Source organism: Macaca nemestrina, chromosome 4 (genome assembly GCF_043159975.1).
Source record: "Macaca nemestrina isolate mMacNem1 chromosome 4, mMacNem.hap1, whole genome shotgun sequence".
NCBI classification, from domain to species: domain Eukaryota; kingdom Metazoa; phylum Chordata; class Mammalia; order Primates; family Cercopithecidae; genus Macaca; species Macaca nemestrina.
In genome coordinates, this window is record NC_092128.1 from 164,859,869 (window position 1) to 164,931,957 (window position 72,089).

Here is a 72,089-nt window from a genome sequence, read left to right on the forward strand (position 1 = left end):
TTAACTGAGCCAAACCAATTTTCTTATCAGGGTAGCAAAATGACTAGAGCATTTGTTATGCCGTGTGGTTTAAAAAATGGTATGTTGGTTTCTTACTTAGAATATGGTATTATAAATAAAAATATTTTATCTTGTTTTCCAAAAAAATAAATAAATCTCATTTGAGATTACAAAAATCAACGTATTTTTTTAAAGCACTTAATAGATGGAAAGTTGATTTACTCATATTCATGTGCTCACTCAAGAGGCAAAATAATTATATAAGCATTCAGTATGTGGCATTACTCCAAGAAAAGTGAAGAAATGCAGGCAAAAATAATTTAAGAAAATGAATTAAGATTTGTAATGGCCTGCATATTTTCTCTATCTATCATTTCTGAATTTAGGATTTTAATGAATAAAATAAATTTAAATGAAAAGGGGATCCATGCCTCAATGTAGCCACTACATGATTCTTTAGGTGTAAATCCTATCTCCACAATCATCTTTGAACATTTGCCTTCACCATGCTTCACATTAATTAAAGGACTCACAAGCATTTAACAGGTTGCTATTTTAATTCTTTCAACATGATCACTTCTCAAGGCTGGATATTTTTACATTCAAAGATTCTTAATTTTCATTAATAGGAGTGGGGGTAATAGATTACACTTAATAGGGCAGCTGCTTAGAATTTTCTTTATGTAGAGCAGCATAAGAAGATCACCAGTATAAGAAGATCACATGTATTTTGCAGTGGGCTGCCACTAGTTCATTCCTGACCTGTTTGATTAGAAATCGGAAAGGGCACCTGTGTGAGCAGAAGTAACCTGCTGGGAGCCATAGCTTGATAAGCAGAGTGTGGGCTGAATTTCAGTCTCAAATTACCTCCTTATTTGGGTCCTTTCTCTATAAATAACTTTTGTAACCTACAAAATATTCCTTAGAATAACAATAGCTCAGCAATTTTCACAGAATAAGTTCAGAGACTAGCTCTGCTATTTACTCACTTGGTAACTTAGCCTCTGCACCTCTGAAATTCTGTAAAATATTACAAAGTTTCAGAATTGCAATATAACTCAGTGGTAATTTATAAGACAGATTCTAACTGGATGATTGAATATAAAGGTGTGCACATACATTGGGATACATTAAATGGTATTGATTATTATTGTAACTGTTGTACCACTGTAATACCAAATTGAGAAAAATTACAATTTATTCAGTAAACTAAATAAAATTAAAATGAATTAAATACATAAGACTTTCCATCTTAAAGATATTAGAAGTTAGATTGCTCTAATAACAATTAGAAAGAGCTAGGAATTGAGAGCTAAGGTACATGTGACATTGTTTATCTTCATTAAGAAAAAACTGTTTATTACCAATCAACTACATGTATGATTATGTTTACTTATATTCTAGGAAAACAAAAGCAAAAATATACCTAAAACTTGTAAGGACAAACTTTTTAAAACCAATATTTTTAAAAGAGTACTGAAATATTTATTGTTATGTTTCTCCTTCATATTACTAAAATAGTAGAGCTGGTAACCTACCCTTACCACTTTACTCATACTCCACCATGAAGTAAGCTTCAGTTTTTAATAATTCAGTAATTAAGACATGGAAACTTATATTTAAAATGCCAAAAAGACAAGGAGGCTATATTCCTTATATGTGATTTCACATCACCAAAGGTGATTAAGAATGCTTTCAAAGTGTTTTACTCATGGCAAACAGATGAAGATGCTGGGCTGAAATCTCCAAGCACTGGTTTCCTTGGTCATCATATGAGTGTTATACCTGAAAATGCAGTTCTTCATTCATGCAAGATGCATCATTTTACCAGGACAACACTAGTTAAATAGAGTATACCTTATTTCCTCTTTTCTAAGGTGTACATTTTTTCTCAATTTCACATTTCTGATATGGTGGTTTACCACATAATCACTGCCTACATTTTGCTGAGGTTTTCTCCAAAAGCCATTGTGGACCTACAGGTACAGTTTACATTCCAGGAATTAATGTGTTGTCTCCTCCTCCTCCTCCTCCTTCTCCCAGAATTCTACTTTCCGTGTGAATCCTCGTGAAAAGGGGCCAGCATGGATACATTACTCAGTGCACTCATGTAACAAACCTGTACATGTATCCCCTGTATATAAAATAAAAGTTGAAATTATTTTTAAAAAATTAGTCAAAGGTGTTCTGGAAAACCGAGAGTAGAGGATACATAAGTAGTGATTGATGGAAGTTGGGCTGCAAAGTTATGCTTGGAGTAAAATGTGAGCCACCTTGGATATTGTAGATTTTTAACTTGATTTGGAGGATGATAGGAGGGATGTACAAATGAGATTTCACAGACTGAGAGATCTATAGACTGTTAAGCAGCAAACAGATGCAAGGGGTGGGAAGAGGGACAGTCAGCAGTCCACAGGATTGTGGAGTGACTGTTAACACGTGCCTGCAAAGAGGACAGACCCACTGTCAATCCTGACTCCTCCCCTATTGGTTCTGCAGTTATGAACAAGTTACTTCCTTTCTCTGAGCCTCAGTTAACCATCTGTAAAATGGGAAAAATAACATCTACTTTGTAATTTTGTTAGAAAGACTTGGGTATCAAGCTCTTAGCAGATAATAAGCATATGACGCATGGTAGCAAAACCAAAATTAAGGAGAGTTCACTGAATAATTGGGTCTCACCTGCTCACCAGCTTCTCTGGAAAGCCTGTTACCTACTTTGTGCTTGAGGGTGTACGGCTTCCCCCATGTTTGGTATACTCTGAAAAAAAAATAATTAAATTAGAAGAGTTTGTTTCCTGTTTGCTGTGGTGGGTTCAAGGGTATTGGTAAATTCCCCCTGTGAAAGGCTTTCACTATGAGCTATCTTTGAACATCTACCCATGCAGTCATTCCACGTGGCAAGGACGACTACACAGCACTTACTTCAGGGCCTTGCCTGGGGACCGAAACAAACTGTAGGGAAGGAGGAAAACCAATTAACTGCCCATTTAAGGTAAAAATAATGGAAAGAAAGCCACCTCAAGTAACTGTACGTGAGTTGGCCTTTAACACACTGACCAGGGTGTCATGTCTTCAAGAGACATTGACATCTCTGTAGGTTCATGCCTTTTCCAGATTTGATGTGGCAAATAAATGCATAGTAGAGCTTACTATGTGTGATTTCCTTTATATGCTGTGATTATGTGTTCAACAAATTGCATCAAGACTGTAAAGGTTTTGTTGTGAAATCCAGCAACATTAATGCATTAAGTCAAGTTTCATAATGTGCTTCCTACAACAACCTCTGAAAACTCTCCACAGAGGTACATTCCAAATCTCCATAGATAAATCAAAATGGATTCATCTCAATGGAATTATGCTAAGTAAAAAATCTCAATATCAGAAACAAATTATACATGATTCTGTTATATAACATTGTCAAAATGATAAAACTGTGTGGAGATGGAGAATAGAATAGTGGTTGATATGGCTTAGGGGAGAGTGCACAGGGATATGGGTTTGGCTATAAAGAGGTAGCACAAAGAATTTTTGTGATGATGAAACACTTTTTTATCTTGACTAAGTGGTCATTATAGTAATCTGCACATATGAGAAAACCACAAATACATATAAACTCACACAAATGAGTGTATGTCAACCTTAAAATATCAAAGTGCATTCTCTGGATTGTACAAGGACTAATTTTATAAATTTCATATGGTACTATAATTACATGTTACCATTGGAGGACATGAAGTTAAGACTACACCAGATCTCACTACCTTATTTGTGCATCTGCCTGTGAACCTACACATATTTCACAATAAAAACTGTAAAAAAGTAGTGACATAGCTATAGATTCTGTTTATTTATAAGTTTAGATAGAAAGATAGACATAGGTACACAAATTTAACTTAGTGACAAATTAAACTTTAAAAAGATATTCAGTACTATCTGAAAAAAATTCAAAGAGAAATAATTAAATTACATTGTATGTACAGAGGAAAAAATACAAAAAGGCCATCAAATTTCAGAAAATTGTTTTATTATTTAGTGCAGTTTCAACAAAATACCCATAGGATTCCTTGTGACATTTTCATATTGATTATGAAATGTATACAAGAATTAAGGGCCAAGAATACCGCAAATCCTATGAAATAAGAATATATTGGGTAATTTGCTATTCTGTAAAGCCAAACAAATAAGTTAATGTGCTATTAAACAGAAATAAACAAACTGATCAATGGAATAAAAGAGCTATAAAACCACAAAGAAATAAAAATTATGTATGACATTTGGCATTTTAGGTCACTGGGGAAATTATAGACTTTATAGACTTATTTTAGTAGAGATTCTAAAACAATCATAGAAAATAAATTATCCTTACAGAAAATAAACTGCATTGACCATCCTTAGAGAAAATAAGTTAAATTGGTTTTCCAGCCTCATAGTGTGCACAATTGATTTTCAAAGCATGGTGCCTAGTCCAGAGCATCGATATAAACTGAGAACATGTTAGAATCTATAATCTTGGGCCCAACCTCAGAATGGCTGAATCACAAACTCTTCGAGTTGGGACAGCAATTCATGTTATAATGAACCATCTAAGTGATACAGATGCACAATGGGATGTGAGAACAACCTTTGTAACCAGAAATCCATCACTTGAGAATCAAACAATTAGAAGTAAGAAACAGATCTCTAAATATTTTCAAAGAGTATATTAGGTATTTTTCTGATGTTGGGATCTGAGTAAATTTATTAAGCAAGAATTTCTTAAATAAATACAAATTCTGTTAACCATAAAATAAAAGACTAACAAAGTTTACTACATAGAAACTAAGAATTCATTTTATGAAAAGAAAGTAAAACAAGACTAAACTTTAAAAAGATTTTCCATAATTGCCAAAATGTTAATGTTTAGAGTATATAAGGAACTTCTATAAATCAATATGAAAAACACAAGCAAGGTAAGAGAAAAATGGGGAAAAGATATAGCAGCAAAAAAAAGAAAACACATGTTGAGTAAACATAAGAACAGATGCTCAACCTCATTAGTAATCGGGAAAATGTAAATTAAGCCACAGTGTGATACTATTTCACACCTACTTGATTGGAACCATCTAAGAAATATAATAATACTAATTGATTACTTTGAATTTAAAGAGACTCATATATACTTTTTGTAGAAGTGCTAAGTTAAATCTCTCTTGAAAACAATTTTAACATTGATATCCCCTTGTTCTATCAACAATAAATTAATTCCATATGAAATTTAAAGTATGTTTTTCTAATTCTGTGAAGAATGTCAATGGTAGTTTGACGGGAATAGCATTGAATCTGTAAATGACTTTGGGCAGTATGGTCATTTTCACGATACTGATTATTACTATCCATAAGGACAGAAAGTTTTTCCATTTGTTTGTGTCCTCTCTTATTTCGCTGAGCAGTGGTTTGCAGTTCTCCTTGAAGAGGTCCTTCACATCCCTTGTAAGCTGTACTCCTAGGTATTTTATTCTCTTCGTAGTGATTGTGAATGAGAGTTCACTCATGATTTGGCTCTCTGCTTGTCTGTTGTTGGTGTAAAAGAATGTTTGTGATTTTTGCACATTGATTTTGTATCCTGAGACTTTCTGAAGTTGCTTATCAGTTTAAGGAGGTTTTAGGCTGAGATGATAATGTATTCTAAAGAAAAAATCATGTTGTCTGCAGGATGATTTGCCTTATTCCCTTCCCATCTGAATACTCTTTATTTCTTTCTCTTGCCTTATTGCTCTGGCCAGAACTTAAAACACTATGTTGAATATGAGTAGTGAAAGAGGGCATCCTTGTCTTGTACCAGTTTTCAAAGGGTATGCTACCAGCTTTTGTCCATTCAATAAGATATTGCCTGTGAGTTTGTCATAAATAGCTCTTATTATTTTGATATATGTTTCATCAATACCTAGTTTATTGAGAGTTTTTGACATGAAGGGATGTTGAATTTTATCAAAGGCCGTTTCTGCATCTGTTGAGATAATCATATGGTTTCTGTCTTTGGTTCTGTTTACGGGATAGATTATGTTTATTGATTTGCATATGTTGAACCAGACTTGCATCCCAAGGATGAAGCCTACTTGATTGTCATGGGTAAGTTTTTTGATGTGCTGCTGGGTTCAGTTTGCCAGTATTTGATTGAAAATTTTTGCATCAATGTTCATCAGGAATATTAGTCTGAAGTTATATTTTTGTGTGTGCGTATCTGCCAGGTTTTGGTAACAGGATGATGCTGGCTTTATAAAATGAGTTAGGGAGGAGTTTCACCTTTTCAATTGTTTGGAATAGTTTCAGAAGGAATGGTACCAGTTCCTCCTTGTACCTCTGGTAGAATTTGGTTATGAATTCACCTGGCCCCGGGTTTTTTTTTGTTGGTAAGCTATTAATTACTGTCTCAGTTTCAGAACCTGTTATTGGTCTATTCAGGGATTCGACTTCTTCCTGGTTTAGTCTTGGAGGAATGTACGTGTCCAGGAATTTATCTACTTCTTTAAGATTTTCTGGTTTACTTGCATAGAGGTGTTTATAATATTCTCTGATGGTAGTTCATATTTCTGTGAGGTCAGTGGTGATATCCCCTCCACCATTTTTTACTGTGTCTACTTGAATCTTCTCTCTTATCTTCTTTATTAGCCTGGCTAGTGGTCTATCTATTTTGTTAAATTTTTCAAAAACCAAATCCTGGATTCATTGAATTTTTGGAGGGTTTTTCATATATGTCTCCTTCAGCTTTGCTCTGATCTTAGTTATTTCTTGCCTTCTGCTAGCTTTTGTATGAGTTTTCTCTTGCTTCTCTACCTCTTTTAATTATGATGTTAGGGTGTCGATCTGAGATCTTTCTGGCTTTCTGATGTGGACATTTAGTGCTGTAAATGACCAGTTAACACTGTTTTAGCTGTGTCCCAGATATTCTGGCATGCTGTCTCTTTGTTTTCATTGATTTCAAAGAATTTCTTGATTTCTGCCTTAATTTCATTATTTACCCAGTAGTCATTCAGGAGCAGGTTGCTCAATTTCCATCTAATTGTGTGGTTTTGGGTGAGCATCTTAATCCCAAGTTCTAATTAGATTGCACTGTGGTCTGAGAGACTGTTATGATTTCTGTTCTTTTGCATTTGCTGAGGAGTGTTTTACTTCCAATTATGTGGCTGATTTTAGATTAATTGCCATGTGGCAACGAGAAGAATGTATATTCTGTTGATTTGGAGTGGACAGTTCTGTAGATTTTGGAGTGGAGAGAGTTCTGTAGATGTCTATAGAGCTGAGTTCAAGTCCTGAATATCCTAGTTAATTTTCTGACTCGTTGATCTGTCTAACACTGACAGTGGGATGCTACAGTCTCCCACTATTATTGTGTGGGAGTCTAAGTCTCTTTGTATGTACCTAAGAACTTGTTTTATGAATCTGGGTGCTCCTGTATTGGGTGCACATATATTTAGAATAGTTAGCTCTTGTTGTTGAATTGTTCTCTTTATCATAATGCCCTTCTTTGTCTTTTTTGATCTTTGTTGGTTTAAAGTCTGTTTTGACAGTGACTAGGATTGCAACCCCTGCTGTTTTCTTGTTTGTTTTTTGCTTAATAAATTTTCCTCTATCCCTTTGTTCTGACCCTATGTGTGTCTTTGCACATGAAATGAGTCTCCTGAATACAACACACCAATGGCCTTGACTCTTTATCCAATTTGACAGTCTGTGTCTTTTAATTGAGGCATTTAGCCCATTTACATTTAAGGTTAGTATTGTTGTGTGAATTCGATCCTGTCATCATGATGCTCTCTGGTTATTTTACACACTAGTTGATGCAGTTTCTTCATAGTGTCATTGGTCTTTATATTTTGGTGTGTTTTTGCAGTGGCTGGTACTGGTTTTTCCTTTCCATAATTAGTGCTTCTTTCAGGGGCTGTTCCAAGTCAAGCCTGGTGGTAATGAAATCCCTCAGCTTGTTCTTGTCTGAAAAGGATTTTCTTTCTCCTTTGCTCATGAAGATTAGTTTGGATGGATATGAAATTCTGGGTTGAAAATTCTTTTCTTTAAGAATATTGAATATTGGCCCCCAATCTCTTCTGGCTTGCAGAGTTCCTGCTGAGAAGTCCACTGTTAGTCTGATGGGCTTTTCTTTGTAAATGACCTGGCTTTTCTCTCTGGCTGCCCTTAACATTTTTTCCTTCATTTCGACCTTGGAGAATCTGATGATAACGTGTCTTGGGGTTGATCTTCTCATGGGGTATCTTAGTGGTGTTCTCTGTATTTCCTGAATTTGCATATTGGCCTGTCTTGCTAGGCTGGGGAAGTTCTCCTGGATAATATCCTGAAGTGTGTTTTCCAGCTTGTTTCCATTCTCCCTGTCTTCTTCAGGTACTCCAATCAATTGTAGGTTCAGTCTTTTTATGAAGTCCCATATTTCTTGGAGGCTTTGTTCATTCATTTTTATTCTTTTTCTCTAATCTTTTTTGCATGTCTTATATTAGCAATGTGCTCTTCAAACTCTTACATCCTTTCTTCTGCTTCATCCATTCAGCTATTGATACTTGCATATGCTTCATGAAGTTCTCGTGCTATGTGTTTCATCATCTTCAGGTCATTTATGTTCCTCTCTAAACTGGTTATTCTAGATAGCAGCTCCTCTAGCCTTTTATCAAGGTTCTTAGCTTCCTTGCATTGGGTTAGCTCATGCTCCTTTAGCTCAGGGTAGTTTTTTTATTACCCATCTTGTGAAACCTACTTCTGTCTATTCGTCTATCTCACCCTCCGTCCAATTCTGTGACCTTGCTGGAGAGACATTGTGATCATTTGGAGGAGAAAAGACACTCTCGCCTTTTGGGTTTTCAGCTTTTTTTGTTGTTGATTCTCATCTTTGTGAGTTTGTCTAGTTTCGATCTTTGTGGCTGCCAACGCTTTGATGGTTTTTTTTTTTGGGGGGGGGCTTTTATCTTGTCGTTGATGCTGTTATTGTTGCTTTCTGTTTGTTTGTTTTTCTTTCAATGGTCATGTCTCTCTTCTGTAGGGCTGCTGGGTTTGCTGGGGGTTCGCTTCAGGCTCCATTCACCTGGTTCACTCTCACTCCTGGAGATGTCACTCAAGGTGGCTGGAGAACAGCAAAGATGAGTGCCTGCTCCTTCTTCTGGGATCTCTGACCTCGAGGGCCACCAACCTGATGCCAGTAGGATCGCTTCTTTATAGGATGTCTGACAACCCCTGTCAGAGGGTCTTACCCAGTTGGGTGAAATGGGAAACAGGACATGTTTAACGAAGCCCCTTGACTGTCCCTTGGTGGAGGGGGTGTGCTTTGCTGGGGGGAAACCCACTCGTCTAAGCTGCCCCTATTCCTCAGAACTACTGGGAGGAAAGGCTAAGTCTGCTGGCCCACAGAGTCTGTGGCCACCCATCCCCTAGTGGATCAGGCCCAGGGAAATCCGGGTTCTGTCCCTGAGCCTCTGGCTGGAGTTACAGGAGTCCTTGCATGGAAGCCCCGCCCAGTGAGGAAGAACGAGACAGGGTCAGGCCTGAAGAGGCAATCTGGCTGCAGTCTTCCACAGCTGGTGTGTTGGGCTGTGGGGGACACGTCTTAGAACCAAGCCGTCCAGCTTCCCTGGCTCCAGCAGCGGAAAATCACAACCTGGAGCTATAGAGATGAATGCCACCCTTCCCGTGCCCAGGGAGCTTAGCGTTTTAGGAAATTGTGAGTCCCAATGCTGACTGCTGCCCCTTCCCCAAGAAGCTGAAATGGCTTAGACAGCAAGTAGCTGTAGCTGTGGTGCTGGTCGCCTCTCTCCCTGGGAGCTCAGTAGGCTTAAGAATATTCCAGCTGAGAGGCTGTTGATAATCTGCATGGCTCCCTGGCGTGGGTTTGTGAGTGGGATCTTCTGCTCCATGGTTTACATAGTTCTGTGGTAAAGCATGGTTTCCCAGGCTGGGTAGCACACTCACTCACCACCTCCCTTGGCTGGGTGATGGGGGCTTCCCTGACCACGTGACTCTCAGGTGGGCTGCTACACCAATCTACAGTGTGTAGATTAATTAATAGATTGACTCTATTAATCAATCTATTAATTAATAGATTCATATCTATTAATCCTATAATACTCTTCCTTCCTCTCTGTGGATGGTGCCAGCTTCCTAGTCAGTTCTGATGAGAACCTGGATACCTTGGTTGCTGGTGAAGGATTCACATGCTTATTATGGTTCTTTTTGATGGGAGCCTCTGATTGCCGCTATTTCTAGTTGGCCATCGTTATCCCCTGCCCCTGCAATATGACACATTTAACTGTAATGATATTAGCAGATGGAGACTTAGATAATCTTGGTTACCAAGAACCCAGACATTTCAGGGATAAGGTTCAGTTTTAATCTACTAGGGAAGCCACTATTTAGTTGCTCAGAAGTGAGTTCAGCAGAAGTATTTGGTGCTTGAAAATGGAATCTAGATTCAAAGAGAATAAGAGGGATGACACATATATTTGTTATAGCCTTGGTACCAACCAAAGCAGCATTGACTCTAGATCCTCACATTCATGTTCCTTTTATTACATTTCACAGCAATTGTGAAGAGTAATGTTACTAATAAAGAAGTTAATCTAAGCATTGTAGGGGAGGAAATGTAAGGATGTCTTGGACCCCAGTCAGAGCCACTTCACTGAGCCGTTGTGCCCCTTCTCTGTTTGCTTTGATTGGTGGCTCACAGTTGTCTCTATTAGTTATGGCTCCGAGGGCAGCCAGTCATCCAGTGTCCCTCTGACTGGCACAGAGGTACAAAGGCTGGTGATGTGCCCTCAAAGATGTTCCAATATTATGGTGCCATTCATGCTCCAGTAACCCTATGAAACTGGGCCACTTCTTGTCTCTAATTAAGATCTCATTCTTTCTTAGTTGTCTAGCCAGTCAGTTTCTCTATTCCGCTTCTAAGAATGCTACCTGAAGAATTACCTTTACAAGAATTCCTCCCTTAGACTTTCCTTGCAAGGGGCCTCAATTGAGTCAATGTTCATATTCCTAAATCATCTCAGATCCCCTGTGATGCTGCATATCTGAAATTGTACATGATCTACAAAGATATGAAAGAAAACTTATCTCAATACTGCAGTATTGGGGCAAGATGTTTTGCCCTCAAAGTTTAGAAAGATTGCCCAACTGTGTTATGAGGTTTATTTTTGTCACAAAGTAGTCTTACATTAATCTGACTTTTCTTACTCTGGCTTTTATTTCTCTATGCTTTTCTTTGATTCAAGTTTGCCAGTGCCATCAAGGTATAGAAATTGCTGTTGTTTTTGTCTTGCACTGCTTTGTTTTTATTTCTTTTCTTTGAATATGCATCTACCTTTCTATGTGCATTCATGAGACTTTTTACCATTTTCCTAGTCCATAAGTACTTTTATTTTAATTAGTGGAGAATTGGTGTTTATTTTCTAAAATCAACAAAGATTATCTATTAATCCTATAATAGGTTATCATTAACTTTCCATTATATCATTGCTTAATTATTTCATTTTTGTTTATATATTCCCTATCTTCTATAGCAAAACTACTTTAAAGATTGTTAAGTTATTACTCATCCAATTTTATATAGCCTCTACCTTAATCTAAACTAGTGTTTAAAACCCTTTAGTTTTCATGACAGTAATTCTGTGTTCTACGTATCTTACATTAATCATAGCTATCATATTTTAAAAAAGGTAGTTGTGGATGGATGCAGTGCCTTACGCCTGTAATCCCAGCACTTTGGGAGGCCGAGGCGGGTGAATCCTGAGCTCAGGAGATCGAGATCATTCTGGCTAACACGGTGAAACCCCATCTCTACTAAAAATACAACAAATTAGGCAGGCATGGTGGCACCCGCCTGTAATCCCAGCTACTTGGGAGGCTGAGGCAGGAGAATCACTTGAACCCAGGAGGTGGAGGTTGCGGTGAGCTGAGATCGCACCACTGCACCCCAGCCTGGGTGACAGAGTGAGACTGTCTCAACAACAACAACAACAAAATAAGTTATTTATAATTTTCTGATCTTATTTTATAAGGAGAGGTAAAAATAGTGTGCTTTTCTTTACCTCCTGAGTCTAGGCCAATCTAAGAAAAAGGTAGATACGCTCACATGGAACTACAATATAAGCATTGGCACTGAAAGTGGCATTAGTAAAGAACATTTAAACCTGTGGTCAAAGTGCTTGCAAACTCTCCATCTCTAGCAATGCCCGCAATACCAGTCTCAAGACCAGGATATCACACCTAGGAAAATGCACATTTTCAGGCTTGATGTATTTAGCTGGACTTGTTGTTAAACAGGGTAGAACAATAAAATGAGAACATGAATGATTCAGTAACACTTGCAACTTACAATACATTACTTCTACCCAATCAAGAAGAGTTAAGAAATGCATGCCATTCACCAACATGATGAATAGGCACAGCAAACAGGTGGAAATGTTTCTCGAGATGTAGTCCCTCCACATGCAAAGTGGAGTTTATGTAAATGTAAATCTCTTGCAGCAATCTTCCTTTATTCATTAATATTGACAAGACATTTCTAAAACTGTCTCTGAAATATTGTGTATATCATGTCTAGACATAATAATTTTAACTGTTTCTTTTTTTATAGTTTTTTTTTTCACTGAGACGGCCCATGTTTGAATATTTTCATATATTTATCTCTGAAAGAAGTTAATTTTACAAGATTCATCATCTTGAAATATGTATTCTCTTGTTACAATTTCTGCTTACTTCTCTGGTTTATTATGAAACTTGAAAACATAAGTGGATAAACAATCTCCAATGTGCACCACCTGTGGAATTATTTCCTTCCCTAAAATACTTCTTCCCCGAAGTCAGTTTCATTGGTCAAGACTATGCATTTCCACTCTCGTTCTTCACAATATACTTCTCTGCACTGTATTTTCAGGAAATTGCAGTGTTTGGATTAATCTAGAAAGAAAAGATACTAATAATATTAGGAGGGCTTCAAAAAGTATAACTATACTCTCCCCATTTTTCTGAAAACATTTGTTTCCTACTCTTTGTAGTGGGTGTTATTTTAAGTTATAAAATATATTGAAATTAGTCAGGCATGGTGATGTGCACCCGTAGTCCCATTCACTTGGGAGGCTGAGGCAGGAGAATCGCTTGAACCCAGGAGGTGGAGGCAGCAGTGAGTCAAGTTGGTGCCACTGCAGTCCAGACTTAGAGATCGGAGTGAAACCTTGCCTCAAAAAAGAAAAGAAAAAAGATATTAGTCATTGCAAGAATTTCATTTAAAAGTAAGCCCTTTTTATACGACCTTTTTATAGGTATTCATACGCATTTTAGTTTTTTGGTTTGTTTGTTGAGAAAGTGTCTTGCTCTGTCACTCAGGCTGGAGTACAATGGCATGATCTTGGCTCGCTGCAACCTCCGCTTCCTGGGGTTCAAGCAATTCTCCTGCCTCAGCCTCCTGACTAGCTGAGATTACAGGTGCCCGCCACCATGCCTGGCTAATTTTTTGTATTTTTAGTAGAGATGGGGTTTCACCATTTTGGTCAGGCTGGTCTCGAACTCCTGACCTCCTGTGATCCACCTGCTTCAGCCTCTCAAAGTGCTGGGATTACAGGCGTGAGTTACTGTGCCTGGCCATTTTAAGTTGATTTTTATATTTCTGTTTAAATTATTATGTTTTTTAAATTGGAAAAGAAAATGAAACTTAAAAAAAATATATGTATATATTTAAAGACTCTTCTATGACCACAGAGTCAAGTATAAATCCAGCACTCTGATTGAGGCAATCGAATCCAGAGATCTGATTTTAGAAAGCTATGCTTTAAAATGCTATGTTGTCGTCTTTCTTTTCTCTTGGGCTCTCTCTCATTCTTTCTCTCTCTCTTTCTAATTCTATCCTTTGCCTTCCCACTTACCAATCTATCTACATATCTTGTATCTATTCTTCTATCCATCCAATCAACTGATATATCTATCTTTTATATATGTGTACTTTTTTTTCTTGTTTCATACTCAACTGATGAAAGGGATGCAATAGTTGAGCAATATAAGTGAAATAACATTGTCGCAGACTTTTATTGAATGGATATTGTGTTGTGAGAATTACAAGAGTATGGAAAAGGCCATACACAAAATCTAGAACAGTTGCCTGTGTTTAGAAAAGAATACATTTCCTTGTAATTGTGATCATTCTAAAGCAACATTTCACACACACATACTCAAGAGCAAACTTTCACCCATGCAATGTTTGATGTACAAGCATATAAAAGTTACCTGTATAACAAATGTTTTCATCCAAGGAGAAAGTCTACCAGCACACTTGAAATATGGTCTACACAAGTGAAATGTACAATACATACATGTTAGTTGAATTAGCACTCATACAAAGCATATATACTACAAATTAGAGTAAATGAAATAAATGTCATACAGCAAGTAACGTCAAATACATTGGTCTGAATGATTTCGATATGTCTGGTTCAACTTTGTTTACTTGTGTTGGTTTTAACTATAAATCCCAAAATAAATTTGCCTATTACTCACTGATTTTATGGAAATTGTAAATTGCTTATTTAAGGACATTAAAAATTCTCTTTAGCAGTACTCCCTCTTTATTTTTTACTGTAAAGTTGTGTTAATTTCAGAGAAGTTAACATTACCAACGAAACAACTATTTTAATTAATATAAGGTAAACATTACTATAGATAAGCTGTATATCTATATATGTGGTTGTATAATGTGTGTTGTTATGCACATACAGATGTGTATATATTTATATATTATATATATATGATGCTAACTCTAGCCTTATAAACCTTTTTACATTTCAAACAAAAATCATAAGGTATACTTGATGTAACTTGACATTTTATTTCAGAAAAAAATTATAAAAAGAAAAGAAATCCCTAAAAGAGAAGGAATACCAAGAAAGACTCAACTGCTGAAGTAGGTCAAGGGCAATTAAATTGCCTGCTTAATATGTCTGCTCACAATTCGATGATTTCTGTAAATTATATTTTTACAAAGTTCCTTTGAAAATATTGTTCTTTTGCTTTGATAAGCTTTTAAGACACATTCACACACGTCTTATTACCTGTCAGCCATTTTCCTTCATTATAAATGTCATTTTGTTAGGGTCTTGATTTAATTATAGACTCTTATTTGCTAGGACAACTGACCAACTGAAGAATCCCTGCTGCTTTATTCAATAGAAGTAGCTCCTGGAGTTTTGGCTTTAATTCACTCCATTTTCCCTAGTTCATAAAGTGTGAAAATTTATATTTTATTCAGTATTTTTCTTGGCTCTCTGATTGAATCAGTTTCCAAGGAATGAGACATATGTGTGAGTTATATCTCCTTTACAAATATTCTTTCTTGCAAGGAATTACTTTTTAATTGCCAATATGGAGATTGTCAAGGCTAAGTACTCATGTATGCCTATTGTGAAAATCTGTTTTATTGAATGGCCTTAAATCTTTTTTTTTTTTTGAGACGGAGTCTCGCTCTGTCACCCAGGCTGGAGTGCAGTGGCCGGATTTCAGCTCACTGCAAGCTCCGCCTCCCGGGTTCACGCCATTCTCCTGCCTCAGCCTCTGGAGTAGCTGGGACTACAGGCGCCCGCCACCTCGCCCGGCTAGTTTTTTGTATTTTTTAGTAGAGACGGGGTTTCACCGGGTTAGCCAGGATGGTCTCGATCTCCTGACCTTGTGATCCGCCCGTCTCGGCCTCCCAAAGTGCTGGGATTACAGGCTTGAGCCACCGCGCCCGGCCGAATGGCCTTAAATCTTAATGTTTCTTGTTATAAAAATCCATAAGGAAAGAACATTGCAAAAGATTTTTAAAATTTTTTAAATGTGTATATTTGTAAGGTTAATTTAATTAATTGTTGTCAGTAAAATAATCTTGACACCTAAAGGACTTTTTAATAAACATGTTGGCCGGGCGCGGTGGCTCAAGCCTGTAATCCCAGCACTTTGGGAGGCCGAGACGGGCGGATCATGAGGTCAGGAGATCGAGACCATCCTGGCTAATATGGTGAAACCCCGTCTCTACTAAAAAATACAAAAAACTAGCCGGGCGAAGTGGCGGGTGCCTGTAGTCCCAGCTACTCGGGAGGCTGAGGCAGGAGAATGGCGTGAACCCGAGAGGAGGAGCTTGCAGTGAGCTGAGATCCGGCCACTGCACTCCAGCCTGGGTGACAGAGCAAGACTCCGTCTCAAAAAAATAAAAAAAATAAAAAAATAAACATGTTGACAGAGTTGTTTCTTCTGCTATGCAGCCTGTCTTCTGCACCGTATTGATTTTAAGGTCCTTACGTGTGGGAATTTGTTTTGGACAATATTGGATAGAAGGCCCTTGAAGAGTATAATAGGGGTGTGTGGTGGGGGAAAATTAGTATTTCACTTTTCTTAATAACCATTGTTGGACCATGTACCCAAGCACTACAACAATGGTTCTGCATCCACAGCCCACAATGGGATTCAACCTATGAACTTTGTAGGGGAACAAAAAAAGTTAAATCTTTATGTTCACTAATGTATCTAACTGAAATTTAGTACATCTTAGATAGACGTAAACAATACAAAGTAGTATTAGAGTGACTGGCCTATCTTGTCACCAATTAAAATTTTGTATATTTTCATATCACATTACCTTGCTGCAGATATACTGAAATATGTTGACTGGAGAATAATTCTCTGGGTGACCTTAGACCAACCCATTTCTCCCCATTTTCTCACTTACTCAAGAACGATTGTAGAATGTGCTGTGAATGCAATGTCCTGAGATAAGAAAGAACTGTCTGGAACAGCCTGGTCTCTTTCCCAGTCCTTCCCTAGAAACAGAATGTCCTTCAATGCCTTAACTCAGTGATCCATGGAACTCTGGGGTTATAAAACCCATTATGTGCTGGTTTCCAAGGTCTCTCAGCCATGGTACAATTAAGGTATGCACAGATAAGATTCTACCCACCCTGGGCAGCTTTCCTGAGCCATGGCAGGCTAGCTTACAAGCAATACTAGGCTTCTGTTGTCTCTTTCTGTCTATTTATAAGTAATACATCTACTTCCTATAACTCATTATGTATAGGTGTTCTATCACATCAAACGAAAGCAAGTTGGGAACCAGTGCAGAGTGAACCTGCTTCACATTTACAAGCAAAACTACCACGATATTTTGCTACGTATGAGTCCAGCCTTAAGATTTAATCATTTGATGTATCAATATGATCACATACATAACTGAATTTTATAGTCTCTATAGTTTGACTAATATGTTTCAAAATAATTAAATTTATTTGTAAGCCTAAGTATTTTATTTTACAAATGTATAAAAATTATAGTGAGCACACAGGCAACAAAGGTAAAAATAGGCTAATGAGGCCTCATCAAACTTAAAAGTTTTCATTTGTCAAAGGATATCATGAACAGAGTAAAAAGAGAACCCATGAAGTGGGAGAAAATATTTGCAAATCACATAACTGATAAGAGGTTAATATCTAGCATATGTAAAGAACTCCTACAATTCAAGAACAAAAGTTCAAGTAATCCAATTAAAAGTGGGCAAGAAACTTGGATAAGCATTTCTCCAAAGATGATATGCAAAGTCGAGCAAACATGAAAAGATCCTCAGTATCACTAATCATCGGAGAAATTCATTTTGTTGTGAGATATCACCACACATACATTGGGATAGAAAGTATCGAAAACAAACAAAACCAGGAAGTAACATGTGTGTTAGCAGGGATATGGACAAGTTGAAACCCTTGTGCATTGTTGGTTGGATTGTACAATGGTGCAAACTTTATGGAGAACAGTACTGACTTCCTTCAAAAAATTACAAATGTCAATATCGTATGATATTCAGCGATCACACTTCTGGGTATTTACCCCCAAAAAAGTGAGGTTCTCAAAGAGATCTTTGTACGTGTATGTTCATAGCAACACTATTTACAGTGTAGATATAGAAAGCATAATAGTTGTTACCAGGGGCTGGGGACAGGCGGAAAGGAGTTTCGTTGTTTAATCCATACAGAGTTTCAATTCTATATGATAAAAACATTCTGGAGATCTCAACACTACTAAACTGTACACTTAAAAGTGGAAAATTGTATGATACGTATGTTTTACTTCAGTAAAAATCATATACTGAGAACGAGTCTGTAAGCTTCACTGGATTTTCCCAGTCTTTGGTGTGAAAATGGTTACAAATCCCTACACTAGAGGAATATTGGAGAAGCCTGATTTGCCCCTTCATACTGATTCTCTCAGAGCAATTTATTAATTTGTAATCTTTTGAGATGAATCATCATGCAATTCTTCAGTTTATGAAAGTATCTCTGCACAGCCTAGCATTTTGAAAGGAAAATAAAATAATAAATAGTGTTCCTAGCCAACAGTTACCTGAATTTAGTTGAGACTGCCATGTGTACATATTTGAAAAAGATTTGGGAATAATCAGAAAGAAAACCCTCTATCTCCTTCCTCACAAATTATCTACAGCTCCTAGTATTTTCTTCATAATTTCCAGATTTACATAAAAATTATGAAAATCTAGTTAACTAACCTTTAAAGGAGAATAAGATCTTATCTTGTAGACAATAAGTGCCAGATATGGAGATAAATGATCTGATTGTCTTATTAGAATTGAATTTTTGTGGCTGAGGTTTTGAATAAACCAAGACTTACAATATTCCTGTAGCCTATAAAGCACGTTGACTACTGATTCTTTCCTGCTTCTGAAAAAGGCACAAATTGAGAGGGAAGTTTATATGTTCCATCTCAGATACAAGCAATAACTTGCCATATAAAAGAGACTGATGGTAATTATCTCCACATCCCTACAGTACTATTATTAATGATAATGGTGACTCAAATTGGAAGCCCTTTGAATATGAGTAAGTGGTTGTAAAAGCTGAAATTTCTACCTAATGAATTCACATGTAATCACTTACACTTACAGAACTTTCCAAAGGATGGAACTGGCCATTGCAGATAATTTATTCAATTGGATTTGGCTTTTTGATTTTATGTTTGAGAACTAATTTGTATAGAAGTGCTCATTAAAAGAAAAGTTAACAGAATAATATACTGGAGACATTTCTGGAAAAATAATATATAATCATAAGTAGTCTTTTGCCTATTGTTTTATTATGGCCATTCTAGTGTTTGAGAGATGGTGTTTTCTTGTTTTCATGTGCATTTTCATAGTGGATAGTGATGTTGGGCATTTTTTTTATATAATTATTAGCCATATATAAGTTTTCTTTGAAGAAAGAGATATTCAAATCCACTATACTTTTTGATTTATTTTCTTTTACTTTTTTAAAATTAGGGATTTTCTATTCATATTATGATTTGAAATCATTCAGGACTTTGTTTCTTTCGATGTTTATAATTCTTTAACCATTTCAGAACTGACTGATGCATTTATAATGCTACAACAGAATCTTATTAGGTGATTGTATTGCGTATAGGGTGGCCATAACAAAGTACCACAGACAGAGTAGTTTAAACAACAGGAATTTTTCATCACAATTCCGGAGGCAGGAAGTCTGAGATGAAGGTGTGGGGAGGGTTGGTTTCTTCTGAGGCCTCCCTTCTTGGCTTGTAGGTGGCCATCTTGTCCCTGTGATTTATTTTGTTAGTGATTGCTCTAGGAACAACAATACGAACCTGAAATTACAGCATTCAATTTAAGAATAATAGTAGCTTTAATTCTTTAAGCTATAGAGAATTTGCTTCAATACAGCTCCATTTCATCTTCCTCACCTTTTGGCTATGATTGTGACACACAGGTATATCTCTGAGATATTGAGGCTTTGGTTGGACACCACTGCAATATAGATATCACAATACAGCATGTCACACCAAGGTTTTTGTTTTTTAGTGCACATCAAAGTTATTTTTACATTATAATGTATTCTATTAACTATGCAAGCATTATATCCAGAACAATCAAAGTACATACCTTAATTGAAAAATATTTTATTGCTAAAAAATCTCTTACTTGGTGCAGACACACAAAATAAGCACATGCTATCGGAAAATTGTGTTGATAGACTTGCTCTCCACAAGTTTGCCATAAACTTTCAACTTGTGGAAAAAACAACACACAATATATTTAAAACACAACAAAACATAGCACAATATGAGTTATGCCTGTGCATTGCATCTATGTATGTTATAAACTTATTTTTAAAATAAGTATTTTATACAATTTAATATTTATAAAGAATGTAAAAGAAGTATATGGACTTATATATTTACCTAAATATTTGTATTTTTGGTGCTTACTCTGTATTTGCATATACTTGTATTATTACCTGGTGATAATATTTCCCAATTTGTTGAATACCTTTGGTTGATTTTAATAGCCCTGAAATGATTCCTAAAATGATAACATTTTAAAATAAGTTTTTATTGGACCTAGGTTATAAATAGTGATGAATATTTATCTTGGAATTCTTAAGGAAATGTGAAATATTCCCTAAGAAATAAATGAAATTTATTTCCCATGTAGAACAAAATATGTTAATACCATAACCACAAAGGTATACATGGATAGTGTTATTGTCAATAGTGCCACCATTTACAATACAGTCTTAATGTAGTAGGATTTGCGTTTATTCTAGCAATGGTGATTGTATTCTCTCACTGAAGTATTTAAACAAAGGGGGCCTTCATCCCTGGTGTCTACTTTTGATGTGTCACTTCTCAGAGGCAAAACGTTTTACCTGTAGTACAGAGATATGGATGACTAACTTGAAGAGTTAAGAAACAAAAGTGGAAATCTTTCCTCTAACCAGACCCAAGGTTATTTGATAGTGGCACATGTTAGAGAAAGAAATGAGCTCACTAAAAAAATGCCAATCTATTTTCAAAAACATAAAGTGTGAGTTATTTTAGTGAAGCTTATTGTGCAAAAATGCTTAGTAACATGAATACTTAGTAGTACATTCTTTCAAATGTATTGTGCTATTAAATGTAACAGATTAGAATCATAATTTCTACATATCATTAAAAAGCAGCTGTTGTATTTATTTTCCGACACCAAATTCTTCTCATAAATATACAACATTTATTTAAAATCTGGCATACTTATTCAGAAACTGTTCATTGCATCATTAATTTTCAAACTATAACCTGAAGGTTATCAGATTTTTCATCATTACTATTGTGAATGTTATGTTTAGAAAAGTCATATGTCGAAAATATTTTATAAATGTAGATGGTGCCCGAAGATTATAAGAAATATATTGTGACCAAAACTTTAGCATCTTAAGGATCTATGTTATTACCTATCATCAATTTCAAGTAACAATTGAATTAATAAATAAAATTAAAAGAAACATGTTACTGAGATATGACTACAACAAAAGATTCCATTTTAGAGTGGAAGTTGAGTGTAAGTAATTGCTGGACAGCAGACTGTGTTCTCTCCTACAGAAATTATCTTTAACAGGCAGGAATTTCTCAGTGATCAAGAATAGTTTCCACATAGAGTAGCCACAAAAGGAAAGCACAGCTCATTAAAATATTAATAACATAATAAGAGGTAAATGTTCATGAGAATATTAAAAATGTGAAACAATAGCATTTTTATATGCAGATCAGTGTTTACATCCAAATAAGCCTAATCATGTGTTAAATATTGTAAAATATATTTAAGTAATAGACATATGAGCATTAAAAAGTGAGATAATGTCAGAAATTGGCAAATAACCTGATCATATAGAGATAATAAACCAGGGTAAGTCTGAGAGATATTTGGAAAGCAGTTCATAGTCCAATCTGATTTCTACTTTTGGAAACTCAGTTTATCAGCTTTCTGGGTATTGACAGAAAAGGGGGAGAGTAGAATTCAGGAGAGCAGACAGAAGACCACTGGGATAGACAAGAGGCAATCTTGCTTAAATTTAGGATTGCAGGTGGAGAAAAACGGTTGGATTGAAAATATGACTTTGAATATAGAACTTTCTGATAGGTTAAATACTGGGACTTATATCACAGTATTAGAAAAAGAAAGGTGTCGTGACAGAATCATAGGTTTTTGGTTTTAGCCACAGGGTCAACTGATGGTATCAGTTGCTACAACAGAAAATACCAAAGAACAAGACAGACTAGGGAGAAAAGATTCTAAGCCAATTGTTATTGCCTTGTTAACTTTGAGATGCTTCTTGGCATCTAAACTGAAATTTTGAAGATTTTTAAAGATATTTAAGCTGCGTTTATGGAAGAGGTGTATGCACCAGTGGCTTTATATTTAAAGACATGAAGAGATATGGGGTCATACTGAGAGTGAATGTATTTAGAGAAGAGCAAAGGACTGAGTCTTGTGTCGCATTATTTAACCACTCACCAATTGGTTAAAAAATGAGAATTCACCAAAGGAGAGTGGGGAAGACATTTAAAGGTCATCATTGACCTTCCCTCAAGGAACGTACATTTATAAAGACAGATATATGCTTTCATTACTATAATAGGAGGAAGCTTTGATAAGTGTATCAGTTGCTGTATGTAAAAATAAAGTCCTACTACATTCAGATAAGAAACATGGCCAGGCAAGATGGCTTATGCCTTTAATCTCAGCTGTTTGGGAAGCCAACTGGAAAGATTGCTTGAGGCCAGGAGTTCAAGACCAATCTGGATAACATAAGAAGATCCTGTCTCTATAAAAAAATTAAAAGTTGGCTGAGCATGATGGCATATGCCTGTAGTTGTAAATACTCTTGAGGCTGATGTGAGAGGATTGTTGATGTTTGAGACTGCAGTGAGCTAGGATTACACTATTACACTCCAGTTTGGACAACAAAGGCAGACCTTGTCGCTGAAACAACCACCAAAAGAAAACAAAAAGAAAAAAGAAAAGAAAGATAACTTTTAGCCAGGGATAATTTAGAGTTTTCTTGAAATTTCTGCTCCTCCCCTTCTCTTCTTTCAAATAATCTGTTCTTTCAAGAGTTCAAATGAATGAACAATGTGTCAATGAATGCACCACTGTCCCTCATAATCTCCTTTCTCCCTTCAGTGTTGGCTGGTGCAGTGTAGTTACTTCTTACACATGGTCAAGCCAGTCATTGACTAGACAGTGTCCTGTGGCTTTGCATGGAAATAAATTAAGATGTATCCCAGTTAACTGAACCAATGAGTAAAACAGAATGATGAAGAAAAGTAAAGTACAGTGGATTTATGTTAATTTCAGATGTTGGTGTTATATTGCATGGTCTCCTCCTGTTGTTTTCAGGAGTACCCTGATTCCTACCTTTTCTCTGTCTGGCTTTTCATTTATTTCTGTAACTCTATGACATCTGTCTGCCTCTCTATGTCTTCTTTTCTTCGTTGGATAATTTGACGTTCTATATCCCCTATATCAAAATGAATCCAGTCATGAACAGGGATGAAAACAAATCTTATTAAAGAAAAAACAATTGAGCTGGGACATAAAGATTGAATAAAATTTTAGCTTGCAAATATCATGATGTATAAATTACTTCATCCTATCTCATGATGACACTTTGGATTTACACAATTTTTTAAACTCTGGCAGAAGATTAGATAATCATTTAAGTCAGATGGTCAGATTCTAGTTTAGACACCTGGGTAAAAATAAACCCTCTAAGCCTCTCTTTTCAGTCAAAAAGTTAGACTTAAAATGTCAGAATGTATTTTGTTCCTAGTCAAGTGCTTCAATCATTACCACTCATCACATCTACCACTATGTAAATCTACTCATCTCTTCACTTGCATAAGTTCCTTATACGCAAATTGATTTGTATTTATTTCATTCATAAAAAAGTTACTTTCACTCATTTTCTGCCTAGAATAATTTGCACTATAACCCATGTTGATCTACCGTTATTTCTGCAAATATTATATGCAGGCATTTCTCTTTCAGACACTCGGCCCTGATGCTTTCTTTGTGGGGGTTTTCCTTTTTCCTCTTGGATTTTCACTAAAAGTAGTTATAATATTGGCTGTGTTCTTATTTGTCTGTGCCACTTCCAGATCATCAATCCATGATTCTTTCTTTATTAATATGTATACTTCATATCTTGTGTCTCACCCTTTTAAATTACCTTAGCCATCTATTGTCTTGTATGACCCTGTCAAGATGTATACATAAAGATGTATAAGCTTTTTCTTTACACGACCCTGGAAATCATCTTCAGTGATGTTAACATCTATATCGAGGATTCTTCTAAGTCTTTGATTTTAAGATTCTTCAAACTTTTTAAGAGGACAGAATTTTATCCTCCTTCTAGATCATCATGATTTTAACTGTTACATGGCAAATTATGTCTCATTCCTCTTTTTCCTACAATATTAATACTATCTGTCATATCCCTTATTCCAACTCCTACCTATACACTAAACTTGCTTTTGTTTCAAAATGATTCACTAATCAATCATATTCTCTGACTTTGCCAATGATTTTAGGCCACTTATTCTTTGGGTTTTTTCCTAAGTTGCAAGACATTAAAATATAAATGCTAAGTAAAAGAGTATGAAAAAAAAAAGCTCTATGGAGAAAAATTGTCCTAATACAATCAAACCTATGCTTTTTCAATGCAGACAGGCCAGTTCCAAAAAAACATCTGAAACTTGTTTTAGCTTTCATTCTTCTTGTGGTAAGAATACCTCAAAGAAGATGAAAAAGATCCTCAAATCAATGAATCCAAGGAAATAATTTCGTAAGTTGCAAGATACTGTGTCTTCTGTACATAATACATCAAAAGTACAAGGTTTTTCTAGGGATAAACTGGAGCTGTCTTCAGAGCTAGGCTTCTTCATCAGGGATGCCTGAATATCTCACATGGACAAAGTAGAATACCAGAGGGACACTTGGTTTTGTGTCTGTAGCAGGTATTTTTTTATCTAGCTATACTTTATTCCAAACTCCATATATTCACTCATCTCTGTGTCTCGACTTCTGTTGACCAGTGGAACTTCTTGTGAGGATAGATATATTTTACATCTTCACTGTACTGTGGTAACCACCAGGCCAATGTGGCCATTAAATGCAGCTAGTGGACTGAACAACTGGATTTTTGGTTTTATTTAACTTAAACTCAAATAGCCACATGTAGCTAGCAGTTGCAGTAGACAGAAAAGCTCTAGAGGTATTCATTTGAATTTTTTTGACATAAATGAGGACTTTAAAAACACGCTCAGTGCTACCAGATGTTATTTTTTCTGCCAGGCATTTTACGCCTTCACCTATATATGTGGCCTTTTGTATTTTCTAACAAGTTCAGATCTTGTCTATCAAAAACAAGCAAAAATAATCAACAATAAAAAATTCAACTTTACCTTGACTCTGCTTTTAGCAGTATTCTTTCTTTTTTTTTTTTTTTTTAACTTTTCGGTTCCAGGTTACAAGTGCAGATTTGTTACACAGGGAAACTTGTGTCATGGGTGTTTGTTGAACAGATTATTTCATCACTCAGGTATTAATCCCAGTACTCATTAGTTATTTTTCCTAATCCTCTCCCTCCTCCCACTCTTCACCCTCTTAAAGGCTCCAGTATGTGGAGTCTTTGTGTGTTCATGTGTTCTCATCATTTAGCCCCGACTTGTAAGTGGGAAAATGTGGTATTTGGTTTTCTGTTCCAGTGTTAGTTTGCTAAGGGTAATGACTTCTGGCTCCATCCATGTCTCTGCAAAAGATATAATATCGGCTGGGCGTGGTGGCTCACGCCTGTAATCCCAGCACTTTGGGAGGCTGAGGTGGGCAGATCACCTGAGGTCGGGAATTTGACACCAGCCTGGCCAGTGTGGAGAAATCCTGTCTCTACTAAAAATACAAAAATTAGCCGGGTGTGGTAGCACATGCCTGTGGTCCCAGCTGCTCAGGAGGCTGAGGCAGGAGAGTCACTTGAACCTAGGAGGCAGAGGTTGTGGTGAGCCAATATCATGCTGCTGTACTCCAGCCTGGGTGACACAGCGAGACTCCATCTCAAAAAAAAAAACAAAAAAAAACAAAAAAAACCACGTCATATCATTCTTTTCATGGCTGCATAGTATTCCATGGTGTATATATTCTTACTTTCTGGTGCAACTTTTAAAAAATTTGACTTCTGACCAAATCTTTATCACACTGCAATCTGGATTTTACACTAGTGTATTTTGTATTTCTAAAATATCTTAGAATTTATTTGTATAATATATTGGCAATCTAGAAGAATGAGATATTGTTTATGCCTCTGAAGAGGAAAGTGGTGATCTAAAGAGATAAGACAAATTTCCTTGGGACTCCATATGTTTGATTTTGAGTATCTGATATTATTACTATTCTGTGAAATCTAAGTCTGTCTTAAATTCTGTGTCAGCTTCTGAGCATTGAACTTTTATTCTTTTTGTTACATATCTTAAAGTTACTTTGAAAGATGTTAGATATAAAATATTTACAGTTATTGTGACTTACTTTTGTATTATGAATACTGATTATGCATAATAAAAAGGGTGGTATAGAACTTAATATTTTACCTCAAATTCATAATATCATGAAATCTTGAATACAACATGTAAGCTAAAGGATTTGTTATTTAGTTCTTAATGTATGTTGATATGATTACAATAGGCATCCTAACCCATCAATGATAGGCTTAATAAAGAAAACGTGATATATATACACCATGGAATACTATGCAGCCATAAAAAGGAATGAGATCATGGTCTTTGCAGGGATATGGATGAAGCTGGAAGACATCATCCTCAGCAAGCTAACACAGAAACAGAAAAATCAAACACCACGTGTTCTCACTCGTAAGTGGGAGTTGAACATTGAGAACACATGGACACTGAGGGGAACAACACACACCAGGACCTGTGGGGGTTGGGTGGTGAGGGGAGGGGAACGTAAAGAATGGGTCAATAGGTGCAGCAAACCACCATGGCACACGTATACCTGTGTAACAAACCTGCACTTTCTGCACACGTATCCCGGTTTTTAATTTTAGAAGAAATCAAGAAAAAACAATAATGAAAAATGAAAATTAAAAAAAATCATAACAAAATTTAAAATTAACCTTGAATAGACAAAGTAAAGCATTCCAAGCTGAGAAAACTGCATAGAGACATGAGGATAGGAGAAGTATATATATGTGTGTATATATATATACACACTCACATACACACACACACAAACACACACATATATAGTGGAAGTTTATGCATATGAGCAACATGAAAATTAGACTTGAAAGATACCTTTGCAAATTTAAGACCCAATTAGTACTTTTTAAATTTCCTAAGTTTAATATGAAAATTATTAATTATGTTATTCTATGTAGAATAAGAGGCAGATTTTAAATCAGAAGGACTGGATCTGAGTCTTGGGTATGTTTTGATTAGTTGTATAATTGCCATTTCCTCATTAGCAAAATATAAACTATAATAATGTCTGGCAAACCCATGTTGCATTATTGCTGCCAGGATCATATTGCTGTGGGGTTGAGGTGCAATGTGCATCTCCTCCTCTTTGATGATTTCACTGATAATGTGGATTTAAACATCTCTAACAAACTGGGAAACGTAGTAAGGCTTTATATAGATGGCACGACTCCCCATACCTCCTAAAATGTTTTCTTGATACTTTTTGGAGAGAGAAATTGGGCCTGATGCTGAAGGAGAACTCTTCTATCCAATGCAAGTCCACTTACATGAACAGCTAAATAAATGGATGGGATTCTTAAGGACTGTATGTAGAGAGCAAGGTTAACCAATCTGTGCTTGCTGCATGAGGTCAGAAAATGCAAAAAGAGAATGAGGAAATTTAAGCTGGGTCCTTCCCTTTAATTCAGAGTTTCTTCCCACTTCTCAGTGAATAATCAATGATGAGTGTTAGGCTGTTTATTCAGATACCCTCATGCCATTGCAGAAGCTAGTAGAGGAAGAATACAAGGAAAAAGGTGTCTCCCAGCCTGTGGAAAGAGGACGGCTATTTCATCCACTAAAGGTATTAAGCAGAGATGTGAGTGAAAGATTCTGTCATTCCCAAATATGGCTAAAATAATGTAAAATTCTAGACATTTCAAAGTACTAAGATATTCATTTATTATTGGATAATACATAATCAAGAAGAAATATATATCATATCATAGAAAGAAGAAATTGTACTTACCTCTTAAAAGAAGGGCTAGAAAATATCTTGAAAAACAGGCAAAGTTATATCGCAGGGACAAACATGAGAAAATCTGAATGGAAAGCACTGGCTTGTAAGCACACCAGTTCAAGTATTCACTTTTCCCCAACATACACGGATGACATTTGCTAAGTCAATCAGTGCTCTGAGTTTTAATTTTTTGTTATTAAAATGAGAGTATTATACATTACTATATCTGAGTATCAATCTCTCTCTGTTTCCATTGAAAATCCCTAAGCTTGCAGCTGTTTCAATAGCTGAAAATGTCTCCAAGTACCCTAAATAATGACAAATATTTGATTAAGCAGTAGAGATCACACTGCATATTTATCTTTCTTCTATTTCTGCAATAAGAACATGTTTGTTAATGACTATGGGCAATCTTGAAGAGAAAAGAAGTTAGTAGAAGGAAAACTGCAGAAACAAGCAAGACAGAAAAAAATGTAGACAAAGTCGATACTACTGGTGACAATGGGAAAGGGAGTATGGCCTAAAACTTGTCTTTATATCACCAGTTGACAGCACTGCTTTATGCAACCCAGTAAGACTTTAGAAATGAAGAAATTAATATCTATTTTTGTAACTTCTAATATCTATAATATAATTTATAATATCTATTTTTATAATTTTTATAAATTCTTGATATTACCTATTTTATGTAGCGTAAGAATCTATACAGCAGGTTCTCAAATATCTCCAAGTAACTGGGTTTTCTCCCACATCCCAGTGGTGTACACTTTAAGTGAATTTGTATGTCTACATCGTCCCAGTAGGAGTGAATGTCTGTGTGTGTGTACCTGAGATGAGATGATGTCTTGTCCAATGCTGGTTTCTACCTTGTGTCCTGAGCTGTTGGGATAGGCTTCTGCGACCCGTGACCCTGAAGCAGAATAAATGGATTGAATAAAGGCCATGATGGATACAAATGACTGTAAAATAAAAATTTGTAAAGTAGATTATAAGTACACGAGTGCACTCTAATAAACAAGGTAGAATCAAAGCGCACAGTGAACCCACCGCGTTTGTGATTATTTTTGAATTGAGTGCTGGCAGGAGATGCTCCTGATAATTTTCATTTTCCAAACATTTATTCTTGGTTTTAACCCACCCCCACTAAAACCACAGTCATTGACTGATTCACTGAACACTGGGTAAATAATTATCATACTTGTTTGTATTAACCTTTCTTAAGTATAAATAGCTCACATTCATTTTACACTTTATATTGGGAGGGCTGGTGGTATTTATTTAAAAGTTTGGGGATGTTTTTGTGACCACAGACATCCTGTAGGGTCTTAACTCTTGTTTATATCTATTAACTTAATGGTAAAATTGGTTTTCTTATATGTCATTTTGCTTAAAGCTGTGGTTTCCAAAAAACTGGATGATGTTAAGTGAGGACTTAATGTATTTCAACACTGCCTGGGTACAGATGTTGAAGTTGAGTGAGTGGGGATTATACAAAACTAATACAAAAGCTATAAATTCAGTGTTCAACATAAATTTGGCTGGGCGAGGTGGTTCATGCCTGTAATCCCAGTATTTGGGAGGCCGAGGCAGGAGAATCGCTTTGAGCTCAGGAGTTCAAAACGAGCCTGGCCAAAGTGCCAAAACCCTGTTAGTTCATTTTCATACTGCTATAAAGCACTGCCTGAGACTGGGTAATTTATAAAGGAAAGAGGTTTAATTGGCTCACAGTTCAGCATGGATCAGGAGCCTCAGGTAACTTACAATCATGGCAGAAGGCTAAGGGGAATCAAGGCACCTTCTTCACAAGGCAGCAGGAAGGAGACTCGCCGAGTGAAGGGAGAAGAGGCCCTTATAAAACCATCAGAATTCATGAGAACTCACTTATTATCACAAGGCCAGCATAAGGACAGCATACAGGAAACTGTCCCCATGATTCAATTACCTTCACCTGGTCTGTCCCTTGACATGTGGGGATTATGGGGACTACAATTCAAGATGAAATTTGGGTGGGAACATAAAGCCTCATCATATCACCTTGTCTCTACAAGAATTCAAAAATTAGCCAGTTGTGGTGGTGCGAGCCTGTGGTCCCAACTACTAGGGAGGCTGAGGCTAGAGAATCACTTGTGCCCCGGAAGTGGAGGTTGCAGTGAGCTGAGGTCACACCATTGCACTCCAGCCTTGGTGACAGAGTGAGACCCTGTCTCAAAACAAACAAACAAACAAACAAAACCCACACACACATGAAGTCACCGGAAAAACTGGATGCTATGTAACTTTTCAAGTCACTTGCTAATTTTTTCTATAATTTATTTGTTATAAGTGATACAAAATCATCAAAAGTATGTTTGCCAGATTTGACTTCCTGGTCATTTTATTGTAAATATTCAGAAATGATTTCCCTGTTTACTAAATCTCATGCAATCATTCAACTTATTAAAATAACAAATCTTGAACGCATGCAATATGGTAAACATTTTGTATGTTACTTAGGGCATACAGACAGCAGATTTCATTAGTGGCAGAGAAAGAAATAGAATAAAAGGGAACAAAACTTGACAATGCAGGAAACCCAGATTATATCCTTTATAATCACTAGTCCAAAAAATGTCCAAATCTGAAGATTCCATTGAAAATCTTTTATTAATTAGATGTGGAGAATCAGTTAAATGTGTAAAAAATAGAGAATTTTCAATATGACCAGTTTATGTTGCTAAACCTATTCTTATAGCTGAGTTTAGTTCTTCTTGGAGAAATGACCTGAGGGCCCAAAATTGTATCTCAGTGAATTACAAAATTGTTATTGTTGCCCAAAGTGTTATAGTATCACATTTTCATGTTAAAATTTCTTCTTTTGGAAGATATTTGTTCCCTGTTACCTCTTAAATGTTCTATTAACATGACTCTCTTTTTAAAATTAATCACAGTTCAAAATCCTGCACCTGGTTAGATTTATTAGATTAACAAAATATCTTATTTTAACGTGAGCAAATTAGCTCAGAGTCTCTTTTTCAATCTTTTCATTGATTGATTGCTTAAATCTAATTACAGAGCTATGCCTTTACTTGGCATGACCATATAAAAGCTTATCCTGAACCCCTTAACAAATATATCCAATATATAATGACCATAAAATATCACCCATTTCCTGTGACCTTACCTTTTGCATGGCAGATCAGGAGGTAGAAATAAATAATATAATGAGACTAGAGTCCTCGTTAAGTAAAGGTACAGTTCACTTTATTCAATTTTCATATGCATTTATACAAAGTCATGTGAAAATGAGAACCGCCAAATCTTAGTTTCATTGTTTTTGCATACAGCATTTCTGTTCATATATAGAAGGAGCTCCTGATTTTAAAAATACTCCATGTAATTAGCAGGCATTTAATCACACTCATACATAAAGTATGAGTAAGTAATTGAATAAACACCAAAGTTAGGTGTAGTGGGTTGAGATTCCACTTGTCAGCTATAACAGAGAAAGCCTATGATATTTCATGATAAATTTGCACGTACTGTCTTGTGTTTTGGGGGCCAGGAATCCTTTGTCATTACAGGGGTCTGCTGCTTGAAGGATTATCTGATAGACTGGTGAGCAAAACAGACATACAATATTAGAAACCATAGCTACATTTGCAGCTGCTAAGATTTCCTTTAAAGGTAAATGGGTTTCTCATCTCCCATATAAACTCCGTAGAGAACTATCATATTTAAATTTTTATATTTTATAAATTGCTACGTCAAATTTCAATTTAACAAGATTTTTAATATACCTCACCGAATATTTTACTCTAGTGACACCAATAAATAGCAATATGATCATTTGAATGAAGAAGACTGTTTTTCCACTTAAGCTTTCTACTTGTATCTAGTTTTTTCATTTTATATTATTTGACCATAAAATTATTTAATAACCCTCAATAGCCTTCAAGGGAAAGTTGAAACTTCTAAATTAGTGCTTATGGTGAATAGTGATGTGACATCTACCCAATTCTAGTTTAAATTCTACTATTCACTCTCTTTCTCAGGAATAAGTGTACCACTTACTCTAAAGAAAGCAATCAACTTATGCTTACTTGAATGTAAATGGTCATTTACATTTATCCATAGCTTAACTTCTATCATACGTAACTATTCAGGACATGCCTGGCACCAAATTAAAATAAGTTTTTGGGGTGCCGTGGCTCATGCCTGAAATCCTAGCATTTTGGAAGGCCAAGGCAGGAGAATCACTTGAGTCCAGGGATTTGAGACCAGCCTGGGCAACATAATGAGATCTCATCTCTATGAAAAAATTTACAAAATCTTCACCTGTTGTGCTGATGAACTTCAGGCTGAGGCCCTGGAAAGGAAAACCAGATCTGAGGGATCCAAAGTCAGGCAATAGACACAACGTAATGGGCAGGACCAATTCCTGCTGACCAAAGTCCCCACCACACAGAAAGAGGCCATGCTCCATAGCATAAATGAGACCTAGGAAACTCAAAGGTTGTCAACAGCAGGGAAAGATGGAGGTGTAGGTGAGGGCAGATAATTCCTATTCTCTACGCTTTCCCTGCTTTATAGGTGCATGCTGCATTGGCACCCATGGGCAGCATCAGCCAATGTCACCCAGACACAGGGAGAAAAAGATGGAAGAGAAAGGGAGGACATTTGGTTTCTCTCTCCACACCCCGAGTTTTGCTGAAAGAATGAAGGGAAGCGAGGTGTGCCGCTATTCCCTGTCCTCACCACCCCCAGCTTGTACTCTTCTGGAATATATTGTGAACCATTGGGACTGCTTTGGCCCTCAGAATCTGGAGGAAAAAACGTCTTATAGTTCTCTGACCAAAGATTTGGCCAAATTATGATTTACAGCAAGGACTGGCTTGGCCTCAGGAAGGAACCATTTATTTCAATACCATCCTGCCATTGGACGTTTTCTGTAAACATGAGGACTACTCGTTTGAGGCCCCATATGTGCAGGCTTTCTATATCTTGCAGGACAATCTTGACCTTTGCTGAAGTGCCCTCCTGTTTGCCACTTCAGGAGAGGCTACCAGGGACAATCTCAAGGAACTGTAAAAAGAAACCCCAGAGCTTCCCCCAGCAGAGGAGTCAGCTCCCTCCATCCCTGCTCCTTCAGGTCCTCCCCAACTTCCCTATCCAGCTTCAGTCTCTCACATTTCCTCTCCTAGAACTTCTCACTCTAGACAAGCCCCAGTCTTACTCTTGCCTATCCAATAGATGCCTGGTGAATTTGGCCCCAGTAAGGTCCAGACTCCTTCTCTCTACAGGACTTAAAGCAAATTAAGGGGAATATTGACAAGTTTTTAGATGACCCTGACAGATACATAGAGACTTTCCAGGATTTCACCCAAAGATCTGAACTCTCCTGGAAAGAAGTTATGTCAATTGTGAATCAGACCCTGGTGGATACTGAAAAGCAAGCCACTTTGCAAGTGACAGAGAGATTTGGGGAGGAGCTTTGTGTCACATATAGCATCAGGGAAGAGGGTGAACATTATCTAACTGGAAGAGAAGCAGTACCAGTGAATGACCCTGGATGGGATCCCAATGATGAGATGAGAGACTGGAATAGGAGACACTTTCAGGTGTGCATAATGGGGGCTTACCTAAAACCAGGATCAAGTCTCTCAATTACACCAAGTTGTCCATGATCAATCAGGGATTTGATGAAAATCCCACTGCCTTCTTGGAAAGGCTAAGAGAGGGCTTGGTAAAGCACGCCTCTCTGTCTCCTGATTCAGTCGAGGGACATCTAATCCTAAAGAATAAGTTGATTACTCAGGCAGCCCCTGGTATCAGGAAGAAACTGAGGAAACAGGCCCTGGGACGAGATAGTACTTCAGAGAACCTTCTGAAAGTGGTCACCTTGGTTTTTTTATAATAGGTCACTGGAATAGATTCTTGAATTTATTATACCTGAGTAAAGGCCTGGGAAATGGATGGAACCACTTCTGTCAACTCAGAAGAGCACCTAAAGTACCAATGTGAAGAGATCAGGGACCTCAAGCTAAAAATCACAAAAGTTAACTGTTAATAATTAACCTCCCATGGATGTCCTCTATATAGTCTTGGCTCTGCTTGCTGTTCTTACCTTTGTTCTGTTTTATACCATGGGGCACAATAGTGTTTTCAGAATAATCAGTATATTTCACTTCTCATTTCTGTAATTGTTGGCACTAAATTCTTTCCTTGTCCAACACACATGTTTAACCCATGCATACGTAACTTTATAAAATTTGTTTTGTTTCTTCTCTCACACCGAGAGGCTGTCTAACTCCAAACAGTCAGGTAACCAGAGCGTCGGACAATGGCTCCCCTTTGCCAGGAACCCTTAGGTAAAACTCTGGAAGGAATCTGACCGCCATTTTCCCCAAAACAACATCCCCTGTCAGCAGGAAGTAGCTAGGACCCATCATTATCCATATTCTAACAGCAGTTAGATGTGCCTCTTCAGAGTGGGGAAAAGATACAGGAGGAGGGCAGGGAAGTGCTGGGTATAGAAGGGAGGAGTCTCTGGTGACAGCGCCACCCTGGGGCCTGTGCCTGCTGACCTAAGTGAAAACAGGCACTCCTGTTCTCACGTCTGAATGTTGCATTTTCCAAGATCACTCTGGCCTGCCAAGCCCTCCATATTGTGCCGGTATAAACCCGAGACCTTAGCAGGCATACACACAAGTGACTGAACATCAAGAGGAGCAGAGGAACAGGGCAGCAGGAAATGGCAGAGAGCGGCAGAGAATGGCAGACAGTGGCAGAGGAAGGAGGGAAGAGGTGTTTTGAATGTCGAGAGAAGTTCAGCCATTCTTGAGGAAGATTACCTCCCCCCAACACCACCTTCCCACTCCAGATCCCCAAAGCTACCTCCGCTACTCAATAAAGTCTCCACATTCATCACCTTTCACACAGTTCATGTGAGCTGATTCGTGCCGGATGCCGGACAAAAATCTGGGCAGGAAGTGGTTAATACTTAGCCGCTCCTGGGCAGCAAGGCTTGTAACACACACCCACTTGGGCTTTGGCATCTATCCTTCTGCATGCTCCCCCTTCCCTTAGGAGTTTGAGGTTCAGGGCAATCCAACAGGTGAGCCACACCCCTGTCGCACGTCCTGTGAGGGGAATCAAGGAACTCTACCGGTTCATTATGCATACTTTAAATCAAATAGCTCAGCTATTGAATTAAATTAAATGACACATGTTTTGGTTTGTATTTATTAGTGTTAAATTTTAATTGTATGATCTCAAGGACAATTTGTTATATATTTTTTAACATTTTGATTATGGAAATGCTAAATTAGCTGATCTATTTTCAATGTTAATTAATATGATCAATATCAAACTATCTACTGATGGTCTCCGCCATTTTTAGAGGACAAATCTAACCCCCTAAGACTCAATAGGTAGATATTTATATTTTAATTAGAAAAAAAATCCAAATTACTGTCTAAACAATAGACAGACCATAATTGGATTATTTTGCTGTATTAGAAGCAATTTCAGTTTATGATCTTACTAAAGAAAAATAACCTATTGCTAGGATTTAAGTTGTAAAAATGCAATATATGGTTATCTCTATTTAATGATTATTAATTTTATAAATAATATTTATATTAATATGTAAGCCATGATGTTTAAATTTAAGTAAAGAAAGAAACTATATTACTGGTGTACTAGTTAGGGTTCTCCAGAGGAACAGAACTAATAGGATATATGTATATATGAAAGGGAGTTTATTAAGGACAATTGACTCACATGATCACAAAGTAAGTCCCATGATAGGTCGTCTGAAAGTTGAGGAGCAAGAAAGCCAGTGATGGATCAGTCCAAGTCCCAAAACCTTAAAAGTAGGGAAGCCAACAGTGCAGCCTTCAGTCTGCGGCCAAAGGTCCAAGAGTTTCTGGCAAACCACTAGTGTAAGGCAAAGAGTCCTAAAGCTGAAGGACTTGGAGTCTGATGTGCAAAGGCAGGAGACATCCAGCATGAGAGAAAGATGAAGGCCAGAAGACTCAATAAGCCTGTTCTTTCATCTTCTCCTGCCTGCTTTTTTCTAGCAATACTGGCAGCTGGTTAGATGGTGCCCACCCAGATTGAGGATGGGTCTGCTCTTCCAGTCCATTGACTTAAATGTTAATCTCCTTAGGCAACAGCCTCACAGTCACACCCAGGACCAATACTTAGCATCCATCAATCCAATCAAGTTGATGATCAATATTAACTATCACAACTGGGTTGATGTAATATGTAGAATATTTGATCATTTAGGCTACTGACAGAATTTGTGCTGTGTCAGAAACTGATCAATCAATTGGGAAAAGGAATAACAAATTTTGCAAAACTTTTAAAAATAATAATTGATAATCATATAAATTATATATGATAATTTATTAATAATAAATTATATATGATAATTTATTAATAATAAATTATATATGATAATTTATTAATAATAAATTATATATGATAAATTATATCCCAATCTTGTTTTTCTTAGAATAATAAAATATATGGCATGCTTAGTATCAGTTTCCTATTTGTGAAATATGGAGGTAGATTAATTTAGTACTTCAATTTCTTTTACTTTTAGTACCCTTATTCCAAACTGTATATGGTTATATTTATATAAGTAATCATTAAAAATTAAAACATTTTGAAATTGTTATATATAATTATAATTTAATTTATAATATATAATATGATATAACATATTACATGTACATTTAAAAATGTATCAATCATTTTATAAATAAAATTATATGTTTCACTATGACACAGTACAGGAAACCTTAGAAGATTTTTCACTAAATTACAAATGCTGTTTTTTTGATATTTTATTATTCAATACTAAATTCATATTTCATGGGTTGCCTTATAGTGAGCAATCATTGTCTAAATGCACAGCCAATCAGGTTTCCGCCAGCATGAACAGTATGAGTGAATGTATACAAGTTAACACTGATTGATGGTTCCCTAAAGCAAGGGTTGACTACGGCTAGTGTAAGCCAGATCATGTCTGCTACCTGGTTTTGCAAATCAAGTTTTATTGAAACACAACCATGCCCAGTTACATGCCTATTGTCTAAGATGCCTTTCACACTACAATGGCAAAATCGTAGCGGTTGCAAAGGACCATATTGCCCGCAAAGTCCATAATGTAAGATGCTTGTCAACTCCTTTGAGAATAATGAAGAACTAAACAAACACAGAAAACAGTAACATTGAACAACAATAAGCAAAATGCCAGTGAGCATGAGTAACAACTAGAAATTGAGAAATGAATAAGATTGTGCATTTTGTATTAAGGGTTTTTCTGAATTGAGTAAATTAAGTAGATTTCACCTGTAGAGTTACATAAATAAAAATTAAATATAAATATATGTGTATAACATCAATTTAATAAACAGTTTGGGTCTGTGAGCTTTTTCCCATTGTCCATGGGCTGGAACAAGCTTAGAGTAAAATAGTTGCAGAACTATCCATGAGGCTTGATGGTCAAACACTATGGCCAGCACAAAAGCGGTTGGGCATTGGTAATGGACACATCAAATTTAGCCAAATGATTAAATTATGTAAAACAGTGTAAGCCCCAAGAACTTTGAAACTGTAAATGTCAAGAAATGGCCCTGGCAATAGTTGTGGGTTCTTTAGGGCTTTTAATGACTTTCATCAAGGGTAGCTCAAGCTCAACAAGTAAGGTCTTCTGTTGCTGAGCAGAAGCAACAGTTTCTGTTGTTTTAATTAACCCCATTGTTTTTTGTTATAGATCCCTTGACAACAGTTTGATTTAAGAGTTGCACAGGGCCTAGCGTTGAGGGTCCAACATCCACACTATTGGCATCCTTTGTTAAGTAGGAGGAAGAAATTTGAAGCTAATAGAATCCAATGAGATCTATTGTGAGTTCATTCTGTAATCTATTTGCATTATTTTATTTATATTTATATGATACTGTTTTATTATTTTTATTTATTATATCTACATAAATTATATATTATATAAATTATATATATAATTTATTATTATTACATTTTAATTACATTATTTCCTTGCTTCTATATTGGGACTCTAATAATGAATGATGTCCTGTAAAGTTATTCTTATTGAAAGGCCACATTAGTTTGGGTTTCTAAATTTTTTATTAACCATCAACTCTGTTTGTGGAGTCCAAACTATGAATAACAAAGCACAGAGCAGTAGAGAAAAGAGAAAAGGGTTCATCCCCTTCCACTATCCAGTAGACACTGTGGCCCAGGGAAAGGCAGTGATTATTCTTTAAAAATTTAGTGGTCCTCTTAGATAAGACGATAATACTTATTTCATGATTTTTGAATAGTCTTTTGCTTTGACCACCTATAATATATGAGAAAAAATAAAATAATAAGGAAAAGAATAGACTAAAACATGGAAAGTGATTTGCTTTTTAGTGGAACTGACATATCATTTTTATGCAAATGTGTCTTCCCTCTTTCTATTCTGTGAGCTTTTTCTCTCACAAAAAGATTTTTAGACTAATTGTTGTATCTGCCACTTGCTAAATCTGTTTTCTAAATTACAAATTCAGCCTTTGCTGCGGGTGTGCTGCCAGCCACTTCTTTCACAGAAGATCTTTGTACTAATGGTTTTATTTGCTGCTTGCTAAATCTGTTTGCTAAATATACCTTTCATTGAAATAACACCAAAACCTACTCAGGAAGCAATTAGCAGGTATTGACATTTTTTTTTTTTTTTTTTTTTGTAAAAAAGCAGAGCTTGTATACTTTAGATTGTGTAGGAGGGCCTGAAAGAAAGATGTACAAATAATGTATCAGTCAAGGGATTACAGGACTTTTAGAAGGACATAATGTTACTTCACGAATGCATCTTCCAAGAGTTTACCAAAAGTAGGTTCCATACTCATATGCCTAAAACATGTAAGTATGGTATGAGACTTTTTATGTGCTATTATCAAAAATAAATTTTTAAAATATGTGTTCTGAATCTTAATGTTTTGCCAAGGTTTTAAGTTTTCATGGATTTTCTTCTCTGAATCTTCATTAGAATTTGCTGAATATACTATAGTTTTGCCTCAGAAACAGACATATAAAGCACGATCCTTCTAATGGTTAAAAAAGACATAAAATTAACCAAAGGAAAAATGAGATTTTATTATCATTATAGTATATTACCATGTTGAATTTGAAATTTATAAACTAAGACCAATTTTCTCTCTTTAAAAATAATATGTATAAAATTATTCATTTTTAATTGGTTAAAATCTCAGGAAAACAATCACTACCAACAAACTAAAAGAAATTTAGGGGATTGGTGAATATATGTGAAGCGAATTTTATATGGTTTTAAAATGAGGCTCTCGTTTCTGCCACAGGCACAGTTGAGATTCTGAATTAACCATGTGATTTACTCGACTGTGTTGATACTTCTGTAGTGCTTCATGTAATGAAATTTACAAATAATGTGAATTTTCTCATTCCAACTTTATTTTACCAATAGCAGAAAATTTTCTAAATTTCAAGATAAAAACAGACTTCTAATGTTCTAGATTCTCTTTCCCAATGGAAATTGGTTCAAAATGTTGTTTTAAACTTGTTTACAATGTTGTTTTAAACCTGTTTAAAATTTTAAAACGATATGGACAATGGTTTTACTCTTAGACTTTTAAACAGTACAGTTTTATCATGGATTCCCAATGTATGGTGACAACTTCTATCACAAAATAGTCTATATCTAAATAGAAACTGATAAAAATGGAATAAAACTTTCTCTATTAGAGTGTGTTTCCTTGTAGCATGTTTGGCAACATAAATGTTAGAAATATCAGTTAATCAGTGAATATTAATTTTAAGCTATTTATTATATATCCGTACTTTGGGTCGTATAAAGAAGAAATATATCTATTATTTTAGAAACAATATCAATAAATAGTTATGGTGGACAGATTAACAATAAATCTGGCCCTGAATGGTACTAGAAATGTGAATATTTTATTGATGCTTAAGAAAAGAAAGGCAGTATAAATAACAATGTTTTAATTTTATTTCTGATAAAATATCTGAAAATGGTAATTATTTAACTTAGAGCAATCAAAATAAGAATATTGCTTACTCTGCAATATTCTCCATTGCAATTTTAGAATGATCCAATAAACACAAACATACTTACATGTGTATGTGTATATACATACATATAATTTTCCACCTAATTTGCAGTTTATTTTACTAAAATATAAATAAATATTTTTAAACATGATATTCTATACACAAATGCTAATTTAAAAAGAAATTAAGTGACAAAATTGAAATGTAGTTTTTAGTTGTGAATTAAAATATAAACTGTTTAATATTATTAGTAAAATATTATTGTTCCTGTTTTTTATGGAGCATACGATGATGCAGCTTCAGTTTATTTAATATTCTTTTTTATTTTTGCTGATTTTTATCCATATATATATTATTGAATTTTTAATTTTTTTTGAAACAACATCTCACTCTGTCAGCCAGGCTGGATTACAGTGGCTCAATCTCAGCTCACTGCAACCTACACCTCCTGGGTTCAAGGGATTCTCTTGCCTCTGCCTCCTGAGTAGCTAGGATTACAGGCGTGCATCACCACACTTCGCTAATTTTTGTATTTTTAGTAGAGACAGGTTTCACCATATTGTCTAGGCTAATCTCAGTCTCCTGACCACAGGTGATCTGCCTGCCTTAGCCTCTCAAAGTACTGGGATTACAGGCGTGAGCCACGATGACTGACCAAGACATTGATTTTTTTATTAAATTAACCTTACCAGGACTTAAGGATGCCATCTTGTCATTTATTCTAAATGACAAAAATAATTGTATGTATGATTTGTTGCTCCTCAGTATTTATTTTTATTGATACAAAATTTTTACTTTTCTTATTAAATTAAAGAGAATTCAATAACTATAAAGAGTATATAGTTATGAGCATATCAATATTTCTCTTATGTGTATTTATAATGTATTAAATTATTAAATCATAAAATAATAGTCCCTAAAAATCTTTTTATTCCAAATTTTTATTGTAAAATATATTTCAATTTTGACCTGCTCTACTGTCAGTTTAGTAAAACTATCTAGAAAAACACAGCAACTCAATATTTGGCACACTTAATTGCCTTGTATTCTTTTTCTTTTTGGTTTGGTTTTGTGTTGTCTTCCATTCACGTGCTCTGTTTGAAATTCTTTCCTCCTTTGTAATCTGTAATAGAATCCTTCACTTGATTTTTATTCTAAATTGATAACAAGCTGGATTTCAGTTTCATTTGTGAAGTATGCACATCCTAAATATAAATGTTTTTTAAGTTGTCTCATTAAAAAAATATTTTAAAGCTAGTCCCTAGAAATCACATCTGTGAGAATTTTCTATACAGATGCTTATATATTCTAAGTCTTCCGTATTTTTGCTCATGTCTCTGTAATCCAGTCCCATATTAGCAATAGCCTGTAGGTATATTCACATGCTTACTTTAGACTTAATATGCTCAAAATAGAAACTAGTCATTTCTTCAACAACTCCTATAGACATACTTATTTAAGTCATCACTAGCATTAACATATAAATCCATCTTTCTGTCTGATTGTTGCAGCACTTAGATCACTTCAAGGTCTGGATGTGTTGACTACTTTATCTTTTAACAATGACTATTTTTTCTAACTTTTGTATATAACACATCTTAGATTTTAGAAGGAAAATTATGTGCAAATGAACAGTGGAGAATGAGGTAAACATTTATATTTTGAAATGGGTCTGCCCTTTCTTTTGTCAAGTCGTACCTGTAAAGTATTTAGTCACTGTTGTCAGGAGTTGAGTTGGATTTGAATTTTGTTGTGGCTACATTTATTACCTTTATACTGAGATGTCAATTTCCTTTCATTTTGGTCAGCTGGTACCATATACTGGATGTGGGATCTGGGGTGTTGAAGAGATTTTTGTGTTCCTAATCTACTTTCCTTTTTCTATAATTTCTGAGCAAGCCTGTGCCACAGGGAGTTTTTCTGTATCATTTTGTCCCTTCCACAATAAACAGTAGACTGTCATTTCTGTTAATGGGTGCAGGTGTCAAAGTGGAGGTAGGGTTGGTTCTGTCTTGCACTTCGTCAGCCTCATGGACTTGGCCTTTGGAAATGGAGCTTTTTCAGTGTGCCTTATGACCGCCATTATCTGCCTTGTGTCTGAGAGAACGTTGGGTAGGAAACAGTTTTCACAACTTACCATGGCAATACTGATCTCTGTTTGAATCAGTGCTTTGAATCAATCAACACCAGTAGTCTTCTTGTTCTCCACCAGAGACTGCCACATTTTGGGTCTGTTCCTCCCTCAGAAGCAGTGTACCATTGCCCGGGACTAGGGCTAAGATTGCAGTTTCCTACTTCTTTCCCAGTGATATTGCTTATTAGTTTGTGCAAAGCTTGTTGTGACAGCAGAGGTAATTTGTTATCTCTTCCCCCAGAGGTAGATGACTTCTGCTTCTACCTAGAGGCAGTGGATCTATTCGATAACACTGGGAGCAGAACTGTTTCCTGCCCATAATAGAGCTGTTTATGGCATTTACTTTTCTATGAGAGAAAAGTTCCAGAACATGGTCAGGGCTTCATGTCACTGTGCACGTTAGTCAGAGTTTTATGCCTTTGTCCAACCAAAGGGTCCTCTCTCAGCTCTTTGCCTGGCCTGTAGTTTATCTCATGAGTACCTAGAGGTGAAAAAGACCTCACAAGCTAGTGTAAACTCCATTGTGTCTAAGGCTCCCACTACACTCTCTTACTTGACAACATTTGACCCTTAAGAATTTGTAAAATTTTCATTGTTTTCTTCCTTCACATTTCTAGAGCATGAAACTCTAAAGAAAGAAGCACAAAGTCCATGGTACAATGCTCCATCCTGTGTTTCCTTGGAGAGGCTTGGCACCTTGGTTCACCTGGTAACCTTGGAACCACAGTTTCCTGACTGATGCGCTTGAGAAATGTTAGGATTCTGTTGACCACCCTGTTGCTTTTTGTTTGATTGTTTATTTGCTTGCTTTAGGGTGGAAGCAATGTCTACTTGTGGCTTTCCACCTTCTAAGTGGAAGCAGAACTTGGTTGCGAGTAATTCATTTAGGAGGTAATTCCTGCAAACAATGTTGAGCGAATGGGAAAGTGAGCAGCCAGTAGAAGGCAATACAAATTGCATCAGACAATAGGTTGTAACTGTATAACTAGAAACCTCTGGGAGATTGTGTAGTGCTTGTCTCAGAGCATTCTTACCTGAAAATAAAAAATCTGGGGTACTCATCCACTCAGTATTTTCTCCATCGCTTCCACCTTCATCAATGTATTTCTAAGGTTATTCTTAAAGGCAAGTTATTTATTGGAAATTACGAATTTACCTTCCTACCATTTATCTGGCTGAGTCTGATTACTTTGACCTTCTGCTTTTCTTCAAAACTGTTATAATTTTCATAATTCTAACCAATTTATATATTTCAACATATCTTAGTGTGACAGGAATTTTTGAGAAATTAATTTTAATAAGCATATATCAAATTTATTTTGCATTTATATATTTTATAATATGAAGTTAATGTTTATTTTGTTTTATAATGAATGATTTATAGAATTCTGGGAGTATGAATGGATTCTCGTGGTAATTTACATATCTCTGATGTATTAATCACCTATGTGTATCAGCCCTCAGAATATGATACAAACCTCACAGCTATCAGGATGATTGTTATTACAAAAAAAGGAAAATAAAAACAGATAAGTGTTGGTAAGGAAGTGGAGAAATTGGAACCCTTATACACTGTTGTGGGAATGTAAAATGGTGCAGCCACTATAAAAAACAGTGTAAGCTTCTTCAAAAAACTAAAAACAGAACAACCATATAATCCAGCTATCCCACTTCTGTATATATAGTCAAAGTAATTGAAACAGGATTTCATAGAGCTACCCACATTCTTGTATTCCTTGCACATTATTCACAATAGTCAAGATGCAGAAAAATACCCTGAATATCCATCAGTGGACGAATATAAATAAAATGTGGTAGCCATGATAGGGGATATCATCCAGCCTTAACAAAGAAGGAAATTCAGCCCTACGTGACAGCATGGGTGAACCTGAAGGACACTGTGCTAAGTGAAATAAGCCAGTTACAGAAGGACAAATACTGCATGACTCCAGTTATGTGAGAAATCTGAAATAGTTAAACTGATAAACACAGAATGAGTTTATGGTTGTCAAGGGTTTGTGGGAGGAAACCTGTTGCTCAACAGGTATAAAGATTCAGTTATAGAAGATGTGTAAGTTTAAAAGATCTACTGTACAATATTGTGCCTGTTAACAATACTGTTAAAAAAATTGTTGAGGGTATATCTCATGTTAAGTGTTCTTACCACAATAAAATAAATTAACTCTAAAGATGGTTGAGCCCGGAGCGAAGAAACATACAATGATAATGTCTGGAAGCATTTAATAAATTAGGGAGTGTCAGAGAGGTATGTGGAGGTAGAGAAGATGACATAGATTAATTATTTGTCTTAATTTGATGATGAAATAGTGGTCATGAAATAACGCTAGTGAGAAAGTAAGCTAACAAATCTACCTCACAGTCCTGAGGTGTAAGAGAGAGGGAATAAGGAATATCATTTAGGAGGACTTCAAAAAAATAAAAGCTTCCTTGGAGAAGAGCTAAGCTTCAGTTAAGGTAAACTGGCAGAGAACAGCAGTTTAAAATAACAGTTTAAGGCCAGGAGCGGTGGCTCACACTTGTAATCCCAGGCCGCCTTGGAGAGGGGGTGCGGGGGGTGGTGGTGTCACCTGAGGTCAGGAGTTTGAGACCAGCCTGGTCAACATATTGAAACCCTCTCTACCAAAAAAATACAAAAATTAGCCTGATGTGGTGGTGGGCACCTGTAATCCCAGCCACTCCAGAAGATGAGGCAGAAGAATCACTTGAGCCCGGGAGACAGAGGGTGCAGCGAGCGGAGGTCGCGCCGCTGTACTTCAGCCTGGGAGACAGAGCGAGACTCTCAAAAATACATAAATAAATAAATAAAATGACAGTTTAAGATATTACCATATTTCCTAGATAAGAAGCACCAGTTACGAAGGCCACAGTTAAAGAATTCCCACTGTAGGAAGATGGAGATAAAATGAAGGAACAACTAGAAACGGGAGAAGATAGTAACTGGAAATGCTAATACAGTGGACCATAGATCTGTATCTCTGCATGTATGCTTTGTTCTTTGTATTGTACTTTAAGAAGTCACAAATAGTATTCAAGTTGTAAGAATATTAATCATCTTAGCAAAAGAGTCTTGCAGTACCGGGATTTATGACAACAAAGAAACACACAGGGGAGGTTAATCCAGTTGGTATGCATAAGAAGTTTATAAAAATTAAATTCATAATTGTATAGTTTCGAACACTGTGATAATAAAATTTGTACACATATAAGAGAAAATCAGATGAGAATAGAGCCATGACAAGGCTGAATATGTAGTAAATAAAGTTGTCTATGGTAACATGTATTACATGTATAACATGTCTACATCTATTAAAATAAAATTATTTCAAACAAAATGAACAGATACCTCCCTGGAAACTTCCCCCGAGGGGAGTACTGGTGGGAATCTAGAGGAATCTGAAATGAGAACAAAACAGAGAACGATTTATCATTATTACTTTTATCTATTTGAATGACTTTGTAGAACCACATATTTTTGTCTGATAACACCAGAGAAACTGAAAAGTTTCTTCCAAGTTTTCTGGTAATGACCATGAACTTAATAAACTATGTAGTGACACATATTTGTATTTTGAACTATTTCTTACTAGTTAATACCACTTCTTGCAGAATGTTGTGTAATGGTTTAGAGAGAAAAAGCCTTTTTGTGACTTCTGCTAGTTGAGCTTGGATTCAAGCGTTCAAGTCATCCAACCTCTTATTTTCTCTTTCCATGTTATTGCCTATGAAAGATATGTTATTATTTCTTCTGATGCCCAAATAGCAGATCTATGCATATAGTGCAGTGTTAACTGATTCAGGTAGCTTTCCATCTCAGCATATTAGTATCACTTCAGGGAGTAGGAGAATATGGAGTTCTTTTTGACGGTACATGTGTGTTAAATTGATATTGTTCTGGTAATGGCACACTATAGCTGTGAACTCTGTCGACATTACCCTCTTCCATCAAGAATGGATGACACAGATGAAAGTGAAAGGATCAAAGTCATGATATATTTGGACCCAGTAGTCTCTTGAAAAAGGCAGGATAGAGGTCAGAACACTTATTTCAATTGAGCAAAGTCTACATTTTTGGAACACTGCTATAAGTCAGATGTCATATCAGTAACTATCTTGAAAGAAGTGTGGAAATGTATAACAGCTATGAAAAGGGACATTGGTATTAAAGGAAATATTTAGAAACATGTGCCTGAGATACTGTTGTCTTTAGTTTTGAAAAGTTTCTGAAGTAAAATTAAAGTAACTACCTACCTAAGTGAGCAGAATTTTGAAAAAGAGGGGTCTCTATCGTTACATAATAAATTAAGGGAAAGCACTAAATGGGAGCTAGAAGGTAGAAAATGTTATCAATATATTTGAATCTTCTAAGTAGAAATAAAAATCAATTAATCATATTTTAACAAACCAATTAAAGTAAACGCCAAAGGAAAAAACATGCGTTTAAATTTTTAAAGGCAAGCTTTTGACAAAACTCCCTATATAGGTTATACTTTTTTAAAAAAAAGCCACAATGTAAAACGACATTGACAGCCAAAACACATATATTTTAACACGTAAATAAATACATTACCCATTTCAACAGTGATATACCAAAGAAAGAACTCATTAGCCACTTGTTTCATAGAATAGTTGAACATGTTAAAATGCTATCATTCCATATTTGCAAGTTGGTCTGTAGAAATATACTGAAGATTTTTTGAAAAGAGATTGAATTTAATTCAAATAACTCATTTTAATTTAAATGAAACTAATATAAATCAATCATTATAAACCCGACTGAAATTTCACTGCTAACCATGCTCATAATTCAACTTACATTTAATTTAGGAGAAATAATAGCCAAATTTATGGTTATTTAAAAAACCCAGAGTTTAATATATCATAGAATACACAAAAATATTTTTCTTTTGCACTCATTATATGACTAAACAAAATTTATACAGAATATTTCTTTAGTTCTTTATTTTCTTTTAGTGCAATTTTCATATTTGTTTCACTGATTTGTACTGCGTTTACCAAAGGATAAGCTGTTTTTGAAGTGCAAACCATTTACCATTAGTTTTGGAATCAAGAAAATTAAATCTCACCCCCTTCACTGTATTTGTATTAATTTATCCACAGTTGAAATTGATGTAAAAAATTACAAAGTTGCAAGTCAGACACGGGCCGTGCATGCCTGTAGATCCAGCTACTCTGGAGTCTGAGGCAGGAGACTTGAGCCCAGGAGTTTGGAGCTGTAGTGTGTTATCATTGTGCCTGTAAACAGCCACTCCACTCCAACCTGGACAATATCGCAAGAATCTGTGTCAAAATAACAAAGATACAATTCCTTACAAATAATTTACAATATCATGATTTCTCCAAATTTTACATAAGACTTAGAGCTAACTTGAGTTAAAGGTAGCAAACAGTTATATCATAACTCATTTTCATGAAGCTTTAGGACTTCATCCTTTTATCACTGCTATAATTTTAATTGTAAGTCATTTTTTGAATAATATAGTATACCTGCTTATTGAGTTTCCCTGTGTTAGCCAGGATGGTCTGGATCTCCTGACCTCGTGATCTGCCCAACTCGGCCTCCCAAAGTGCTGGGATTACAGGTGTGAGCCACCGCGCCTGGCCCCATGATCACTTAGATATCACTGAGAAGACTAAGCCATTTTTTTTTAAATTAGGACAGAAATATTTAATGAAATGTGACAGTATGGGAGCTGAGCGAGCCACGCTCCTCTGAGGTTATGTCTGGCACATCCTCTGACTGAGTATCAGAGTTTTCCAGGTCATGCTGGGTATGAGAGCATTCCAGTTTCTGGATGCTCTTAGGCTGGGCCAGGCTGATGTCCCAGAGTTTGCTGGCCAGGCAGTCTTTCTGTTCACAGCTTGAATCCCTGTGGGGGGATCCTCTTCACCACCTCCATCACCACTACCTTCTTCTTTGTCCAGTTTTCTTCTGAGTCTTCCCCAAATCACTCTTAGATATTCCAGTCACAGCAATACATTACGGGCCAAACTCACATCAGATCGGTATTCACGTCAAAATACACCTCATTTCTCGATACCAGTTTTTACCTTAATTGATTTGTGCTGCTCTACCAAAATATAAGAGACTGGGTAAGTTATCAATAATAGAAATTGTTTCTCCCATTTTTGGAAAGTTCAAGATCAATACCAGGCATTTGGTGTCTGATGAGGGACTTACTGATGCATCCTTACATGCCAGAAGGCAGAAGGGCTAAAAGAAGGCCACACTCTTCCTCAAGTCTTTTTGAGGATACTAAATCTTATCCATGAAGGCAGAGCCTTCACGACTTAACCATCTCCCAAAAGGCCCCAACACTCAATACTTCTACCATGAGAATTAAGTTCAGTATTAACTTAAGAAGGGACAACATCGTTCACACCATAGCTCTCATTATTGTAGGGCAGAGTTGGAAGGTAGGGCTATGACCACAGGCTCTGCCAGAGCAGGGGTCTGGGGTAAAAACACCAAACCCAGAAACAACTTTCTCTGACAGGAAAAGAAAAATAGCAAAGCAATACTTAATGCTACATTTTTCAAGCATGCAAAAATAAAACATCTAGGGACAACTTACAAGTTTGCAGGAAATTATCATTTTTAAGAAAAGTTTCATTTTGTCTTCTTAAAAAGAGAAAATTAAAGCTCCTATGTCAATTCAAACAATACAAACTAACAGGCAGAAAAAGAACCCAGATGTGAGAAGGAATGCAAATCACCACACTAAAAAGCTGAGAAATTACTCAGCAGGATCCAAAAATAATTAGAATCTGAGTGAACATATTGGTAAAATATTAAAAGTACTTTGAAAACTTTTAAGTGACATTGTATTTAGAAGGAAATTTCTTCTTGGACAGTATGATGAGACTTTTTTGAAAACAGATCACCAGTAGGGGTTGACAGCTACTGCAACATTTATTTTTCTTTAAAAAAAAAAATAAAACAGAAGTAAAAAGTGAGGTTTCTGTAAAGATGAGTCCTAATAAATAGAAGTATGTCATTGCATTGGGGTGCTGTCTACACTGGAATTCAAGGACAGAAAAACCAGAAACATATGACGCAAACATGCTTCTTTATTCAAATTCTAGACTTATAAAAACCAAATAAACAAAAACAAAGTAAAGCAAACAAACAAACAAAAACTTCAAAGTATGGGTTCCTTTGGAAAGAGTTCAAGAAATTTGCTGCTGCTTCCAATTTAACAGGAAGCTTTTTTAAAAAAAGACTCTTTTATTTGATGGAGCATTAAAATAAACAATAATTCTTGTCTAGGTGTATGAACACCTATGAAGATTTCAGTTATACTAAAATCTTCCAATTTTAGTGCAAGAATTATCTTTCAATTTTGCTAGTGGATTAAAAATCAGAATGATATTATAACTTGAACTAATATTTTTAAAACGTGATAACATGTATTTCCTTATTAATGAAGATTTAAAACTGTAAGTTGTTTGTTTTTTTTTTTATTTACAATTTTTAGGAGAGGCAAAAATTCAAAAAACTATCAAGTAAGAAACCAAATCAGAGGAAAAAAATCAACTGGATTGAGCAGAACTATGTGTCCTAAGCTGGGGGAAAAAAAATAACGTGAAGCACAGGCTGGTAACAATAGTCTACAGATAGATATTAGAGAACCTAAGAAAACCCATTATTGACCCCAATGGACAACAGACAATGAAATTGCAATGGCGTCTGTTGGTACTTAAAAGCTTTGGTGGTCTTCTGAACATTGAAGTTTAAAAATTTAAATGCAATATAGCCCATGCATGCTTAACTTTCCTCCCTCCCAATTCCACTCTGCTTCCTCCATACTTCTAAATCTCCAAGGTGCAGTCACCTAAAAGAGTTACCATGTCAATTTTTCTTTATCTCTTCTCGGGATACGTTTGCTGATATTGCCAGAAAAGCTAGATAGAGTGACCTCAGCACTGCTCTTCTAAATAATGTTGCTTCTTGCGGCCTCCCGAAGCCTCCACAAACATGTGCCAGAGGTACTTTACGCTAACACTTCACTGCTAAGGTATGGAGAATCTGGTGTCAACTTGTCTAGTTAAGCGAAAGGAGAGGTGGCCCTAAATTTCAAATACATCTGCGTGAACACTGTTTCTGTTTGTAAAAGCTTACAATCTGAGACAAAGAAAGGGATTCATCTTGGGTAGTTGGTGGACCAATCCACAAACTGTCATAACCCCAAATTCATCACAGCTGGTATGTCAACATTTTGGCAGATGCTTAGACTTCTTGCCAAGGAACCCTTTCTCATTTCCCATGCATCCATATATCCCTGTGTTCTGTAATCAGGTTGTTGACACAAGACTAGTGCTTCATTTCAAACTTGCATTACATTAGCTTTATTGTCTTTGAAGCTGCCTAACAGCCATTTGTTTTTAAAATCTAAGCTAACACAGAATAAAAATATCTCATTCTTTTAGGTTACTGCACCCAAAAACTTTGATTATAATACCTGGGTTATGATTATTAGTCAGTGTAATTCAACTGGATTTAATAACCAGAAATATCTAGGAAGCAAATGCCTTTTTTTTTTCCTTGCTGTAAGACCTGATAAGATAGTATTGCAGCACAAATCAGTATGAATATTCTGAAGCTGTTTATATATACAAAACTTAATCAACTGCTTATTGTGTGTGAGCAGTTTATAATATATTTTGTCTGCAAGTTTATTCGGGGCAGGCATAATATCAATTTTTATAACTGTGAAATCTACAAAGCTTGCCACAAGGTAGTAAAAATAAAGTTTTCAAAACTTAAGTTGCTACCAGTATTAGTTTTAATAAGTTCATATCAATGAATTGATGTTCGCTTTGAGCAGAGTTCAGATAATTATCAACGGTGAGCAAATACAGTGCATTATAGGCTATGGATTTATTTGTTCAACATAACAAGACCAGTGGGGGTAGAATAATGGATTCCAGTTAGTCATCATTGGCTTCAGTGCTTGTTGACATATTACCAATCTGATTTTATCTGTCCATCCCCGTTTTGAAGCAAATTCTCTATTATTACTTTATATGATTTTTCTCCATGTCCAACATTTTCTAATTACCTCATAAACATATTTTTACACTTGTTTTTGTTCCAGGTTATAAACTGAGGCATACATTGCATGAGGTTGGTATGTCTTTAAATTTCTTCTAATTAATAGGATTTCCCACTTTATAATCTTCATGTCACTTTTTGTGCAGGAAACCTATCTTAGATTCTTAATTTGGTAATTTGGGTCATTGTGGTGCCCCACATATTTTCATCCTCACGATTCTGCTAAGTAACTTTGAACCTAAAGGCTATGTTATAGTCTGGCCCAATTCATTGAGAAAAATAAATGTGTAGACCATCTCGTAACCCTTCTATTGTATCATCCAGTAGCCATATACTGTCTTATCATCTTGATTTCAGTGCTGCTATATGTATCAGTAAGTTTAGATGTGATCAGCTTGATTTGCTGAATATTTCCCCGTTAATATTTCACCCACAAGTTTAACAATGATTGACAATAGTTGCCTAGATATATTATTTAATTAACATTTGCAAAGCATAACTAATTTTATCATTTTTAAAAAATGTATTACTTAGAAGTCTTCAGTAAAGAAATTTCTGTAATCATCTATTTAATTATTTTGAAATAAAATTTTATAAGGAAGGTAGAATAAATTATTGTTTCTTTCTTTGTATGAATATCCAGAATAATTTACTGGACTCCTATGAATCTCCAAAAGTGACAAATTAGTTTTTATAAGTATAATTAAAATAGCTTAGTTTTCTTTACATGTATATTTGATGCATTTCAATCCATTATAGGCATTAATTTTTGCTGTTCAAATTCTGTGAAGCAGAGTTTTTTAGATGGCTCCCTCTGAGATTCCTGCATCCTGATATACATGTACCATATGATCTCCTCCCCTTGAGTGTGGTTGGGACCCGTAGACATATGGAATAGCAAACATAATGTGACAAATGGAATTTCGCAGATGTAATTAAGTTCCATAACTAGTTGACTGAGTTCAATCTCAAGTGGGCCACATCTAATCAGGTGACTCCTAAAAGGCAACCAGCAGCAATAGACACTATGTGACTGAGCTGGAAGAAAGCAAAGAACCATGTTGCAATTTAATTATAATGAAGATGTGACAAAATGGGAGAAGGTTTTAATGCCTGAGAGCATTTCTCCAGTGAATAACCAGTAAGAAAACAAGGACACAATTTCTAAAATAAGCAAGTGAATTCTGCCAGTCAGTGAACTTGCAAGAAATTATCAAGGCTATGACAGGATCTGAGACCCAGTAAGCATCTTGGTTTCTGCCCGGTGAGGACTTCTAGCTGGGGTCACAACTAAGCTATGCTTAGATTCCTGAGCCACAGAAACTGTGAGTTTTTTTTTTTTTTAAAGGGGTTAAGCCACAAAACTTGTGGTAAATTGTTACATAGCAAATAGAAAATGAATACATACTACCCTTCTTGCTTTCTCAGGCAAAAATATCACAGACTTTTTTTTACATTTCCTGTGCCAATAAATATCAGATATATTTAGAAGGAACTCTGCTTCGTTCAAGAGGGAAATAAAATTTAAAAATATCAATCAAAGCACCACGAGTTCTGATTGTTACTAGATTGGTATTGTTTATATAGAATTTTCAATGGACAGACCCAAGAAATTGGTATTGTTTTAACACATAAAATGAAATCAAGAATTCAAACTGACATTTTAGTAAAAACTTAGGATTGCTAAAGTTTAATTTGACTTCTTTTACATTACAGTTTGATATCTTTTTACTTGGAAACTCTATTTCTTGACATAATAATTTATTTGTTTTAACCGAACATCTCTATAAAGGTTTCAATATAAAAATATCAATATTATTATCTTAGTCCATTTTCTTTTCCTATAATATAATATCACAGACTGGGTAATTTATAAAGAAAAGAAGTTTATCAGCCTCACATTTCTGGGCACTGGGAAGTCCCAGAGCATGGCACCAATAACTGGCAAGGATCATCCATGGCAGAAGAGTAAAGCAGAAATCGTGCATGAAACAGAGACAGAAGTAAGCTGAATTCATCTATGTTATCAGGAACCCATTCCTACAATAACTAACACATTTTTTGTGCTAAGGGCATTAATTCATTGATGAGCAAGAATCCCCTATGGTCCAATTGCTTTCCAAAGGCCCAAGTTCTTAATATTTTCACAGTGAAAACCACCAAATTGCCAACACTTAAACTTTTGGGGGACACGTTCATACCATAGCATTCTGTCCATGGCTCCCCAAATTTATGTTCTTCTCACATGCAAAATACATTTATTGCATCTCAATACTCTTCAGTCTCAACTTGTTCCAGCACCAACTCAAAAGGCCAAAGTACAAAGTACTATTAAATCAGGTATGGGTTGGGCTTAAAGAACAATTTGTCTCAAGGCAAATTATTCCAGCTGTGGGACCGTGAATGAAGGCAAGTTACCTAATCCCAAAATACAACGAGGAGACATGCATAAGATTGGCATTCCCTTTCCAAAAGGGAGAACAAGGCAAGAATAAGGAAGTAACTGGTCCCAACCAAGACCAAAACCCAACAGGCAAAGCAATATTAAGTCTTAAAGCTGTAGAATAATCAACTTTGACTTCATGTTCTTCATCCTAGGTACACTGGGGCAGGAGTTAGTTCCCTAAGATCTTCAACAACCCTGTCCTTAAGGCTTTTCTGGGCTCAGCTTATACTTCAGCTTTCCCAAGCTACAATGGCATGCTGGCAGCTCTAAGGTTTTGTAATCTTGGGGGTGGTCACACTTCCACAACTCTACTAGGCACTGCCCTAGTGGGGACTCTCTGATCTTATATTTATATTCCTCATTGCCCTAGTAGTGACTATTTGTGGTGCTACTGTTTCTTTTTTTATTATTTTTATACTTTAAGTTCTGGGATACCTGTGCAGGACGTGCAGGTTTGTTACATAGGTATACACGTGTCATGGTGGTTTTTTGCACCCACCAACCCGTCAACTACATTAGATATTTTTCCTAATGCTATCCCTCCTCTAGCCCCCACCCCTCGTACAGCAAGTTTCTGCCTAGGCATCTAGGTGGTCTTCAGCATCCTTTAAAATGTAGGGTGAAGGAAGACATGCCTATGCAGCATACCTGCAGAATAAGCACACTGTGGATGCTGCTAAGACTTACCACATACACCCTCTGGAGTGGCAGCTGAACCACACCTGAGCCAGCTTGAGCCCCAGCTGGGGTGGCCGAGGCACTCCACACTGGAATGTGGGGAGGATAGCTCCAAGGCAGCCCTGGGAAACAAAACTTGTGGAGGGCACCCAAGGCCTATCTCTGGAAACCAGTTCACCCTTCTAGAGCTCTGGGCCAGTGGTCGGAGGGGCAATCGCAAAATCTCTGAAATTGCCTTTGGATCCTTTCTCTCATCTTCTTGATGAATATTGGGGACCTCACAAATCCTAAAAACACTGAAAATTTTCCATCGACCTAGAAACACTTGAAGAATTCTCGGCATAAAAACTGGCATTGATCACCAAATAAGCAACTGTATAATTATGACAAAATGATGTGGATAATGATGATGCAATATTGCATACGATGCTCTGACAATTTAGGTAAAATATAACTGTCAATATGTAAAGGAGAATAGAGGAGGACTATGGAAAGTAGAATAAGCTGTTGATTGTCTGACACAGACTTAGTATAAAATATGTTTTAAATTTCATGTTAAATGAGGAAAAGAGAGAACAAAAGAAACTAGATAATTTCAATCTTACTCAAAGTAAGAAAACAACAGACTGTGTTAAAAGCAAGAATTATATGGATATTATATTAAGGTATTAGGATATATGCAACAGTCAAAACAAATATGGAAACATCTCTAAATTCCAAACAAAATATAAAAAATGAAAATATAAAAATCCCCAAAATTAAGCAATAAAAACAGAACACACAGTGGGAAAGAGTTATATAGATACACTAAGGAAAACAAAACAAAGATGAAACACTATTTTTGTCCCATTAGTCAAGTACCTGAGGTTTTTACTCATGTACTTTTAAAAAGATCAGATTGGTTAGCCAAGTAAAATCAAAGTCTGTGATAAAGTCTAGAAGATTCCAGTCAGGTGTGGTGGCTCACAGCTACAATCCCAGCATTTTGGGAGGCTGAGGTGGGTGGCTCGCTTAAGCCCAGGAGTTAGAGACCAGCCCAGGCAACATGGTGAAACCCCGTCTCTACAAAAAAGACAAAATTAGCTGAGTGTGGTGGTGCATGCCTGTGGTCCCCAATACTCGGGAGGCTGAGGCAGGTGGATCATGGCTGCAGTGAGCCATGATGGTGCCACTGTACTCCAGCCCCAGCAACAGAGCAAGACCCTGTCTCAAAGAAAAGAATATTTGAAATGTTTTCTTGTTCTGTGAAGAGTGATGGTGGTATTTTGATGGGACTTGCATTTAATTCATGGATTGCTTTTGGCAGTATGGTCATTTTCAGGATGTTGATCCTGCCCATCCATGAGCATGGGATACGTTTCCATTTGTTTTTGTCATCTGTGATTTTCTTCATCAGTGTTTTCTGGTTTTCTTTGTACAGGACTTTTGCCTCCTTGGTTAGGTATATTTATAAGTATTTTATTTTATTTTGTTGCAGCTATTATGAAAGGAGTTGTGTTCTTGATTTAGTTCTCAACTTGATTACTGTTGGGGTATAGGGGAGCTACTGATTTGTGTACATTGATGTTGTATCTTAAAACTTTGCTGAATTATTTTATCAGTTATAGGATGTTTTTGGAGGATTCTTTATGGTTTTCTGGGTATGCAGCCATGTCATCAGCAGACAGCGATGGTTTGACTTCCTCTTTATCAATTTGGATGCCTTTTGTCTCTTTCTCTTGTCTGATTGCTTTGGCTAGGACTTCCAGTAATATGTTGAATGGAGGTGGTGAAAATGGGCATCCTTGTCTTGCTCTGGTTCTCAGGTGGAATGCTTTCAACTTTTCCCCATTTAGTGTTATGTTGGCTGTGAGTTAGATGTTTTTATTACATCGAGGTATGTCCCTTGTATGCAGATTTTGCTGAGAGTTTTAATCATAAAGGGATGCTGGATTTATCTAGAATGTACAATGAACTTAAACAAATTAGCAAATAAAACCAAAACAAAAACAATCACATCAAAAAGGGGGCTAAGGACATGAACAGACAATTCTTGAAGAAGATATACAAATGGCCAACAAACATGGTACATTACTAAGGATCAGGGAAATGCAAATCAAAACCACAGTGCAATGCCACTTTACTCCTGCAAGAATGGTCATAATCAAAAGAGTTAAAAAATAATAATTTATATGTTGGTGTGGATGTGGTGAAAAGGGAACACTGCTGCTGGGAATGTAAACTAGTACAACCACTATGGAAAAGTGTGTGGAGTTTCCTTAAAGAACTAAAAGTAGAACTATCATTTGATTTAGCAATCCCATTACTGGGTATCTACCCAGATGAAAAGAAGTCATTATATGAAAAGATACTTGCACACGTATGTTTATAGCAGCACAATTCACAATTGTAAAAATGTGGAACCAACCCAAATGCCCATCAATCCATGAGTGGATAAAGAAACTGTGGTGTATACATATTATGGAATATTACTTAGCCAATTATCTGTCATAATATAAAAAAGTGTACAAGAGTTAATATTATTAAAAAGATATAAAAACATAAACACCACTGTAAAAAGAATATGTCTTTTTGAGATCTGTGGGTTGTATCTTACTTGCAAGCAAGCAAGTTTGTTTCATGGACATTTGTGGGAGACATAGAATTGAAAGTCAGAATGAAAAATCTATTCATTATGTACAGCAAGCAGCAGCAAGACTATCACTATGTTCTCATGCTGGACCTCAAAACCACAATTTTCTTTTTTTCTTTTTTTTTTTTTTTGAGGCGGAGTCTCGCTCTGTCGCCCAGGCTGGAGTGCAGTGGCCAGATCTCAGCTCACTGCAAGCTCCACCTCCCGGGTTCAACGCCATTCTCCTGCCTCAGCCTCCCGAGTAGCTGGGACTATAGGCGCCCGCCACCTCGCCTGCCTAGTTTTTTGTATTTTTTAGTAGAGACGGGGTTTCACCGTGTTAGCCAGGATGGTCTCGATCTCCTGACCTCGTGATCCGCCCGTCTCGGCCTCCCAAAGTGCTGGGATTACAGGCTTGAGCCACCGCGCCTGGCAAAACCACAATTTTCACAAGGTAAAATGATGCATACAAACATTGTTAAAGGATCAGCTGTATACCAGACTCTGAACCCCAAAACAGATAATACATCTTTTAATACGTGTTATATCATTAAAACTGATTGCATATTAGGTAACAAAAAAGCAGAATGAGATCTTGTAAAATATATAAAGAGCAATTCAAGCTGTTATATAATCAAACTAAAACTTAACCAAATTTGAAAACAAACGGCCTTTTCATTTGGAAAGTAAAATTATAAAAAACCATTAAGTAGCCCTTGGGGCAAAAAAAAGGCATTTTAAAATTTGTTAATGTTGTGAACGTAAAGGTAAAAACATCACATATAGGAACCAATTGGAATATGGCTGGAACAATTTTCGGAGAAATATTAATAACCTATATAATGCTTACATAAATTCAAATTTTATAATGAAAATGTAATTCAACCTAATCATTAAAAAAGAGAACAAAGTAAATCAAACCAAGACAAAAGTTAATTACATTAAAAATTAATCAAATATAATGGTCAAAATTAATGAAACAGAAAATACTAAAATACTTAGACAAGAAGCCAACCAAAAAATTGCAAAATCTTTCTCGCTTATTTTAAAATATTATTTGTTTATTTAGTTTGAGATGTCGTCTTGCTCTGTTTCCCAGGCTTGTCTTGAAATCCTTAGCTCAAGAGATTCTCAGCCTCTCAAGTAACAGGAATTACAGACATGAGACACAATGCCTGACTCTAAAATTGCAAAATTTTAATAAATAAATACACGATACACTCCTAAAAAGAATAAATGTAGAATTTTAAAAATAAAATAAAACATGTCTAGAGAATATTAACAATGTAAGGAAAAATCAGTTCTCACTCCTAATAATAAATAACACCATCACTTTCTCTACTCTGTGCACACTTTTCTTACCGAAACAATACACACACACACACTTCCATATATATATGAAAAGGAAATGGAAAAACAAGGTATTGGAAACAGGAGCGAAGACTTTCCTTGTTGTAAAGTATTGAAGACCTTGTCTGAGTGTTTTTTTGTTCTAGGGCTTTATGGAATGATGAATTTAAGGATGATGAGCTAGAATATCCATAGAAAAAAATTTAATCAGCAAAGCATTAAGGCTGCTTTGTGGTTATTTTTGACCTCACAGAATGAAATGTTTGAGCAAAGAAATGACTTAAAGATGGAATTTTTAATTAAAAGGGATGCAGAGTAGAAAGATTGGAAAATTTGCAGCATCCCCTCAATATTTAGTTAGAAGCATAAGAAGAAACCTATTTCATGGTTGTGATACTTCCTCACACATCTGTCAACTTGTGCAGGTTTTATATGCACGGTTCAGTTCATCCACTGCAGTTCATGGAAACTCATTTTCACTTAGTTTACAATATATGTGTCTTTTTTAAAAATTCAGAGTTGCTCTTTTACTATAAGGAAAGTCAAGAAAGTTAAAAACACCACAGAGGCACCTCCGTCTTTCACATTAATTATTACTACTTAATTCAGTGAGTTTTTGAATAATTCTAACCCAAAATTTACTATTATTTTGGCTAAGCATTCCTCCTTAAAGCTCAACTATTTCACTGGATATTATTTTTATCTATCTCAAATATATTAATCCTGCAGAACATTTTTAATTGTCTATGCATGCAGGCTAGTGTGTATAGTTTTATGTGTGCATGTATATATCAATGTTTAATCCTTTTTTTAAACATTGCCATTAAGTAGGTTTCAAAGTTGATTATTTTCACTTAATATATTCAAGATATCAGCCCCCTAATATTCAGCTTAATGAGTCTGTACTTAGTCTAACTAGTTTTTCTTTCTGATTTATCCATATATTCTCTTTAACTGTATTTCAGACTTTCTCTTGTTTTTTTCTTTTTTGGTGTTTTGTAGAATTACTGTGAGCATCTAGGGTTTTTTTTCAATCCTACTTAGTTTTTACTTAATTTGTATTTTTAAATCTTCTAGATTTCAAGATTTGTTCCTTTCAATAATTAAATAAAATTCAAAACCATTTTTTCTGATATTTTATGTCTCCTTTTTTTCTATTATTTGCTTTTAATTTATTTTACAATTCTGTTACATTTTTATAGAATGAACATTAAACGCATTTTAGATTATCTCACTCTATTATAAATTTTATGGGAGTTTAGCTTCCATTTACAAGTGAGAAAATGTGACACTTGGTGTTCTGTTTACGCATTAATGTGTTTAAGATAATGACATCAGTGTTGTAGCAAAGGACATGATTTCGTTATTTAGTTATGGCTGCATAATATTCTGCGGTGTATATATACCACATTTTCTTCATTCAATCCATTGTTGATGCAAAATAGGTTTTTTCTATGTCTTTGCGATTGTGGATAGTGCTGCAGTAAACAAATGAATGCAGGTGTCTGTTTGGTAGAGTGATTTATTTTCCTCTGGGTATATACCTATTGATGGGACTCCTATGTCAGTTGGTACTTTTATTTTCTACTCTTTCAGAAATCTCCATACTGCTTTTCACAGGGGCTGAACTAATTTATTACATTCCCACCAAAAGCGTATAAGCATTCCCTTTACTCTGCAGCCTCATCAACATCTGTTATTTTTTAACTTTTTGGCAATAGTCGTTCTGACTCATGTGAGACGATATCTCATTTTGGTTTTGATTTGTATTTCTCTGATGACTAGCATTGTGGAGCATTTATTCCTGTATTTGTTGACCGCTTGTATGTCTTCTTTTAAGAAGTGTCGTTCATATCTTTTGCACACTTTTAATAGGGTTGTTTTTTTCTTCTTGATTTATTTAAGTTTCTTATAGATTCTGGATATTAGTCCTTGGTAAAATGCATAGTTTGCAAATATTTTCTTCAACTTCACAAATTGTCTGTTACTCTGTTGACAGCTTATTTTGCTATGCAGAAGCTCTTTAGTTTAATTAGGCTCAACTTGTCAATTTTTGTTTTTATTGCCAATGCTTCTGAGCATTTAGTTATAAATTATTTGTCTAGGCTGATGTCCAGAATATTTTCTACATTTTGTTTTCATATTTAATGTTTGAAGTCTTACATTTAAGTCTTTAATTCATATTAATTTACATATATGGTGAGAGGTAGCTGCATATTGTTAGCCAGTATTTTAACACAGTTTTTTACTGGACAGTACTTTTCCCCTTCCTTATTTTTGCTTACTTTGTAAAAGATCAGTTGGTTGTAGGTGTGTGACTTTATTTCTGAGTTCTCTATTCTGTTTCATTGGTCTCTGTATCTATTTCTGTACAGCACCATGCTATTATGGTTAGTGTAGCCTTATGGTATAGATTGAAGTCAAGCAATGTGATGACTCAGGCTTTGTTCTTTTTAGTTAGAATTGCTGTGGATATTCAGGCTCAGTTTTTGTGTGTTCCATATGAATTTTAAAATAGTCTTTTTCTAATTCTGTGAAAAATAACATGGATAATTTGCTACAAATAGCATTGAATCTGTAGATAGATTTTGGGTGGTATGAAAAATTTAATGATATTCATTCTTCCAATCCATGAACATGGAATATTTTTCCATTTCTTTGTGTCATTTATGATTTCTTTGAGCAATGTTTTGTAGTTCTTTCTGAATAGATTTTTCATTTCCTTGGTTAGATGCATACTTAGGCATTTTACATTTTTGTGGCTATTGTAAATGGGACTGTGCTCTTGATTTGGCTCACAGCTTGAACAATATTGGTAGAGAAAAATACTATGTTTTTTTGTATGCAAATTCTGTGTCCTGAAAGTTTACTGAAGTCATTTATCAGGTCTTGGAGGCTTTTGGTGGAGTCTTTAGGGTTTTCTGCATATAGAATAATGTTATTAGTGAAGAGAGATAATTTGATTTCCTCTTTTCCTATCTGGATTCCTTTTGTTTCTTTCTCTTGCCCAGTTGCTCTGCCTAGTACTGTGATGAATGAGTGGTGAGACTAAATGTCCTTGTCTTTTTCCAGTTCTTAGGGGAAATGATTCCATTCAGTATGATATTGGCTGCAGGTTTTTTACAGATGGTTGTTATTATTTTCAAGTATGTTCCTTTGAGGCCTAATTTTTTGAGGCCTAATTTTTTGAGGATTTTGAATTTTATAGAATGTTTCTTCTGTGTGTATTGAGACAATCATGTGGTTTTTGTTTTCAATATTATTTATTTGCTGAATCACATTTATGGATTTGTATATGTTGAATCAACCTTCTATCCCAGGAATGAAGCTTACTTTGTCTAGATAAATTAATTATTTGGATTGCTGCTGGATTCTGTTTGCTAGTATTCTGTTAAGGATTTTTGCGACTATTTTTATAATAAATATTGGCATGAAAATTTCATTTTTTTTGTTGTGTCTTTGCCAGATTTTGGTATCAGGATGATACTGGTTTCGTAAAATGAGTTAGGGAGAAATTCCTTCTCTTTGATTTTTTTTTTTTTTTTTTTTGGTGGAGGGATAGCTTCTGTAGGTTTTATACAATTTTTTTGTACATCTGGTAGAATTCAGCCACGAATTTGTCTTTTCCAGAACTTTTATTGGTTGGTAGTTTTTTAAAATACTGATTCAATTTCAGGACTTGCTATTGATTGGTTCAGGTTGCTTTAAACTCACAATAGAAAAAGGAGAAATAAGGGAATTATATATTCAGTAAGAATAATGAACTATTCTAACTATATATGCAGCCAACATAGGAACACCCAGATTCATAAAACAATTACTTTTAAATTTAGGAAAAGCCTTAGAAAGCCAAACAGTAATAGTGGAGGACTTCAACACCACATCTACAGCACTAGACAGATCAGCAAGGCAGAATACTAACAGAGAAATTCTGGACTTAAATTTGATGCTGGAACAATTAGACCTGATAGACCTCTATAGAATACCCAACAACCACAGAATATACATTTTTCTCATATGCACATGGAATATACTCTATGATCAACTACATGCTTGGCCATAAAGCAAGTCTTAATAAATTCAAGAAAATATAAACCATATTAGGCATATTCTCAAACCACAGTGAAATACAAATAGAAACCAATACTAAGAAAAACTCTCAAAACTACACAATTATGTAGAAAGTAAGTAACTTTTGGATAAACAATGAATTAACACAAAAATCAAAGCTTATTTGAAACAAATGAAAATAGAGACAGAACATACCAAAATCCCTGGGATACAGCTAAAGCAGTCTTAAGAGAAGAGTTTGTAGCACTAAATGCCTACATCAAGAAGATAAAAGACCTCAGACTAACAATCTAACATCACACCTAAAGGAAGTAGAAAAACAAGATCAAACAAATCCTAAAACTAGCAGAAGAAAAGTAATACCTGAATCAGAGCAGAACTAAATGAAAATGCACCTTAAGCACCATATAAAGGTCAATAAAACGAAAACTTGGTTCTTTGAAAGGATAAACATGGTAGACGGACTGTGAGCTAGATTAACATAGAAAAAAGAGATGATCCAAATAAGCATCATCAGAAATGACAAAGGAGACATTACTACTGACCCCACAGAAATACAAAAGATCCTCAGAGACTATTATGAATGCCTCTGTGCACACAAACCAGAAAATCTGTAGAAAATGGATAAATTCTTGAAAGCACACAATCACCCAAGATTGAGTCAGCAAGAAAATGCACAAATCTCAATTGTCCAGCATTACTAATTTTTTTAGACTCATATACCCAATTTCTTACTCTCAGATCAAAACATGAAAGCTTTTCAGACTCCAGAGTGTTTCCTTGTGTTCCTTCTGTCAATATCTGAACAAAGAAAGCCACTTTCTTGAATTTTGTTATTATAGATTAGTTTTTTCAGGTCTTGACCTTTATATAACTAGATCAAACAATATGATTATCATTAATTTTGCCAACAATATGTCACAAATTATTTTTTATCTTTTTGTCTTTTTTTTTTTTTTGCTTATTATTATGCCTGAGATAATCTATTTTGTTGTATTCATCAGTGTTTCATTATTTTGGATTGTTCTTTAGTATCTATTATATAATTTTATAAAATTTATTTAATATAATGGACATTTTGATACATATATATGTATCAGAATAATAAATGGATATACAAACACACACACACCACTCAGAGCATTATGACTACAGGTTATTATGAGAACTGTTACTAACTCAAGATCACAAATTCCTCATGAGATTCTTTTCTGCAAATAACATCTGGTTTGGAACCACAACAAAATTACTGTCCCCTTCTATGTGAAGTTTATTGTTAATTATAAATTTATCTCTTTGGGTTTCAAGCTACATACAGACATAGGCAATTGGAGTCTACATCCTAGTGTTTCCCCTTTGTCTCAGACCACTTCCAGCTACCCACATGGAAGCTAATATTTTTGGTCCTTCAGCAGATATATTCAGACCAAATTTCAGCTTTGGCACTACACTATCTCACAAGGTTCTGACTTTTACTTAATTTATGACTTCTATACTTTAATTTTCAGGAAAATCAGTGTTTAAATTGTAAACACAATTGTATTTTATTTCAGTTGGGAGCATTTGCCTGGGATGCCTATCTAAAATATTGTTGATAATTAGAAACTTTAATGACTGTTTACAGAAAACTTTCAGTATATTGAGAAATGAAAAGTAAAGGATTGAAAACTACTTTTGGTAGATATAGAAGGGAAATAAATATGAAAATCAAAATATAATTGAATATTTTCATATGTGTTATATTTGATCTATCAAAGACTTCTCAGAAGAATATCCATACATAGTATTAAGAGTGAACATATGGTGAATGGCTAAGAATATAGCTATTTTATGAAATAAAATATATACCAAAACATATTATAGTCATATATAGTAGAGGAGAGAGCTCAAAATAACACTTACTTTTTCTTATGTTTTGTATATAATGCACCTATGTATAAAATATGCATATATTTTGCATATACTTTAAGAAGTCTTATTTTTATGCATTCTTTTTCATTTAGTTATGAGTGGAATAAAAATTATTTAATTCTATAATATTAATTATGGTAAAGATTCATTTTTCTTTTCATCATGTATGCTCTAAAACTAAATTTGTAATAGTATCAAAATAAAAGTAGAAAAAAGTGTTTCTTCTCCCTTCTTTCATTTTTCTTTGATTTTAAATGTTTTTCTTTAAGATTGAGTATGTATTTCCCTATAGGCATACTACAACAAGAGATGAAGCAGCAATACGATCATACTATTGATCAAATCTTTTGATCATATCTATTGTGTTTCTGTTTTTCCTTTTTTGCAAAATTCTTACTCTCCTATGACTTCATGTAAATTGATTTAAGTATATTGTCATACAAGATTGTTCAAATGGAGATAAATATTGCAAACAGTATTTATCTTGACATATCTAATGCCTCTTTTAAAGGACTGCTTCAAGGTGTACAAATAATGTTATCTATATAAATGTTAAAGTATACCTAATTCCTCTATTAAATATAGTGTAATGATTTTGCAATAACATATCAAGTAGACAGTTTTAAAAATGTTAACTGCACATCATTTCTAAAATACCTGTAACATGTAGAGTTAACAATCACTGAAATAACTTTGGATCTAAGCCTACTTGTTTTATGTTAGTACCAAACAATAAAGAAATGCCAAGATTATTATTGATTTTACTATAAAAATGTGTAGCAAGTATTAATTTTTCATTATTTTAGTGGTGCTTTCTTAGAAATGCTTGCTCCCATCGTACATGAGGATCACAACTTGGTGGAGTGCAGTGGCTTCTGCCTGTAATCCCAACACTTTGTGAGGATGAGAAGGGAGGATTGCTTGAGTCCAGAAGTTCAAGACTAGCCTGGGTAAGAGAGAAAAACCCCCCATTTCCAAAAAAAGAAAAAATTAAAACATTAGCTGGACACAAAGATATGTGGCTGTAGTTCCAACTACTCAGGAGGCTGAGGTGGGAGGATCCCTTGAGCTCGGGAGTTTCAGAATGCAGTACACTGTGATTACACCACTTCTCTTAAACCTGGATCTGGATGAGAGAGGAAGACCCTGTCTTTCTCTCTCTCAAAAAAATTACATTTTGGTATAAAGACAGATTATTTTAGATCAAAATCTGTTGACAAATTTATTTTGCGTAATTTCTTTGCTGGATGTACTGTTGTTTTCAAACAAATCATTAAGGTGGAAAAAAATAAATATGAATTTTTTTTCTAACTGAACCTAATGTATATAGTTAAGCAGCTCTCTCTCCTTGTAGCAGAAGTCTGAATGTTATTTAGTACATATTTCTCAAACTACTCAAGAATTGGTATTACTTTAACACTGCTCTCTCTGGAATTGCGTTCAAAATCTAGTTTATGTGATTGGTTCCATGGCATCAATGCTTGCAATTAATTTTAGTCTTATTCTTGATGTGGCTCAATTTATGTTTGCCATTTTAATATTTTTTCATTATATTTAATGTCTTTTTTATGCCTTTGTTTTCCTTTACTATCTTCTTTGTCATTAAATATTTTATATGGTAACATTTAGTATTATTTATAGAATAACATTTTAGTATCATTTACATTTTGAAGTTTTAAATTTTAAAGTATTATAGAAACATAATAGTTATATTTATTCATAGGGTACATGTTATGTTTTGATACAAGCATTCAATGTGTAATGATCAAATTAGAGTAATGAGGATTTCCATCACCTCATTGGACATTAAGGTTGATTCCATACCTTTGCTATTGTGTACAGTGCTACAATAAACATGGGAGTGCAGCTGTCTCTTCAAGGTACTGCTTTTCCTCATTTTGGACATACACACAGGAGTAAGGTTGTAATTGTCAGTGCCTGTTTCCTTGCATTATACAGCCACTAAAGCCTCTGCTCAGGTTTTGTAAATATTATTTTCATTTATCTTATAAATTGCCAGGTGTTGCCACTTATTTAGTAAAGGTTAGGGTTCAGCCAGTAATCAGAAGTTGTGATTGAATCCTGTGAGCCAAAAAGGCCCCAACCCTTTGCCGATACAAGTGTATTGGATGGTAAGTTCATTGAAGACTTTGACAATTTACAAGATAGTGCCATCATTTTTTCCATCTTTTACATTTACTAGATTTGTGTTCAGTACAGGATGAACTACCCAGTAAGTTTCTTTCTTATCTCTCCTGAGCTTGTGTGAAGCCTTTAACACACACACAGGTGTCCAACAAAGGATAGAACTATATCATGGTTCACTTGTCTGCTTAGTTGCCTAACATCTCCCTATTAAATTTGCGGCAGGTCTGCTAAGCTTTTGCTTTGCCCAACCAGTATTGAGATATTAGCTTACCTGCAAAGTTGGCCTTCCATGATTATTTCCACAGGAATCACTATTTTTGTTTACAATATTGCTGAGCATGGGATTTTCCATCCTTTGCCTTCCACTTAGCCTACTCTAGACGCCAGACTGCCATCACTATGTTCCTGACCTGCTGTACTTAAATACAAACCATGGATCAGAGAGTGGGTGAACATATAAGGAGCCAAAGGTGAAAATATCTCAGACGCCTAATGGTTTTACAGAGGTTCAAGAGATAATCTTGAGCAAATGCATTTTAATGTTGTGTATGCCTTTCGTCTTTTTCAGAAACATTAAATGATAGTTTTTGAGAATCTTATTTATTATTTTTTTGAAAAAAAAGATGTACCTCAATTTTATCATACTAAAATTTTGTTGGATAAATTTTTATTATCCTGTATTTTTTCTTTTATATTCTGCAGAAATATCAAATGGACCTTCATCATCAATAGTACCTGTATTTCCATCATCTTCACAGCTCTTGGTGTCTAATATATCTAATACTTATTGATGTATTCTGAGAGTATAGAAAATAAATTACAATTTAGCTATTCAAATTAACCAGCTATTTCTTGCAAACTATTAAAAATAGTGTCTGAAATATATCATCCTAGGCAACTCATATTTGTATCTAGAAAATTTATATCTAAATAACTTCAGGAAACAGGAGACAGTTTGAAAATGAGAAGCACTGACCCAAAGCAATACACGTTGGTCATAAAATACCAGTGAGTGATTTTGTTAATAATTCTAGTATCGTAGTTTTCAAATGTACTTGAAAGATGATTTTAAAAAATCCTTTGTTCCATTATTCTTATATAATAAATGATGTAATGAACAACACCAGCTAGTATCATCGTAAGAGAAAATTCAATTAAACAAATGCTTTCCAAAATGACTTTTTGACTCAACTTAACCGTGATAAATTTGGGTTCTCTTAATGATGTAAGAGTTTTGACACAAATCAGCATATGCAAACTGAGTAACCTGAGAATCATTAATAAAAGGGGATTAAGATAATAGCAGAGTCCAGGGAAACTGCAAGGACAGTTTAGTAACTCAGCAGTAGGCCTAAAGGTTAAGGCAGGGGTAAGTTACCTAAACTACATAAAGATACCTGCCTGGTGACAGCTTTCTGTCTGGAATTCTGAATTTTCATGGAGAGAGCCAGGATCATGAATACAGAAAAAAAAGAAGAGAACTTATATACAAATTCCAATTTTCTACTAAATAATGGTACATATTGTGTGTGTGTGTGTGTGTGTGTATATATATATATTGAGTACAACATGTTAATACATGTAAACTTATATAGCATTCAGGGGGAAAAGTGAAATGAATTTTAATTAACAAATTTTATTTTCTTGAAGCAGTTTCAGATTCACAGAAAAATTGAGTACAGAGGGTTCCCATATACACCCCGTCCCCACAAATACACAACCTGCCTTACTGTCAACATACTATGACACCTAATAAATTTATCACAATCAAGAAATCTGTGTTGGCACATTATTTTCACATGCAGTTTATAGTTCATTTTAGGATTCACTCTTAATTTTGTACATTCTATTCATTTTCACAAATGTATATTGACATGTTTCTACCATCGTTTTGTCACACAGAATAGTTTCTCTTCCCTAAAAATCCTCCTCTCCACCTATGTATCCCTCCCTTCACCCTAACTATGGTAGTTTTTTAATGTCTTCATAGGTTCACCTTTTCTCGAACACCATATAGTTGGAGTCATATAGTATGTAGCCTTTTTAGATTGATTCCATTCACTAAATTAAATGCATTAAATTTTTTTCCATGCCATTTGACATCTTGACAGCTCATTTCTTTGGGCACTGAATAATACTCCATTGCCTGGGGGTACCAGGATTTCTTCACCTATTCACCTGCTGAACGACATCTTGATTGCTTTCGAGTTTTGGCAATTGTGAATAAAGCTGCTATAAACATTTATATGCAGATTTTGTGCAGAGATAATTTTCAATTCATTTTTGTAAATACCAAGGAGCATGACTGGTGGATCATATGGTTAGAACATGTTTAGCTTTATAAGACATTTTCAAAATGTCTTCAAAGGTAGCTGGATCATTTTGTACTCCCACCATCAATAATTGAGAGTTCTTGTTGCTTCACATCCTGATCAACAATTAGTGTTTTCAGTGTTTCAGATTTTGTTCATTCTAATAGATGTGTAGTGGTATCTTATTTTTTTGTGTTTTTTTTTTTTAATTTGAAATTCCCTAATGCCATATTATGTTAAGCATATTTTCATATGTTTACTTGTGATCTGTATATCTTGTTTAGTGAGGAGATTGTTCAGGTTATTTGCTCCTTTATTTATTAGGCTGTTCTCTTTTTATTGTTAAGAGGTTTTTTTTTTTTTTTTTTTTTGGTATATTTTGAATAGCAGTCCTTTAACAGATGTGTCGTTTTTCAAATATTTTTTCCCAGATTGTGGCTTGTCTTACTCTCTTGAGAAATGTTGTTTTTAAAATTTAAAACATCTGAAGTTCTATTTTCTCAAAATAATAATTTATTCTAGTTATGCACATTCTTTTTCATTTCTATTCTCCAATAGCCAGTGTCCAACTCATTATTATTTTTTCCTAGGACTAGTTCTTTAAATCAAGACCTGTAGAGAAAAGTATTTTGAAGAAGTCAAAGAGAGCTCCTTTTTTTCTGTTTATGATGCTTGGATTCTTAACAGAAATAAAAGAACAATATTCAACACAAATGCTTCCTGATGATCTTTTGAAATAATTTTAGAAATTCCTTTAAAATAACATATGTTAAAGAAAAAAATCATATTTTAATATTCACTGAAGACCCTAATATTCCTTTTTTGGGCTTCAAAATTATATGTGTAAATGGCAAGAATAGTTTCTGAAAATGACAAATGGATATATTTTAGAGGTCATAATATATATATATATACTGTATTTGGAGGCATGAAAATATTTATTTGTAAGCAAATACATGCAAGAATAATTTAGTGACATTTAGCTACCTTCGCATTCAATAAACCATAGCAATTACTCCATCACAAGATTTAATAACTATAGTACAAGCCAAAGGTTCTGTATGGTCAATTAAACACTAAATGAATAATAGCATTTTTAAAAAGTTTCACACCTTTCTGAGGTAACAGAATATAAACAGTAACCTGCAACCCCCCAATTTTCCTAATAAAGCATTTTGTCTGAATTTGTACAAATAAACCTAAAATGTAAACATAGGTGAAGTTTTTCATTGTGAGCTATCTATTATAATATTCTTGCCATTCTGCAGTCATCTTAGCGTTAAATTCTAGGAAATATGAGTTGTTATTTATTTTCTAACAGTGTTTATTTTTGATTCCTAATTACTCTTGTGTTTTCTTATAATAGCTTCCCATGGTTATGTTATCTGTAAGTAGTGAGATGTGATCAAAAAAGTTTGATTACAATACAAATGTAAAATGTGATCTGGATTAACTTAACATTTCAATGTATGTGTTATTTGTTATAGAAATAAAAGTCAAAGCTAATGGGGATAGCATTATATAGAGTTAGTAGGATGAAATAAATCATACGGACTACTTAAGCTGTAGCCTGTATCAGTGTTGTACATTAAATGGTATATAACTTTTATGCCACTGATATAGTTTGGATGTTCTTACCGTCCAAATGTTGAAATGGGTTAACCAGTGTTGGAAGTGGGTCTAGTGGATGGTGTTTGTGTCATGAGAGCAGATCCCTCATGAGTGGCTTGGTGCCCACCATTGTAATGAGTTCACATGAGATCTGGTTGTTAAAGAGTCTGGAGACTTCCCTCTTCTCTCTCTTGCTTCTCCTCTCACCATGTATCATGCCTGCTCCCCTTCATATTGTGTCATGAGTAAAACCTTCCTGAGGCCTCACCAGAAGCTGAAGAGATGCTTGTGTCATGGTTGTATGGCCTGCAGAATCATGAGCCAAATAAACCCATTTTCCCTATGAATTTCCCAGCTTTAGGTATTCCTTTACAGCAACACAAAATGGATTAATACAGCTACTACATGTGATGGTTGTTTATCAGTCTAAAATTCACTGACCTATTGACAGCATCTGCAAACCTTGAGATTTTTCTTCTCTCTCCCTTTCACCATTTAGTTTCCAAGAGACCACACTCTCTTGCTTAACCTTAATATTTACAGCCCGTACTCTTCCCTCACATTAGCCTCTTTACTCTCCTTTATCTCTGTGAATCCTAATAGTCAAGTGTCTCATCAGTAATTCCATATACAACGACTCCCTAATTGATCTCATTTTCTCTTGTTGCTTTATAAAGCATCTGCATGCTGATTTCATTGAAAGGTAATTCTCCATGAATAATTTTCACCTTTAGTTATAGTCTGGGCTTTCTGAGAAAAGAGCATTGATAAATTTGGCTTAAAGATGATTCAGTAGTAAACATGTTATGTGTGGTAGGTGGAATAATACCAAAAATGTCAGTTTGCTATTCTTGGTAATTTGTAAATTTTTTGTATTACATAATGAAAGGAAAATTAAAATGAGATTGACATTACTAATCAGATGATCTCAAAATACAGAGATAATCCTGTACTATTTGGGTGGGCTCAGTATAATCTTGAGGGTCTGCAAATGTTGAAATGGTTTGAATTTGTGTCCCCACCCAAATCTCATACTGAATTGTAATCCCCAGTGTTAGAGGAGGGGCCTGGTCTAAGGTAATTGGATCTTGGGGGAGAATTTCCCCTTTGCTATTCTCATGATAGTGAGTGAGTTCTCACAAAATCTCATTCTTTAAGTATGTAGCAACACTCCCTCCCACAACCTTCACTCCCTTGCTCCTTCAGCCATGGAGGATGTGCTTGCTTACCCTTCACCTTTTGCCACGACTAAATTTTCTGAGGTCTCCTTAGCCATGTTTCCTGTACAGCCTGTGGAATTGTCAGCCAACTAAACTTCTTTTTCTAAATATATACATTACCAAGCATCAGGTAGTCTTTATAGCAATTCAAGAATAAACTAATACAGAAAATTGGTACTGGGAAGTGAGGCATTGCTATGGAGATACCAGAAAATGTGGTAGCAGCTTTGGAACTAGGTAACGAGCAGTAGTTGGAACAGCTTGGAGGGCTCAGAAGAAGTCAGGAGGATGAGCAAAAGTTTGGAACTTCCTAG

The 72,089-nt window shown here is 35.3% G+C and overlaps 2 long non-coding RNA genes across 4 annotated transcripts; both read right to left on the bottom strand.

Annotated features, from left to right (window-relative positions):
- Positions 1 to 12,040: 12,040 nt before the first annotated feature.
- Positions 12,041 to 16,828, bottom strand: LOC105472840 (uncharacterized). Of its 2 annotated transcripts, none has more exons than XR_011621748.1 (3): positions 16,721 to 16,828; positions 14,251 to 14,308; positions 12,041 to 13,209 (listed from the first exon to the last, which is right to left on the bottom strand). It is a non-coding gene; the product is annotated as an uncharacterized lncRNA (long non-coding RNA). The 2 variants fall into 2 exon arrangements; XR_981859.2 differs by having other exon boundaries at positions 12,042 to 13,209; positions 16,631 to 16,817.
- Positions 16,829 to 19,451: 2,623 nt separating this feature from the next.
- On the bottom strand, positions 19,452 to 35,029 carry LOC105472839 (uncharacterized). Of its 2 annotated transcripts, XR_011621749.1 has the most exons (6): positions 34,998 to 35,029; positions 32,405 to 32,435; positions 28,918 to 29,000; positions 23,240 to 23,342; positions 19,747 to 19,810; positions 19,452 to 19,650 (listed from the first exon to the last, which is right to left on the bottom strand). It is a non-coding gene; the product is annotated as an uncharacterized lncRNA (long non-coding RNA). The 2 variants fall into 2 exon arrangements; XR_981858.2 differs by lacking the exons at positions 32,405 to 32,435; positions 34,998 to 35,029 and adding an exon at positions 31,610 to 31,673.
- Positions 35,030 to 72,089: the final 37,060 nt, after the last annotated feature.